Raw genomic sequence first — 71,257 nt, 5'->3', positions numbered from 1 at the left:
AAGATTAAAGCCAGGGCATGACATAATCTGATGCACTGGTTTAAAAGCTCACTCAGGTTCCCATGCAGAGAATGAATTGCATGGAGCACAGAATCCTGCTGGCTGTCCATCTCGGCTCCAAATCCTGCCCCAGCGCTGCCCCCCTCCCTGCAAGAAGACCTCCACTCTGTTGCTCAGGGGTTACTTGCCTTCCATACTCTCCTTACCCCTCTTCCAGATCACGGCTCCAGATGTGCCATGGTCCCCAGGGAGCCCCCGGACCCCTGAGGCAGAGGACTGGCTGGCTGACCCTGGGCAGCCTGGGCTGGAGGCCCACAGGCCGGGACCCACGTGTGGGGACAGTGGGCGCAGAACGGCTGCCCTGCCTGCTTCCACCCACTGTGCAGGGCTACCCCCACCCCACATGGGGCTTCTGAATTAAAAAGTCTTAACTTTTCCTTTTAAATGGCAGCTCTGTGTACTGTACATGGTAATTAATACATTAGCATTTATGCAAAATATCATCACAGCCGGGCTGGTATGTCAGCTGCCTTCCTGAACTGCAAAAATGTGAGCGCCCCTAGGCACCTCAGACAGGCCCCCGCCCCTAGCAGACAGCTCCATTTGACCTGCCCGTTCACTAAGTGTGTCTGCATGTGTGTGTTTCCGTGGATGCTGGCCCGTGCGTGGGCCGCTTCTTGTGAGGATCTGTGAGTATGCATGTGTCCTCGTGTATGGGCACAGGAGTGGTATATGAGGGCATCCCCGTGTCTATGTGTGCCTGAATGTTGGTCTGGTCAAGTGTGTTTTTATATGTGCACATCTCTGCATGCGTGTGTGTACATCTTTGTGTGCCCAGGTGCATGTCTGCGGGTCTGTGTATTTGTGACTTGTGTCTGTGCATGTCTCTATGCACTTATGTGTGTGCGCCTGGGTACATGTCGGTATGTATCTGTGTGGGTTATGCATGCGTGTACATATGTGCACAAATATGTATGTTTGTGTTCATATGTGTAAATCAGCGGGTGCTCAGGTATGAATGTTCGTGTGTATCAGGCACGCCTATGGGGTCTGCTATCTGTGTCTGTGCATCTGTGTGTTAGTAGCGTTGTGTGTGTCTCTGTATGTGTTTGGGTATACCCAAGTGCATTCCTATACATGTTAAAATGTGTATATGTGTGTGTGTGTGTGATGCTTGCTAGAGTGGTTCTGAAATGAAGTTGTGATGCAGTGGAAAGAATAGCCCACTGGGAACAGTGACATCTGGGTTCAAGCCCTGATGCAGCCAGCTCTATGACCTTGGGAGAGTCGCTCCCCCTCTCTGTGCCTCAGTCTCCTCATCTGTAAACCGGGACTGATGATCCAACCCTGCTCATAATGACAATAATAAATATTCACTGGGCGCTGGATGCCTTGCCATCAAGGAGCTCATGGAGCGGGGAGAGGAACCCGTACATAGGCAGTGACTCTGAGGCCATGAGGGTGATGGCACAGGGTGCTGGGACGAAAGTCATTTAGCCCTGAGCAGGAGATGGAGTGGGATGGGGTCAGGGAAGGCTTCTTGGAGGAGGTGATTGTTGGGCAGATCTTGGAGGATGAGTAGGAGTGAGTCAGATGAAGAGCCGAGAAGAGCAAGCCAGGCTGAGGGAGCACAGGCATGGAGTTGTCTGGCTCATCCGGGGTGGCTGGAGACGGGGAGTGAGTTGTAGGAGTTGAGGAGGTGTAGCTGGAGGAGATCACCCAGTGCACCGGGGAGCCAATGAAGGCCTTTAAGAAGGAGAGTCGGGGTCAGAGTAGAAACATCACTCTAGCTTCTGCAGTGGGGTGGGGACTGGAGGTGAGGGGTAACCCGGAGACAGTGAACCTGAGCGAGGCAATGGGGAGGAAGGGGAGAGGAGGGGGCCAGAGGGTGTTGCTGAGTCAGAATCGATACCAGGCAGAAATTGGTTAGATAAGACGGAAGACTGTGGTGGGCAGAGGTCAAAATCAGGTGCAAGAGCCCAGCAGCAAAAGAGAAAGTGGAGTCTGGGCAGAATTATAAAAGGCTTAGGGAGGTGGGAGAATGCAGGAGAGAGAGAGCTAGAGGCCTGACCCTGCAGGGGCCTGTAGGTGGGTACGTAGGTGGAATGTTTGGGGAAGACAGTGGGGGGAAAGGCAGTGACAGTGGGGGGTTGCCGGGTCAGCTTTGTATTTTTGGAAACCTTTTCTTTCCTCTTCTTGCCCGTGTCTAAAGCCTGCCCAGGGATCCTTGGTTTTCTGATGTATAGATCAGATGGGGCTGATGGTCTGGGCCATTACCATACAGTTGTGAAGTAGATTACAGCTGGGCCCTGGTAATAAGTTCCTGCCCTCAAGGAACTTCCAGAAACAGATGCTATTGTGTAGTCGATGCCGTGATGGGGGAGGGGGGGCAGTACATAACAGGTGCTCAATGAAGATTTGTTGAATAAGTTGTCTGTAGGGAGAATTCAGGAAGACTTCCCAAATACGGTGAGCCCTGAGCTGGGTCTTAAAGCAGGAGTGGACATTAGCCATGTGAGAGGGGAGGGGGCTGCGCAGACAGTGGAGGGACACGTGACAGCACGGAGGACTGGGAGGGTTGTAAATTCAGTGAAGACTGGAGACGAGTGTGGTTGCAGTGGGATAGAGGCCGTGTCATAAAAGACCTTGAATATCAGGCTGAGGAGCATAGATTCCGCCATCCTCCGCTGCATCCCCCGCCCCCCCCCCCCCCCCGCCCCGGGCAATGTGAAGCCATAGAAGGCTTTTAACAGAGGAATACCTGGTGAGTTTTGTAAATTTTATAAATATTGCTCTGGGTACCGGGTATGGGATCCCGACTGAGGGAAGGCAGAGCTAAGGACGCAGAGGCCAGCGAAGGGGTCTTTGTGGCTTAGCTTGGGGCAATGACCATGCTGCTAGACCTCTCGGATTTCTTTTAAGGAATGGAGCACCAAACCTTTTTTTTTTCTGGCTGCGCCACTCAGCTTTCCGGATCTTAGTTCCTTGACCAAAGGTAGGATTGAACCCAGGGCCACGGCAGTGAAAGTGTGGGGTCCTAACCACTGGACCACCAGGGAAGCCCCTACGAAGCCTTTTTAAATGAAGGTAGGCACAGGGCAAGCAGCAGGGGTCTTGGTCCCCACCCCATGCCCTGCCACTATCCAGCCCTGTGACCTTGGCTTGGCCAAGTCAATTAGCTTCTCAGGGTTTTAGGTGGTTCTTGGGTAAGGAGACCCGAAGGAGGTGATGCAGGTAGAAAGGGAGGGATGTAGGGAAGGGCTTTGTTTCCCTCACCTCCTTGGGGGAGAGTCGCCTCAGGGCACAGGAGGGCCGGGAGAGGGCCTCCCGCCTTCCTCCTTCCCCCTGCTTGACTGGACTGGAGGAGGGTGAGGATAAGGGCAAGCCGAGCTCATGTATTTTCATGCCGTGGCCTTGACACTCAGCCCCACAGTCCCAGCTCACAGGGGCTGGGAGGCTGCTCTGGGGTGGGCCGACCCCACCCGCAAGCAAGCAGACACTCCGCTATTGTTCAAAATGGAATTGGTCCCAGGAAGCTTGGAGCCTGCGAAAAACCGCTATGAATTTTGCAAAACAGCTCTGAGGCGGTAAAGCATGTCAGAAGAATCAAATGCGGAAATCCCTATTTAGAAACTCCACTCTGGACAGGCAGGATGTGCCCCGAAAAAGATGGGACGCAGGGGCTCTGGCTCTAAATGCCCCCCTCCCTCGTAGCCTCGGAGGGTGCCCAGACCACACCAGAGGAGAGACAGCCCCATAGTGCCCTGTCCCCGCTTCTGCTGGGTGTGCCTGGCCTGGGGTTGAGCCCTTCATAAGGCACCTCCACCATTCTTTCTTAATGTACGTATACTTTTTTTTTCTTTTGAAAGCAGCTTTATCATTTTGTAAAAAAGGATACATATGCTCATTGCAAAAAATTCAGACAATATGGAAAAGTTCAAAGAAAAATGTAAAAATCACCTCAGATTTCACTATCCGGAGATAACCACATAACATTTTGGTGAACGTCCTTCCAGACTTCTCTCCGTGCATAAATATACACAAATAGATTCCACGTATGCAATTCTACCCTGAGTGAGATCAGACGACACATGCTGTTCTGTCACCTGTTTTTTTTTTTTGTTTTTTTTTTTTTGCGGTACACGGGCCTCTCACTGCTGTGGCCTCTCCTGTTGCGGAGCACAGGCTCCGGACGCGCAGGCTCAGCGGCCATGGCTCACGGGCCCAGCCGCTCCGCGGCATGTGGGATCCTCCCGGACTGGGGCACGAACCCGCGTCCCCTGCATCGGCAGGTGGACTCTCAACCACTGCGCCACCAGGGAAGCCCTGTCACCTGTTCTTTTTCCCCCCACTCAGCAATATGTCGTGGACATCCTTCATGTCAATACATACAGATCCACCTAAAAGTTTTAATGCCTGTATTATATGTATGGATATACCTCACTTACCCAGTCCCCAGCTGATGGCGATATGTGTGTTTCCAATTGTTTTGCTCTTATAAACATCCCTGCAATGAAAGTCTATGTGCATATATCTTTGTGCATTCGTTCATTCATTCATTCATGCAGCAGATGTTTATCAAGGGTATTCTATGTAACGGGCCAGTACTGGGCTGGGGATAGAAATGGGGAATAAAACTACATGGTTGGTCCTTGCTTTTGCCGAGTTTATGATGTCGTGAGGGGAGAGGGCACCCAGCCCCAGCCCCTGCCAGCAGGGAAGGCGGCAGTTTTTTTGCGATGAGCTTATGTCTTAAGAACTTACAGAAATAACTATCCAATTAGCACATGATATGCAGTACAAAGGAAAAGTATACATAGTATGAAGGAAAAGTGCAGAGAGAGACAAGAGAAGGTAACTTAGACTTGGGAGTCAGGGAGGGCTTCTCTGAGGAGGTGACATTCAGGTTGAGAGATGAGTGGGCAAGAGTTAAGGTCGGGGGATGGAAGGGGAAAGGATGGGTGGGTGTGGAGGGGAACAGCAAGAGGATTTCACTTAAAAGGAGCAGTAGTTTTGATGATTAACATATGGAAAATTCCTAAAAATGGGATTGCTAGGTCAAAGGGTAAGCAGAGTTTGCATTTCCTCACATATTGTAAATTGATTTCCACGAAGGTATTACGCATTTACTGTCTCAGAAAGGGTAGTGGCGGGGTTGTCGTGAAGAGTTGGTGGAAGATTCAGTGCAAGCAGGCACCGAGGGTTAAGCGCAGTGGTCGTGTACAGGAAGCGAGCTGGTCGCTGCTGTTGCCATTATTATTATAATTATCTTTGACAATCTAATCGGTGAAAAATGATATCTCAGCTTTGTTTTTTATTTACAGTTTATTTATTTTTTATTTTTTTAACATCTTTATTGGAGTATAATTGCTTTACAATGGTGTGTTAGTTTCTGCTTTATAACAACTCAGCTTTGTTTTTAACCGTGTCTTTTTTTCGATTCTGCAGGAAATGGAGCCCTTGGGGGGGAAATGAACTATCTTTCTTTCTTAAGCCACCTTTGTCAGAACCTTCCTGTGCCCCTGGGAGAGGCAGGAAATATTCAGGGTCCCTGGCCTGTGGTCCCATGCTCCCAGCAAAGCCCCTGGGACTTAGAAATGATTCCAAATCCCGTGTGGCTCTGGGTTTCCCAAGGCAGGTGCCAATCAGAGAGGAGGGCGGTTTGGAACCTGTGTAGGATGGGTGTTATGCCCTTGGGGAGGGACAGGCAGAGAGGTGAGGGCGCTGCAGGCAGAATCCACATGCCATTAGGAGTGCTTGGAGATCCCAGGTGTTTCTGGATGACATTAATGCAGTTAGATGAATATTAACAGAGTGGCTATTAATATTAATGACAATAATAAACAAGTGTGAGGATTATTTTTAAAGAGGGCTGCTGCTCCAGCTGTTGCCTCCCTTCGTTAAGAAGCTTCTGAGGTGCTCAGCCTTCCTCCTCCCAGACCTCATGCAAGAGTCAATGGCATCCTCGTGACCCCGGCCTGGGCTGGGACTGAGCCAGAAGGGCCTTTCCAACACTTTGGATTGAACGAGAATCAATGCAGGAAACCCCGAGTTTCCATCCAAGGCTCTCTGGGCCATGTGAGCGGATGGGGGCCAGGGAAGGGATGAATTGGCTTGTGTGTGGGCAGCCAGCTGCAAGATGCTGCTTCTGACCCTCTCGGGCGTAAGGCCCTGCCGTCCCCATCCTCAGAGGAGCGTGGGCAGGGGGCTTGCGAGGGGCCAGGCTCTTGCAAAGGTGGCTGGAGGAATTACCCTGCTAAAGTGGTCATGAATTATAGAAGAGCGGGGAGGAAGGCCCAGAATATCATATGTGTAAATAAACTGGGGTGGCGGCCACACATAAAAGCCAGCCACCAAGCTCTTGGACCCGCTGCGCCCCTTCTCCTGCGCCCCACTCGTGCCAAGTACCACAGTGAGTCGCTTGCAACCTCCTTCTTCAAAGGATTTGTTAATAAGTCAATGACGGAACATCTAAAGGGGAAAAATATTTCTCTTTATAGTTGGAGATAATTGTCCCAGGAAAAAAAAAACAACAAACCTTTAATTACAGCTCACATGGAGAAAGCTTGATTTGTGGGCAGAGCCCAAATGCTGAGGAGCTGGATGTAAAATATTTGTAATATTTAGGGAACCTAGAGTTTTACATAAAAGTAAACAGCATTGCCTGAAGGCACAATTTCCAGCAACACAATAAAATGTGCAGTGAATTTATGGCGGCCATCCATTAGCTCTTACCAAGGCAACGTCGCCCCTATCTGTCGTCCATCATTATAATAGAGGGTTAATGCACTGAATTTACATAAAAAAGTCATATTGTCTGCATGAATTATTTACACTCGAAGCTGTTTTTACAGCTTGGTTTCAAGCTGGATTCTGGGAGAGATTCTGCCAGTAAATTACTCTGTGGAGACCTGGTTCTATAACTACACGCGTAGCCGGCAATGAAAAGAAAGGAAAATGGGCCGGCCCTGGCGGGTCGTTGGCGCTGACGCCTCGCGGGTGGGGGCTTGGGAGGCTGTGGGACTTTGCTGCTGCAGATGGGGCTCCGTGTCTGGGCCCGTGGCTTCGTGGTTGCTGCCCGGATGCCCATGCGGTCAAAGCCAGTTTGGGCTGGTGGAAACACAGTGATCCTCCAGAGGTGTCTGAGGGCTCCTGGTGGCTGAAGTTAGAGGTCTTTTAGGGGTCGGGGTCCTGGAAAAGGGAGAGGAGCTGCTGTGTTGGTTGGCGCAGGAGTCTAGCTCAGCAGTGCAAGGGAGACCCATCGTCCCCATTGTACAGATGGGAAGACTGAGACACCAAGAGGCACCTACTCAAGGAGCAGGAAGCCCATTCATCCCAGGTGGGCCTGGGGAATGTGGGATGTGCAGACACTTAAGACGTTGGGGGAGAGTGGGGCTGGGATGAGGCATCCTTGGGGTGCCAGTCCCCAAGGCTCCCATCTCAGCCCTTAGGCTTTCTAGGACGTTTAGTGAATCGAAGGCAGTTTTTGTGGTTGGGCTGGGGATGAGCTGTTGTGTGGCACTGGCTCCTTAATTTTCTTCACTTTAGGATTTGGGGGCTGGGTGGGAGTTGCTCATGCTTCCAGGTGATGTGGAGTTAGTGGGGGCTAGTCACGCAATGGAGACACACCTGGATTTTAAATTCCATGCCAGCGGCGTGGCCTTGGGCAGGGCTTTTACCTTCTGGAGGCTCAGTTTCCTCATCTGTAAAATGGGATTTTTAATCCTGACCCTCCCAGACTGCCCCACCCTCTGGAATGACAAGAGGCTCGAATGGAATAACGTGCCCTGGGAGGTGTGTGATGTTACCAGCAAGGTCACAGGAGACAGAGGTCAGCAGAGGGAAGCCCTGAGGTTAGGGCTGATAGAGGGACTTGGAGAGCACAAGACAGACAGATGGAGGGAGAAGGCCAGACAGTCAGACACAAAGAGATAAAAAAAAAAAAAAATCCCAGAGACAGAGAGATGGGGAGAGACAAAGAACAAACACAGAAACAAAGAGAAAGGGATAGAGAGGGAGCAGCGGGAAAGAGTCGAAGGTCACAGGGAGAAAGAATCAGGCAAACCCAGGCTGCCGGAGCCTCAGACATCCTGGAGCCCTGAGGATGTTTTCCCGGCCAGGGAAGAGGTTGGCAGGGCGGGGTCTGCACTGGAGCCGCCTCTTGCCTGGACCTCCTTTCTCCCTCCAGGCCAAGTGGCTGGGCTTCTCTCTGGCCTGCAGGCTCCTGCCTCCTCTCCCTCTGCTTTTCTTTAGCGCCAGGAAGCCCGAGCCGGATGCTGGGCCCCTTCCTCCCCCATCCCCCAGCACCTGGGACGGGCATGTGCTTGTCGCTGCTGCTCTCCAGGTCTCCCGCCCTCCTGGAGCAGCCGCCGTGGGTCCCAGGGGCCTGGAAACCACAAATGACTCCCTGCTGACGGGTTGCTGGCTGCCTACTGCCTGCCAGCCCGTCCCGCTGCACATGGCAGATAATCACGTGAGGCAAGGGAACCCCTCCTGCCCGTGGTCGTGTGATTTAAACCTGAACTTTGTTTTGCTTTCATTCCCCAGAGAAGCAAGATTTAGATTATAAATTTCTGTCTTCCTGGGAGCGTGCACACACACACACACACACACACACACACACACACACACACACACACACTGCAGACTCCCCATGCGTGAATACTTACACACAAACGTGTCCTCCCTCATTGCAAACCACGTGTGTACACATTCACATATGACGCGTCTGCATGCACACACGTGCCGTCCAGGGAACTCACGGCCACAGGTCAGGACAGGAGGAAGATGCTGTGATGGCTGGAACAGCTGGGACGGATGGGGTGGGCGGGGGAGGGTGAAGTGGACAAGCAACACCGAAATTGCCAGAAGCTCTCCAAACCTCACCCCACCCGGTTGCCTGGAGGAGGGTAAAGAGGTTCATGCTTTTGTGTGAATATGTGTGTGCAAGTCTGTGTGCTTATGTGTGGGTGTTCCCAAGCGTAGGTGCCTTTGTGGATGCCGCTGGCCTCAGGCAAGCTTGGTTGCCTCTCTCTTGGCTTCAGTTCCCTCTGGCCACTGAGGGTCCTGCCAATTCTGACTTTCATCTTTCCGGGTGACCACAACGGTATGTTACTCTGAGGTTTGAATAAACTGGGCTTGTGTGTGTGTGTGTGTGTGTGTGTGTGAGAGAGAGAGAGAGAGAGAGAGAGAGAGAGAGAGAGAGAGAGTGAGAGTGACAGTTTGTGTGGGAAAAGATCTGTGGGTGTGTTTTGTTTAATGGAAGAATTAGTGAGGGTGAGGACATGAGGCCATCCTGGCTTAAAACTGCATCCTCCCTCTTTTTACTCCTTCTCTGCTTTAAAATTCTCCATAGCATCTACCACTATTGAACACACTATATTTACTTAGTTGCTGGTTTCTCTTTCCCCTGCCAGGATGTAAACTCCATGAAGGCAGGAATTCTAGCTGTTTCGTTCATGTCTGCATCCCCACTAGTAGAACCATCTCTGGCACATGGTAGCTTGTGTGTTCAATAAATATGTATTGAATGAATGAATGAATGAATGAATAACTTTATCATCTCTTTCAAGAGTTCCCATAAATGTCATTTTTTTTTTTCCCTGAAAATGCTGTTAAACGTAAAGTATCACCTGTGGACCAGTAGGAGTTGACATCACCAAGGTGCAGATGAAGGATGGAAAGCAAGGAGAAAGGAGAAGTTCCTTTTTAAGAAAGAGAAAGTTGCTTATCTTTCCAGGAGCAGTTTTGATGGAGTTCTGAGAAGGAAAAACAGATTTCAGGGTATCAGGAAGGGAGGTGGAGAAGACCAGGTAAAGACAGTTGGTTTGGAAAAGAGTTGGAGGAAGACGGAAAAAACATATTAGCTGGAAGAGGCAGTGGGGTCCCCTGATCATTCTCACTAACCTAGAGACATTCATCAACCTTCCTGTCAAATGACCCAGGTCCGTGGTATGTGGTAGCTTAAGTAGGTTTTCAGATATTTGTGACAGGGAGTATCTCACTGAATGTGGGAAGTAATGGAAACATGTCTAGGATTGGGCTTTCCAACACAGGAGCCGCTGACCAAGCATATGTGCCTATTGAGAATGTAAGTGTCACTTAAAAAATTTTTTTTATTGAAGTATAGTTGATTTACAGTGTTGTGTTAATTTTTGCTATATAGCAAAGTGATTCAGTTATACATATATACATTCTTTTCCATTCTGGTTTATCGCAGGATATTGAATATAGTTCCCTGTGGTACACAGTAGGACCTTGTTTATCCATTCTATATATAATAGTTTACATCTCCTAATCCCAGTCTCCCAATCCATCCCCCCGCCTTGGCAACCACAAGTTTGTTCTCTATGTCTGTGAGTCTGCTTCTGTTTTGTAGATAAGTTCATTTGTGTTGTATTTTATTTTATTTATTTTTTTGCAGTACGCGGGCCTCTCACTGTTGTGGCCTCTCCCGTTGCGGAGCACAGGCTCCGGATGCGCAGGCTCAGCGGCCATGGCTCACGGGCCCAGCCGCTCCGCGGCATGTGGGATCCTCCCGGACCGGGGCACGAACCCGTGTCCCCTGCATCGGCAGGTGGACTCTCAACCACTGCGCCAACAGGGAAGCCCTGTGTTGTATTTTAGATTCCACATATAAGTGATATCATATGATATTTGTCTTTCTCTTTCTGACTTACTTTGCTTAGTATGATAATCTCTAGGTCCATCCATGTTGCTGCAAATGGCATTATTTCATTCTTTTTGATGGCTGAGTAATATTCCTGTGTGTGTGTGTGTGTGTGTGTGTGTGTGTGTGTGTGTGTGTGTGTGTATACACCACATCTTGTGTCACTTTCTTAATGGGGCCCTGACCACCCACTTAAAATTGCTACCTGCCGCCTCCCAAGCACTCCAGTTCCCCTTATCTTGTTCTCATTTTTCTTTTTCCCCGTATCACCTTCCAATACACTGAATGATTTACTAATCTCAGTTGATTTTTCACTGCTGATATCCCTGTTAGAATGAAAGCCCTCACAGGGAGCAGGGCCTTGATCCTGTTTGGCCACTGATGTATCCCACGTGCCTGGAAGAGGGCCTGGCAGGTAGCAGGTGCGTAATCAGTATTTAGCGAATGAATGGGTGGGCTTCTGTCTGTGTAGGGAGGGTGTGGTAGACTTCGGAAGTGTCTGTGTGGATGTGCTTGTAAAGCGAGTGCTGTGGGGGTGTGATTGTTGAGGGGCTGTGTTTCTGACCGTGGGGATGGCCGTGTTTGGGAGGACGGGGGCCTTGCTGCAAAGCTCTGTCCTCTGAAGCCCGAGGCCAGTTCTCTGATAGAGGTTTCAGGTCCTGGGCTTCCCGCTTGGACGTTGTCAAGAGTTTACAGCAGACTCAGCAGACCTCTGGGGGTGGCTTCCCCCAGAATCTCAGGAATCCTTTCCTGGGCTGGCTGTCCCTTGGGTGGCCATGGACTTGAGCCCCAGCCCTGGCAGCTTCCTGAGCTCACTCCCTCATCCCCCCATGGGTAGACCTGGGCCCCAGGCTCAGTGAATTCCCTCAACCTGCACCTTGGTCTGAGCCCTGGGCTGGGAGGAGTCGGGAGACGGGTGAAGGCTGGCGGTCAGTGCTGGAGGACGTTCATGCTGTGGGGATGGACTCAGTATCTGGATATTCTGGGCATGTGGCTTCTGGGAGGAACCTTGAGCAGGTGGGGATCCTGGCCATTGGGGGTTCAGGAGGCAGAGGTCAGGTCACGGGCTTCAGTGTTTGACAGCAGGTGGCTGGACCCTGATGAAAGGCTGGGAAGAAAGTGCAGGTTGGCCTTGTGCTGAGTCAAGGGCCCAGGGGTCAAGGAGCCCAGGATGCGTGTATGGAGATCAGCCTCGGGGGCCAAGGCCAGGACCCCACTGAGCACAGCCTTCGGGGAGCAGTCCCTCAGCCCAGCCCCTTTCTATGTGAAGGTGGTGGGAGCAGAGCTGCTGGAAGGTGGGGGTGAGGAGCGGCCACCCCTGTGGACAGCAGTGTCAGGACCCAAAAGGTGCTCAACCATGTGAACTTTGGGCCAAGGCCCAAAAGACAAGTGCAGCAGGGCCAGAGACAGTCGCCCCTTGAGGCCAACACTGAGGAACCATTGCCTAATGTTTAGGGTCACACAGAGCTCTGCTTAGGCTTCACACTCTCCTGCTGTGTGATCTTGGAAAGCTTACTTAACCTCTCTGAACCTCAGTTTCCTCACAGGCAAAAATAGAGATACGTTTAATTTCATACCAGAATTGACAGGATTAGGCTGCTATTCTCACTGTTATTACTTTACTAAAAAACTATACAGATCCAGGAAGGGAAGACTGTCTTGACAGAAATTCACATGAAAAAGAGCCAGGGTTTTGGCTGATCTCAAATTAGTGTGAGGGCCTAGCACAGGTACTGAAATCTGTGACACTCAGAAAAGAGGGCAGTGACCCCTGGAGCCAACATGGGTTCACCAAGACCAGGCACATCTTTCAGATTCTCGACAGCTTAATGACTGGTGGAGAAAGGAAATGGGCTAGCATGTGGTGGAGTGGAATCGATTTACTGAGCACCTACTGTGTGCTGGATGCTTTGCATACATGGTCTTGATCTTCAGAAGCTTGTGCGCTAGATGTGACAGTCTTTATTTTGCAGATGAGGAACGGAGTCTCCAGGAAGTGAAGTGACTTGCCCAAGACGCTTGGAGCGGTGATTCAAGCCTGGATCTGCCTGACCCTTTCTGCCATATCACGCTGTCCTGCAAGACACTGGACAGGATCTCTCATGACTCTTGAGGACATGATGGATGGTCGTGAGGGCACAGAAGGGGCTCCCATCTGGCTGAATGACAACCATGGAATGTTCTTATAAGTGGAACCAGGTCAGTCTGTGAAGGTCTTTCAAGGCTGCTGCGGGGCCCTGACTTCTATCCTGTTCTGACCAATATATGCCAAGGACCCAGAAGAAGATGTAGAGGGTGCAGGCCTGTTATTACCATTGTAGAACAGAGAAAAAGGACAGAGGAAAGCTCAGATAGCAGGATCAGGATCCACAAAGATCTCAATAGGCTGGAGTGACAAGGTGAACTTAGCATGATGAAATGTCACAGGGATAAATGCTGGGGCCATCTTGACTACAGGAAACCATTGTAGAGAGGAACAGCAGCTCGTGAGAAAGGGATTTAGGAGTTCGAGGGCCAATAAATTCAGTATGAGTCTGTAGGCTACATTAATAGAGGTAGGGGGTTTAAGTCAAGGGAGGAGGACCACCACCTTGGTCCAGCCTGCTCTCTGCCCTGAGGCAGTCTCTGTTGTACATATTTGAAGGTCATGTGTTATTTTCTGCTTTTTCAGCCCTTCTTCTTTTTTCCTGTGGGGGGGTGGGGGGTGTTCTTAGAAGGGCAGAGCCCTTCCGGAGTTTGACCCTTATATTCTTTCCAGAGCAGCCCTCCAGAATGACACCTTTGAAGGTGGAAAGGAAGCTGCAGCTTTTTTGAACTTTTCTTTGAGCAGCAAGTGCTGGATCTGATCTATATGCCAAACCGCTCTCCTTTGGGGAGAGGAAGGTGCTAGTCGCTGAGTGTCGTGGAACAGGGAGGGGTCCTGGTCCCCTTGGCTGCCGGTCAGGTGTTTCCACCGCTTTTCCAGCTGTCTCCCTCTGCTCTTGGAGCCCTTAGTCCGGTGGTCATTGGTTTGCCAGAGCCTGGCAGGGCTGGTTCTCCCATGCTGGAGGCAGGCAGGAACAGAGAGCCTTGCAGTTGCTCATGTCAGGGCTGGATCCCTGCTCGAGCTGGGGTGTCACCTGCCAAGCTGAATTCGGCACAGGAAGCGCCTGGCGGGGAGACGTACATTTGAATGTGGAGGTTCTGTTCCACTCTGAAATGCACTTCTTCTGGCAGCTGCAGTGAAGTGAAGCTGTTGCACTTCCCTCTCTCGTGCCAGAATCACAGCCACTTTTTCCTGAGAAAGAAACGGGGCTGCAGACAGTTTTACTCATTAAATACTTCTTTTCCTCTTAAATCTGGTTTTGTAATTTTTTGGTTTTTGCATGACCGGAAAAATAAAATGGATGATATTGGAATAGACAAGGCATTTGTGATAGGAAGGTTAAAGCGGATTGTTGGGGGTGGGGAAGGGCGTGGGGATGCCCCACGTTTCTGCACACAGGCTGCTCATAGCCTGTTGAGGATGGGAGTGAGAGAGAGTCTGCCCACCTCCCAGACCAGAGGAGCCTTTTTCTCCAAGTGTCTTGGGGATTCGCTGAGAAAGGCTGTGGGAAAGGGAACTATCATTTATCAAGAACCCACTAAGTGCTAGGCCTGTAATGTGGGTGAGGTCATTCAGTCCTCATAGCAACCTTGGGGGACAGGATCCATTCTGTAGATAAGGAAAGTTGAGGCTCAGAGGGATTAGGGTGAACCAGTCAGGGATATACTTACTGAACTGGGATTTGAACCTCCCTCCCTCCGACCTCAAATGCCATGCTCTTTTTGCCCCTCGTTGTTACTGTGAGCAGTTGTATATCGAGCTGGGGGGATGTAAAAGGAGGAGGCAGAGGAGAAGGAGAAGGAAGAAGATGAGGAGACATCGGCCAGCTCTGAGGAGTGGGCATCCTACCTGGCAAGACAGAACAAGACCCTGACCGCTGTGAGTGAGCCAAGCCCTAGTTGCTGAGTTCTGACAAATATGGGTGGTTTGGGGGGAAGGCTGCGGAGTGTGGATGGGTTTGGCTTGATAACCAGGATGGGCTTCCTGGAGGTGGAGGTCCCTGGAAGTTGAGTGTAGGTGAGGGAATGGCCTTGCTGCATGAGCAAAGGCAGGAAAGGTCCGAGTCTGGCTCGGGTGTGGGGAGGTAAGTCCGGGGTGGGTAGTGATGATTGCAGTAAGAATGTATACGTTAGAGTCGGGGCAGTGGGGGTGATCAGTTTGCAGAGTGTATTGTAAAGAAAGAGCCCTGGGCTGAGAGGCAGATGCCTAGTTCTTGTCCTGGCTCCGCCACTGGCTTGCTATGTGATCTTTGGCAAAGCCCTTCCCCTCTCTGGGCCTTAGATTTTCTGCCCAAAAAATGGTGGAATTGGACTAGAGGATCCCTAAGGACCTTGGTAGGGTCCCATAAAGAAAGAAGGTGGTGGGCTTCCCTGGTGGTACAGTGGTTAAGAATCCACCTGCCGATGCAGGGGACACGGGTTCGAGCCCTGGTCTGGGAAGATCCCACATCCCGCGGGATGTGGCTCTAGAGCCCGAGAGCCACAACTACTGAAGCCCGTGCGCCACGACTACTGAAGCCCGCGTGCCACAACTACTGAAGCCCATGCGCCTAGAGCCCATGCTCCGCAACAAGAGAAGCCACTGCAATGAGAAGCCTGCACACCGCAACGAAGAGTGGCCCTCGCTCGCCGCAACTAGAGAAAGCCCACGCGCAGCCACAAAGACCCAACGCAGCCAAAAATAGAATAAATAAATAAATAATAAATAAATTTATTTTAAAAAAAAGAGGGTGACAGTAGAATCCAGAAGGCCTTGAGTATCAAAACGTGGCATTAGAATCATGAAATGTTGGTGCTAAAAGGACCCCCGTTGACTAAACCATGTTACTTTATGTCTTAAAGGATGAGTAGTTTTCAAGGTGGAGGGAAGGTAGATGGGAGAGGAAAAAGAGGGCATTCCAGGCAGGGGGGTATAGCATGAGCAAAGGCATGGATGGAAGCAAGAGGCAGGTGTGCAGGGGACACCAAGCTATTTGGTGTTGTTGGAGAATAAAGGCCAACACGAGGTGGAGGCAGAGGTCAGGGATCAAACAGGAGAGGGAGATGTGGCCAGACCTTGGAGAACCAAGGGGCTTTGACTGCATCCTCTGGGTAATGGGGAGCCATTGAAGGGATGGGAGGGACATGCTCACAGTGGCAATTTTGAAAGACCACTTTGGCAGCTGTGTCTGTGATGGATTTGGCCAGGGCTGGGAGTGGGTCCAGGCCAGGGATGAGTGCAGAAAGACCAGTTAGGACGTTGCTGTCTCATCTCAGGTGACAGTCTGAGTCAGGAGAGCAGAGTGGGTATGACGGGGACAGCGTCTGTTCCAGAGGAACTAGGGAGTGGAGTAGAGAGGACTTGCTGATTGATTGGTTATGGGGAGTGAGGAAGAGGGAGAGTCAGGGACTCCAGGTTTCCAACTTAGTGATATTCACTGAGACAGGAAATACCGGAGGAGGAATAGCCTTTTGGGAAAGGTGATGAATTCAGTTTTGGATTTGGTGAGTTTGAGGCATCAATGGAACAAGCATGGAATGGCTTTTTCATTCATTTTCTCACTCATTCACTCAGTCAGTCATTACTGGGCATTTCCTATGTGCAAGGCACAGCTGGGTGCTGCCTTCCTGGAGCTGTCAGTCTAGAGGGGCATTCAGAAAGTTCTTCCTTATGCCGAACCTCGATCTGCTGAACTTTCTCCCACTGGTCTTATTCTGTCCTTTAGGACCTCTCAGGGGTCTACCCTCCTTCAGAGATGAGAGATCAGTGACTATGGTTTCCTGTATTGCCTCTGGTTCAGGTAATATGGAGATGTGCAGAGAATGTGGACTTCAGAAAATTGTAAAGAAATGGATTTCAGCCTGAGCGCCTTTTTGTATCGCCTCATCTGTTACGTGGGTTTTGTAAAACCTCTGTTCCAGGCAGTGGTGTGCTGGAGTGGGTTCCTACTGGCTTATAGAACCAATTAAGGACATTTCTTCCCAATTCTGTGTTCAGTGACATCCCATTGGGAGCTGGAAGTTGACCGTGGCGGGAATATTTACACCACAGAGATTAGCGAATACTACAAATCAGGGCTCTTTTGTTCTTCCAGATTGCTAGATGGTAGATAACGAGCATACCACTGCTTACAGAGTTATGGTTAGGATGATGAATGTTGAACCCCTGGCACACGGTCCCCACATGTGCACACATGCTTGGCACACAGTAGGTGTCATAAGTGTGACTACCTTCTCCTTTGACGTTTCTCTTGTTTGAGAAAGACTACTGTTTCCTTTGCTCAGAATAATAACCCTCCTTCAGCCAGGGCTTTCTCCATGCTTCAGACAAGGTGGTTCTGATGGAAGCTGCCATCCTTCTTACTCCCCTTGGACTTCACAGAGAGATGGAGTCAAAGGATGAGGATTTTGGAGTCTTATGAATCTAGGTTTGGATCTTGGCTTTGCCTCCTGCTAGCTATATAATAACCCTGAGCAAGTTATTTAATTGCTCTGAGCCTCAATTAAGTCACCTGTAAACTGAGGGTGGACAAGCCCCCTTCATTAAGTTGTTGTGAAGATGGAATGAGGTAATGGGCGTGTGGGTGTGCAAGGACCTGGCACCGAGGCAGCAGTTCCAGTGAAAGCTTGACCAATGCTGGTCTCCTTCTCCAAAGAGTCCAGCATGCACTTGGGCGCCAGCTCTGGCAATGGGAGGTGGGGGAAGGGAGGAATCGGGGTCGCATCCTTGGGAAAGGTGTTTTCCGGTGGAACATGTAGGCTGGGAGAGGCTGTGGGCTGTAGGACCTTCCAAATGGATTCCGAGTGCAGCGGAGGGGAACTCCCCCAGGCCGCAGTTCACGCTTCCAGGACCCTCACCTGCAGATCTGCAGATCAACTCCTATCATCAGCTCAGCTGGTGGGTTTCTGGGGCGCCTGTGGCAGCCTGGGCTGTACTGATTTACCACCCTGGCCCCAAGCAGATTAAGTCACCCAGAGTCATTTGAATTTTACTCGGCCTCGTCACACAAGTCTTAGAAACTGCTGTCTGGCAAGAAACGTTCTCTGTACTTTTTGGAGGAAGTCTAAGAGCTCTACAAGTGTAGGTGAATAGGAAGAAGGAGGTGGTGCCAGGGGGTTTCTGCATCTCCAGGTCAGATTTGAATTGGGGAGTGGAGGAGGGAGTATGGGCTGTGTGTATGTGCGAGAGAGTGAGAATGAGAGCAAGAGCAAGAGAGAACTTTCTGTAGATGCCATTGGGGCAATGTCATCTCTGGCTGTGTGACATAGGGGGCAAGTCACTTAACCTCTCTGAGTCTCAGAAGATTGTTGTGAAGGTCAAAAGAGCTAGCTTGAATCAAGTGTTTTGTAGGCTTTAATGAGTTCTGTCATTACTAATTGGGAAAAGTGGACAAATGACTATATAAATAAATTATATATGGCTGTGGTTACCAGGTATTGAGCAGAGTAAGGGCGCTGGAAGCTAAAAGGGAGGGGGCACATTATCAGAGTTCTGGGGCTTGACTTGGATCTTAAAGGAAGCCTAAGTCCCAGGAGAATGAAATGGAAGGGGGTGTAGTACAATTAAGATTGTCAGCACCCCATCCACCTCCAACAGTGTGTGTGGCTCTGGAGATGGGTCCTGGTTGGTTTAGCCATTCAGGATTATCCACTCCCTCCCCAACCTAGGCACATCGGTTGGTTGTAAACCAATCAATACACACATCGCTCTGGTCATAGGGATTGGTTTAGGTTGGCCCAATCAGACGGAAGCTCAGAACTTTTGTTAGATGGCTGGGAAAAGACACCTAATCTCTCTCTGTTTGGATTCAAATGAGGAAGTATGTGGTCCTAGTTCCTAGCAGGCATCTGGTGACTAGGAACATGATGTGAGACTCCTGTCAACATATGGAGGTGGGAAGAGCCTGGAAAATTACAGAAAAATGGCATCCCAGCCTTGATCGAACCATGCCTGAAGGCTGCAGCCTCTGGACTGTTTCAGTTAAGTTGCTAAATAAATCCACTTTTTCAACCAGTTGGGATTTCACTTTTGTATTTCTTGCAAATAAAAGCTGATACAGAGGCTGATGGAGGGATCTGAGCTGGGAGTGAGAACCTGCTTGGTGTTAGGCAGTCATGAATGAGAAGAACATTTCAGCTGGAGTAAAGGGTGGGTTAGTGATGTGTGATGGGCAGGGGTGGTAGGGGCTATAGGAAATAAGGGTGGAAGGAATTTTGGGGTTGCTTAATGGAAGGACTGAGGTGCAAGTTTAAGAATTTGGACTTGCTTCTGTTGGCAGTGGGGAATAATTGAAGATTTGCGAGCAGTGGAGGGGGAGTGGTAGGGTGATGCAAAGACAGTGGTATTTTGGGAAGATCAACATAAGATTGGGATATAGGTTGGATTGGAGGGAGAATTTGGGGTCTGAGACTTGAAAAAATATTATTATTTACTGATATCGCACATACTGCATGGATTATCTCACATATCCTTACAACAGCAGCCCCTCTTTTGTAAAAAAAAAAAAGGCATTTCAAAGATCTTGAGGAGTGTAACATGAATAAGTCATATAGCTAGTAAATGGCAGTCAGGACTTGAACACAGGTCATCTGACTTCAAACCCTCTACCCTTATTCCTCCCATTTGTGATAGCACAGATGACAAATTAATATGGGCCAGACCAGGATAGTGGTCACAGAGCTGGAAAGGATGGAACAAGAGATGCTAGGCTGGTGAAACCCTAGGTATAATCTTGTTAGAGACAGAAACTAAACCAGGAGAGCTGTTGTTATCAATATTTTAAAAAACACTTTTCCTAAAGTGCTAGACATTGTAATTAGACAAGAAAATGAAAGTATAAATATTGAGGGAGGTGAGAAAATAGTCATAGTTTGCAGATAAGATGATTATTTATCTCGAAAATCTAAGACAGTTTCCTGAAAGCAATTAGAAAAAATAAAGAATTTAGTAAAAGGACCTGTAACAAAACAATATATACAGAAACTAATGGCTTTTCTGTTTATAAAATGACCAGCTAGAGGGTAAAATAAAAGGCCTCATCCACAGTGTCGAGAAGAAAACAATAACACAAAATAGCTGGAAATAAACTTTAGAAGAAACACGTAGAGTTTACATGAAGAAAACCAGAAAACTTCTGGGGGCTCTAAAAGGGGCTTGAATAGATATTACATACACATAGCTCTTGGGTAAAAAGATTTAATACTATAAGGATGCCAATTCTCCTTAAGTGAATGTACAAACTTAAGATAATCCAATCAAGACCCCAACAGGATTTTTTAAAAAATAAATAAATTTATTTATTTATTTATGGTTGCGTTGGGTCTTCATTGCTGCGCTCAGGCTTTCTCTAGTTGTGGTGAGTGGGAGCTACTCTTTGTTGGGGTGCGCGGTCTTCTCATTGTGGTGGCTCCTCTTGTGGTGGAGCACAGGCTCTAGGCGCGCGGGCTTCAGTAGTTGTGGCGCGCGGGCTTAGTTGCTCCGTGGCATGTGGGATCTTCCCTGACCAGGGCTTGAACCCGTGTCCCCTGAATTGGCAGGCGGATTCTTAACCACTGCGCCACCAGGGAAGCCCCAGGATTCTTCTTTTTTCTTTTTTTTTTTGACAAAAATAATTATAAAGCTAATCTGGAAGAATAAAAAATGAGAGTAGTCAGGAAAATTCTGAAAAAGAAAAATGATGACTATTTAGTCTATCAGATATTAAAATATTTTATAAAGGGCAATAATGAAAATTCTTATGTAAGAACAAACAGATCACTGGGACATAACAGACATCCAGTAGAATCCAGATATGGATACAAGTATTTAAGGGAATTTTATATCTGCTAAAATGGCATTTCAACTGAGTTGGGAAAATATGGGCTATTTTATAAATGGTGTTGGGATAATGGGCCAGCAATGAAACAAAAGCTGATTTTCTTCCTATTCCAATAAGATCAAGCTATGAAGACCATGAAGATATAAATATGAATGAATATTTTGGTCATCTTAAGGTGGAGAAGGGCCTTCTAAGCATGATATGATATCCAGAAATCAGAAAAGATTGATAAATTAGGATCTATGAAAATTTAAAACAAATATCTGAAAGACCATTAAAAGGAAAGTAAAAAAAGAAAGGGGGGGGGAAGCATATATATTAGACAAAAGTTGAATCTGATCTCAAATGTACAAAGAACTCTTACAACTCACTAAGAGATAAATATCTCATTAGAAAAATGGGCAAAGGACAGGAACAGGCAATTCACAAAGAAAATAATTACAAATGACCAAAAAACATAAAAAGATATTTATTTACTCCAACTAGTAAACTAAGCAATGCCAATAAAAATGAGTGTCATTTGCCTTCTGATTTGGCCAAACATTGAAACCTAGGGCTGGCAAGGGTGTGGGCAGACAGATGCTTGAGTACTGTTGTTGGGATTCATTGTTGTAAGTTACCTGAAGGGCAGAGTGGCACAATTAGAAATAGCCTACCCTTATTGCAGCAATCTCATTTGCAGGATTTTATTCTAAGGAAATAACTGCAAAAAGGAGCAAAGAGATATGCAGATAACTTTGTTTATGAGAGTAGAATATTGACAACATTCTAAACCATCAATAGAGACCCAGCTAAAGAAAGTATGATACATACATGCAATGGAATACTATGAAGTAATTAAAATAATTTTGCAGATCTCTATTTATCGACATAGAAAGATGTCTATGACATATTGTTGAGAGAGAAAAGCAGGTGTCAGCGAGAACAGTATGTATAATACAATTCCTCTTCTATAAAATTATATACATAGATCTCTGTGTGTATATATGCAGAGATATGTCTGAAAGCCTGTTCACCAAAATGCTAGGGGTAGTTATATGTGGGAGGTAGGATTTTGAGTGATTTTTCACTTTCTTTTTCATACTTTAAAGTATTGGTTTGATTTTTTAAAAAAATAATGAGACTATAACATGCTTTTCAATCAGAACAAATAATCGGGCTATTTTTGTTTTGGAAATTAGATAAGTATTAAACAGGAAGAATCAGCACGTGGTTTCATGGATGTGGATAAGGTGTCAAGACACAAGCCAAGGGCTTCCCTGGTGGCGCAGTGGTTAAGAATCTGCCTGCCAATGCAGGGGACACGGGTTCGAGCCCTGGTCTGGGAAGATCCCACATGCCGCGGAGCAACTAAGCCTGTGCACCACAACTACTGAGCCTGCGCTCTAGAGCCCGCAAGCCTTAACTACTGAGCCCGCACGCCTAGTGCCCATGCTCCGCAACAAGAGAAGCCACCACAGTGAGAAGCCACTGCAGTGAGAAGCCACTGCAGTGAGGAGCCCGCGCACTGCAACGAAGAGTAGCCCCCGCTCGCTGCAACTAGAGAAAGCCCACGCGCAGCAACAAAGACCCAATGCAGCCAAAATAAATTAAAAAAAGAAAAAAAGACACAAGCCAAAATTTTGGGGAGGATTAGGTGGGGTGGAAAGCCCAGGGCAGAAGCTGATTCTGGAGGAAGGAGGAGATGCTGGGTTTTCAGAGATTTGGCTTGTGGCAGTGGCCAGCGGGCAGCAGGGCTGCCTCTTAGGAGATGGATCATAGAGGCACAAACAAGTGGTGGGGAGTCTCTTCCCCAAGGACAAAGCCAGCCATGGATGAGATCTCGGGGTGGGGCGGAGTGGGGAGGGTGTGCATCAGCAGGAGAGGGCTGAAAACCAGGCCCTGGAACCTGGCCATGTTGATGAGATGGGAGAAGAATCAGGATGAGTGGTCAGGAAGGCAAGGAGCTACCAGGGGCATAGAGTGCCTCGGAATCCCACGGGGGCAGGGGTGAATTTCCAGAGAAAGGTCAACCGTATCTAATACTGCAAAAGCACTGACATCAAAGAGAGGGCACAGGGCTTGGCAGGTAGGAGTTTGTTGGTGACCTTGGAGAGGGACGTTTGATGGGGGAATGAGGCTGTACATAGTATGTGTGGGAGTGGGGGAGAGTTTGGGATGGGAGAAAGGAGGGTGATAGCCTGGGAGAGCAGATTTGAAGGAAAGGGAACGAGCCTTGATCAGGCAATAACCAGCACGTGTGCCACCCTGCCGGCTCCCCAGCACTGGCCAGCATAGTAATCAGTCTGCCGAGCCCAGATGAAACCTCAGCATCTTTCTCCCAACAGCCAGGCCAGGGAGACACTAGTAATCAGCTGGACTTGGCTGGTGGGATGAACCTATTTTCCATGCCTGGCTTGAACACATACTTGACGGATGATGAGAAGGAAGGCATGGAGAGGGTGATTGATGAAAGGTGCTGGAGAGAGGAGGCCTGGGGGAGCCAGGGCCTCCAGTGCAGGTGTGGACTGTGGCCTCAGCCTGGGAATGCTTCCGGGTCTGGAGCCCAGGATGGTGGGAGTGCTCCGTCTGTGAGGCTGAGGTGAATAGATGCTAGAGCAAATTCATGCTTTGCGTGACGCTGTGAAAAAGCCTGACTATGTGTGAATTGCTGATAGGTGTGCAGATATTTGGGAGTCCACCATGGCCCACCACCTGGCTGTCCAGGGAAGGCGTAGCAGGGACCCCATTGTCAGGAACACCTGGCATAGAGAGGGTCTGCCTGTGGGTCCCAGCTGCGGGGCCCGAGAGCAGAATGAGGAGTTGAGGTTCTGTTGTGGCTTGCTGGGAGGACTTTTAGGGAAGACACTCAGTGTGAGTCAGCTGCCATTGACTCCATTGGTGTTTTGATTGCATCGGTGCGAGCACGTGGACCTGGATACAGGAGGTAAAGGCCCTTCTGGACTCTCAGTGGCCAGAGCTTGTCTGGAGCAGTGGAGGAATGCAGACGCGTGGGCAGAGCTCGCCTACAGGAAATGAGAAGGATGCGGGGAGGCCCAGGCATTGTGCCCAATCTAGGAGAAACGCAATGCTTGAAGAAACTCAGGCCATAGACTTTTGCTGTTAACCTGCAGAAGCACTGTTTCCTAAATCGTGCTTGGAATCCTAATTGATTGAGGTTATTCCATGGAAAAGAGTTCGGTGAACAAATACGTTCATGAAATGCAGCACCTGCAGCGTAGTGCATGGGAGCGCAGTAAAGGCTCTGAGAAATCCTGCAGCGAAGAAACTTTGATGTAGCGTTTTCCCAAGTTTATTCAACCACAGAAACATCTTCAACTTAACACCAGTCTATCTCCTGCAGGACTAGCGGCTGCCTTGGGGCAGAGGGAGTGACCTGTCCTGTGTGGTCCCTGGGACAGTGTTTGGGCCAGTGCGAGGACATTGCAAAGAGGCCGATTTTGGCTCAGTTCAAGGAAGAAGTTTGCAACCATTGCAGATGTTTTAACCATGAAAGAGGCAGTAAGGGAATCCCAGGCTCTAGAGGCCTCAAGCAGAGTGCGGACCTATCAGGGATGCCGCAGAAGGGAGCTGGGCTCCAGTGGGGGTCATCATTGATTTCTGGGGTTCCATGAGCCCTCGGAGAGGGGGTACTGCTCCCTTGGAGCCTGTTGCCTGGCTTGTATTGCCGCGTATTCAGCTCGAGAATACTTGGGACCCTTGAAATGAACAGTCTGTGAAGGTAAGATGCGAACACATAAATACCCTTATTAAGTCCCAGATACACATCCCAAACTTTACATAACAGGAGCAGCAGCTGGAGATGCCCACAACCCTAACGGCTTCTCTGTAGTAAGAGAAACCGCTTCTTCCATTCATTTTGGTAATTGCTGGAGGGAGCCAGCTGCGCAGACTGGCGGTCAGGCAGGCGGGTTTGTAACAACCCCTAGGGCTTCCCTGGTGGCGCAGTGGTTGAGAGTCCGCCTGCCGATGCAGGGGACACGGGTTCGTGCCCCGGTCCGGGAAGATCCCACATGCCGCGGAGCGGCTGGGCCCGTGAGCCATGGCCGCTGGGCCTGCGCGTCCGGAGCCTGTGCTCCGCAACGGGAGAGGCCGCAACAGTGAGAGGCCCGCGTACCGCAAAAAAAAAAAAAAAGAGGGATGTAACAACCCCTAGTGGGTGCCTCCACGAGGATGGGATGCTGCGGGGAGTGGAGCGGGGCCTGAGGTTGGGAGGTCATCTGCTCAGCATCCGTCCTGATCCCCATGGGCCCAGACTGAGCTGCTGGGACCAGATGCGTCACCTCCCAGGGACTTGACAAACGAGATTCAGAGCAGCAGGAAGGACTCTGGGCCAGGTACAGGCGCGGGGATGGGAACGGCTGGCAGAAAATTACTCCATTCGACAAATCGTGCCAGTGCCTTCTCTGACTCTGTGCTGGGCTGGGACACTAAGGAGGATGGATCAGCCTCCGCCCCTGCCCTCAGCGCTCACAGCCTTGGGGAGGAAACAGCCATGGACAGGAAAGGGCTGGCATCAAGGCAAGCTTTTAGGACTGGGGGTACCGAGGGTGGAGAGACAGCCTCCGTCCTGGGGAAAAGGTCAGAGAAGGCTTCTTGGAATAAGAGACAATAGTTTGGGGCCTTAGAAGTGAGTGTGACCCAGGGAGGGAAGAGTCGCCTGCAATTGGGGTGTTCCCATCTGCAAAATGGGGCCAAGGTTACTGTGGACTTCTAGTCCCAAAGCGACATCTAGTTCGTCCCCTTGCCTCCCGGTCTCTAGTAACCATCCAGGATTCGTGAGGACCCTCTTGAGATTTCTTTAAGGGAGTCCCAAGCATGGAGCTCTCAGCGGGGAGCAGTCCTGGATGCTGCCATCAGGCCCTGGACCCTGGGCCCTGGGTGGTCGGCCAGAATGGACGCCCTGGATCAGCTGTGTTCAAGTCTCTCCTCGGAGGGGTCCCGGGGAGGGCTGTGGCCCAGGCGCTCTACCCTCCAGGCTTCCTGTGGGTGGCAAGTGAAACTTTTCTTCCTGGTTCTCTCCCAGCAGCGAGCTCCATCCCCCCAGCCCCAAGTGGCGGCTCCTTGGGCCGGAAACAATGTGCTTTCTCCACGCCTGGGAGTGGAAGGCAGCAGTTTGGCACCGTCTGGCTGGCAGCCTCCACCGGCTTCCTTTGGCACTTTATTGGCAAAGGCGGTGACATTTCTTTCAGTTGGGTGGGTGGAGCTGTTATGCAAACTCCCGCTCTCCTCATTCGCCGGATGAATATTCATGACTCAGGCAATCTGTACCAGCCAGACTTCCCTGAGGGCGGCAGCTTTTCTTCTCTTACCCTCTCTCTTTTTCTTTCTCCTTCTCTCCTTCCCAGCTCTTCGGAAGGCTGGAGCGCAGCTATATTTAATTTACAAATACGGAGCTCTTTAGCTTGCCTTTTGCGGGGCAGGCTTTGGGGAGGAGGTGCTGGCAATGGGAACAGGGGTTGAGGCATTGGGTCCCTGACCTTGGGCCTTCAGGGCCCAGCACCCGGGACCCCAGCTCCTGGGAAGCTCCTGGGTCCGGAGCTCCCTTTGGGATTGGCATTTGGTGCCTGCACACCTGAAGGGGCAGCAGCCTGTGCCACCCCATTCCACACTGGCCCCCAAGTTGAACATGGACGTTCGGAGGCATTGTTTTTCTGTTCAGTGCGTGGGCCAGGCCCCACCGGTATGTCTTTGCTCGCCGGTCCCCTGCCTCCTGTGGTCTCCTGTTTGTCAAGGCGCACCCAGACCCTGCTCCAAGCCCCAGACCAAAGCCCAGAAGGCAGTGGGGCATCTGCCCTTCACTGCTTTCTTAGAGAAGGCACACATGCCTACTTGGGGTCCAGTTCCCCGGGGACACACCTGCTCCCTTTCTGAGAAGGATGGCTACCTGCTTTCCTTTGTCTCTTCCCAAAGAATCATCAGGAACTCTGACAGAGGGGTCAGAATTTCCAGAATTTGCCAGGGAATTTGGTCTCAGCAAGGATGTGCTCGTGTATGGCTTGTGTGTGTGTGTGTGTGTATGTAAATATTTACGCACAGCTTAAGTGAGTCTGTATGCCTACATCTATGATCGAGTGGTTGAGTGTGTGTCTGTATGTGTAAGGGCGTGAATGTGTGTGTGGCGGGAAGTCTGGGAATGTCTACATGTGTGAATGTGCCTCTCCAGTTAGAGTTGTGTGTGTATCTCTGTGGGTCTGGGAGGGTTGTGGATGAGGGTACTGCTGGGGGGCCGAGGCTTGTGTGTGTGAGTGTGTACGTGTGTACGTGTAAGTGAATTGTAGGTGTGCGTGAGTGTGTATGTGCGCTTCTGAGAGCCTGGGGGAGAGAGTGTGTGTGTGTGTTAGCGGGCAATTCCCCCGCCCCGCCCCCCCCAAAACCTTTTCCTCTCCAGCGAGGTAGAGGGGGACGTCCCCCTCTTTCCCCCGCTTTGCAAGTGTTACAGATTCTATCCAAGGACGGGAACAGAAGGCTTCCCAGCACAGAGCGTCCTGAAATTACTTTATATTCCCCCCTCCTTGTTTCATCTAGTCAAAATAGCAGGATTAGGCTCACCCATTCTCCCTGCCCACCACCCAGCCCTGGGGGAGGGAGAGAGGTGGGCCGTCCTGTCTGACCCCCTCTGAGAGCACCTTGGAGCCCCGAGCCAAGGAGCTGTCTTCCAGATCTCGTTCGGCGGCCCATGCTTCGGTGGCGAGAGCCAGATGCCTCCCTGCCTGCCAGCAGCTGCCATGCTCTTCCAGACCTACATCCAGGCCCGGCCTCATTTACAAATATTCAAATTTGCATCTTTTCTGGTATGCAAATGGAGACATGACAAATAGCTAATTAGGGTCAAAAGAAGCACTCTCAACCAATTAGTTGTAGGGTCGATTCCTTTCTGCTGGGGTGGGGGGAGACTGGGCCCTCCTGCTGCCCTCCCAGCCCAGGCCCTCACACTCTGGCAAGGCCCGTGTGGCCGGGCTGTGGATGTTCAAAGAGAACTGAAACAGGAGAAGCTGCTTGAATGCCAGTCCCACCTCTGACTCGTAGCTGTGTGCCCCTGGACTCACTTGCCCAAGCCTCGGTCTCTTCCTTTGTGAAATGGAGCAATGATAGTGACCATCTTGTCTCCAATCCTCCACCCCACAGTGGTGAGACTTGGAAGAATTTGGATGTAAACAGCCTTTGGAAACTATACTAAAATTTCTCTGATAGGCACGTCACTTGTGCTCCTCCAAAGTACTTTCTGCCCTTGATTTCGTTTAATCTCACCCTCTGAATTAGAAGAATAAGGTATAGTGATGATGGCAGTAGGTTTCATCGTGGGTGCCAACTCTGGCCAATTACGAATGACTGCTTGGAGTGGTGTGTTAAGAAGGATTCTGAGTCCACATCTGGAGTCACCAAGAGGGAGACTGTGATCAGTTCGTGATGTCTGCTGTGGGCAAGTCATTGTACGCTGGCAGCTCACGTGCTGCGTATTTACTGACCATGAAAGAAATGAATTTGGAGCAGGAACCTGGGTTCCAGTGCTGTCTGCTCCCTTTCGGAGCTCAGCTTCCTAGTATAAAACAGGGAAAAGAACACCTATGTCTTAGGGTTGTTGTAGAGGTGAAACAAAAGAAAGTTAGGCAAAATCTCCTGGTCATCTGGGGGGTGATGTGTCCATTTAATGGACGTGTCAGAGGGCCAGGTATATTGTCCCATTTCAGAAGTGAGGGGCCTGAAGCCTGCAGAGGGTGGATGACTTGGAGAAGAGGAAACTGGCAGCCTCGCCAGACAGACCTGCACGGCTGCAGCTTTTCCTTTCTCTGCCACTGCAGGATCCTGGCTCCCTCCTGCCACTCCCACGCTGATGCCCCTAGCGGGCTGGAACACACCCCGCTGGCCTGGCTCCACTTTGGGGTGTGAAGTTTGGTTGAGTCGGCACCTGGGAGAATGGGGCAGTTGCCATCCTGGAGCCTGCGGCCTGGGCTGGGGCCAGTGGGCAGATGAAGGGATGGTGGGAGAGCCTGAGTCCCAGGAGCTAGCCGAAGCTGGGCAGCTGGCCGGAGTGGGGCAGGAGAGGACCTGACTTGAGGACACCCCCGAGCTTAGAGCCCAGCCGTGCCTGTGTGCGTGTGTGTGTCTGTCTGGCTGCTGGCAGCGCCTGAGCACGTTGGCGAGTGTCTGAGTGTGCCTTTGTGCATGTACGTGTGTCTGAGGATGCGTCCGGGAGTATGTGTCCTTATGTGTGTGTATATGCGTCACCTGTCAGTACAAGAGTTAATTAGGTACATGTGTGCACATCTATGTGTCAACGTGTGTCTGGGTGTCAGTGTGTAACAGTGGGCGCGTGCCTGCACGTGTGTATAAGTGAACTTCTTGTACGAACGCATCTGTCGGTATTTGAACATGTGTGTCTATACGTTTCTGCCTGTATCTGTGAATGTCCATATGTATATAATTTTCAATATCAGTATCACAGGTGTGTCCATATTGGTGCACGTCTGGCCACCTCTGCCGGTAAATGCGGACGTGGGTCCGCACCTTTCTGTTGGCATCCACCCAAGTGTCCCGGTTACAGCACGTGTGTTCTTCCCAGTGCCCTGTGCCTCTCTGTATGTTGTACACATCTGTAAATCTGCCCATGTACATGTATCAGTGAGTGTCTCTGTGGCTGTGCCCATATTGTTCGTGCATTTCTGGGTGTGCACATCTACCTGTGAGGGTGTTGGTATTTACCTGCTGTATCAGGGTGAGCAGGGTGGAACCTTCTGTGTGGTTTCAGCAGCTCCAGGTCATCACTTCGGTCTTTTTCTCGTGGCTGGAGCCTCCTGGACATTTGCGTGCCTTTGCTATGTTTGAAGGGAAGGTTTCCTCTGTTTCCCAGCGTGCCATCCCGACTAGATCAGGGCTTGGTACTTCTGGAGAAGGACCCACCTGCCCTTTGGCACTTGTTCATTTCTCCCTTCTCCTTTTCCTTATCTCATCTCCTTTTCTTTATCTATCCTTCCTTCCCATTCCCCTTCCTCTCTCCCCTTTTCTCTCTCCCTTTCCTTCCGTCTTTCCTTCCCTTTTTGCAACTCACTTGAAGAGACCCGGCCTTGGGCTGCTCTGGAGGTGACAGATGAGCCTTAGAAGCCCCACTTTAGCCTCTAGAGAGGGGCTCCCCATTCCCATCCCCCGTGAGGACGCAGCCCCAGAGCCAAACACGCTCCTGGGGCTCTCTAGATTAAAGTCGTTGCACGCTCACTGCATTTTAATAATTGCCCCAACAGTAGCTCCGAGTGAGAACCCATGCTTTTTCTCCTTCCATTTGGAAGGGTCACCTCCCAGCCTTCCTAAAGTGCTCGTAAAGGGTGGCCCCACTACCTGCTGGAAGACCTGCTGGCTCGGACTTCGGAGCACCTCTGCCCCAGCTCAACTGTGTGACGACGGTCCCTTCTGCCACCGCTGGACCTTTTCTGGGATTGAGTTTGGGGCTGCTCTTCCTCCTGTCTGTGTTCAGATTCCAGCCTACCCTAGCTGGCCCTCCCTGTTCAGTTACTTGGGTCATTCCCAGGCAGCCTCACCCTGATATAGTTCCTCTCATGTGCTGGCTGTAGATGTCTCTTCTATTCTGTCCCACAGGGACTGGGTCAGAGTCATCCCTGTCTGCCTCAGGTGCCCTGGCCCACAGCAGTGCTTGGTGATGGGTGATTCTGGTAAGAAACAAGGTGTTCCAGTTCATACCTTGTAATTCCCAAATGCCTTCTGTTCTTTTTACGTCTTCTCCCGTCACTGATGATTTTGGATGGAGTTTACAATAAAACGATTGATTAAAAATTGGAAACTCTATAAATGAAAATAAAAATGCTTAACACCAGTAAGTCTAATGTAAAGAGAAAGCATGTTAAGATGACATTTAAGATGGACAATTCCAAATTAGCATGAAGTTCTCAAGTGTCTTGATTATGATCCCATCTCTTGGGGTCCTGGCTAGATGTTTCTCCTTGATGGAATCCTAACCAGGCAGGCACTGAAGTGGGGTGTGAAGAACTTGGGTTCAGGTTGAATAAGCCTGGGTTGAAATCTCTCATTCACTGGCTGTGTGACCTTTCTGAACCTCAGTTTTCTTATCTGGACAATGGGGATAAAAGACCTACTCCATAGGGCAGTTGTGAGGATGAGAGAGGATGGTGCACAGGACCAAGGGCAAAGCTTGGTGTATCATTCCGCCTTCAGAATACACCCAGAATCCAACCACTTCCCTTCACCTCCACCGCAATGGCAGCGGGCTGAGCACCATCCTCTGCCCCCAACTCCCCAGTGGTCTATTCTCTACACTGCAGCCACCGTGATCCTATTAACAATTGAGTCACGTTACATCACTTGTCTGCTCAAAACCTCCAATGGCTTCCATCTCACCTGGAGTAAAAGCCAAGGTCATCAAAGCAGCCTCAAGGTCCCACAGGATCAACCTCTCCATCTGTCACTGTCTCTGCTATTCTCCCCCATCTTAACCTCCTTCTAACCACACTCCTCTCCTGGCTGTTCCCCAAACATGTCAGCTACAGTCCTGCCTCAGGACCTTTGCATGTGCTGTGTCAGTTGCTGGAATGCTCTTCCCCTAAATATCCTCATGGCTCCCTCTGTTGTGCCCTTCAGGTCTTTACCCAAATGTCCACTTCTCTGTGAGGAATACCCTGCCCTTCTTTCTGATTTATTTTTGTCTGTGGCACTTATCACCCTTCAGTATACCACACCATACTTTTTACTTATTTCCTATGTTGCTTGTCTCTCCCCAAGAGAATGTAAGCTCCTTGAGAGCAGGGATTTTTATCTTTGTTTCCACCACCTGGAATGGTGCTCAATAAATTTTTGTTGAAGGAATGAACTGCTTGTCCTTTTGGAGAGTCCCAAAGCAGAGGAGTGGCTGTCCACCAACTCAAGCAATCAAAGGTTACCATGCTCCTGTAGCTCTGGACAGGGGACTTCAGCATTATTTCATTAGTGAGGCAGTGGGGACACTCAGGAGGAAACCTGCCCCCGGGCTTCCTACTAAGGGCAGCCAGCCCAGGAGGCAGCACCCGTGTGCTGATTCCTGACCCAGCCTGTGAGTCAGCAGTGTGTCCTCATGCGCCAGCCAAGGCCAGGGCCGCCTGCTCCCTGGCATTCTCCATCTTTTATCTCCATGCACCATGGCTGCAAGTGAATTCAAGGCCAATGTGGTCTTTCTTGGAGGCTCACCGTCACCTGGGACTCTCCACGGGAGAAAGAGCATTCAGACTAATGGAGGGAGTCCAACGGGGTGCTGGGATTGTCAGCTATGAGAAGGGCATGGGACGGGCATCAGGCCAAGTGAGCAGCATAGGCAGAGCCCAGCATGTAAGAATTCCTTGGTGTGCTGGGGAAGGGCGGGCTGCAGGATGTGGCTGGAGTGTGTCTCCCTTACCTAATGAGAGCTTCCAGAAGCCTGGATTGGGTCCCAGCCATCTTTGCCTGTCCCTCTGAAACAGTGCTCAGCCCTCAGTAGCACTGTCAATATCTGCTGGGTGGCCTCATTGCCTCAAGGCACAGAAGAAACAGGATTGTGAAGGTCACACTTGGGAGTCGGTCTTGGTCTTACCCACCTTTACTCTAAAGTAATTCATTCACCTTGTACACTGATGGTGGGAATGTAAATTGGTGCAGCCGCTGTGGAAAACAGTATGGAGGTTCCTCAAAAAGCTAAAAATAGAACCACCATAAGACCCAGCAATCTCACTCCTGGGTATATATCCCCCCAAAACAAAAACACTAATTTGAAAAGATACATGCATCCCAATGTTCATGGCAGCATTATTTACAATAGCCAAGATATGGAAGCAACCTAAGTGTCCATCAACAGATGAATGGATAAAGAAACTGTGGTACATATATACAGTGGAATACTACTCAGCCATAAAAAAGAACAAAATGTTGCCATTTGCAACAACCTGCGTGGACTTGGAGGGCATTACGCTAAGTGAAATAAGTCAGACAGAGAAAGACAAATACCGTATGATATCACTTATATGTGGAATCTGAAAAATACAACTAGTGGATATAACAAAAAGAAGTAGACTCACAGATATAGAGAGTGAACTAGTGGTTACCAGTGTGTGTGTGGGGGGATGGGCAATATAGGGCTGGGGAGTGGGAGGTAGAAGCTATTGGGTGTAAGATGGGCTCAAGGATGTGTGGTACATTGTGGGGAATATGACCAATATTTTATAATAACTGTAAATGGAAAGTAACCTTTAAAATTGTGTGAAAAATTAAAAATTAAAAGAAAAAATAAGGCAGTCCCTTCAAAGGTGGGGAGGAGGGGTTCTCCAGAGCCGGGAGACATGCCCGGGCCAGAACGACCTCCCCAAACCTGCCACATTCAAGGCCAGAAGAAGCCTGTGGACCCATCTCAAATAGTGTTTTTAAATGCATAAAATAAGATACATGGGATTACAAAGGAAACTCATTCTATAGTTCTAACCATGGACCCCAGGTTCAAATGACCAGTTACGCTCTTGGAAGACAAATATTCCACCCTCTGCAAACGGAGCACCGCCCTGGCTTCTCCCCCTGCACACTTGGAGGGCGGGGCTGGGGGAAGAGTTCGTGCCTATCTTTGCAAGGCTGTCCTGGGCTGGACAGAGCCACACTATCCCACCCCGCCCAGGAGGTGGAGTTTGGAAGCCCTGGAGGAAGCCACGCGGATGGCCAGACTTCCCCCGGGGATGGGTGGGCAGGACTGAGCTCCCCGTTTCTGGAGGTGGTGAGCTGGAGGCCCATCTGCCAGGGGTTCTGGGGTCGGGGTGGGGTGAGTGATTGCTGCTTGGGTGAGAGAGGATTCTGATTGATTTAAAATCAGTCTCTTGGAGGTAGATCTAGGAGGTACCCATGGCAGTCGGAGCTTTCTCCTTCACTGAGCCCCGAGCCAGCCAAGCTAGGCTGGGAAGAAGAGAACGGTCACTTTCTGGCGGCTTCTCCTTGCCAGCCCCCTGCCAGGAATTTGCACCAGCACCACCTCGGTGTTGCCTCGCAACCAGCCACCGACTTTGGTCTTTTGAAGATACTGGGCTTCAGGCTTGGAAAACCTTTTCCTATTTGGAGTCTGCCCCCCAAAACCATTTCTGGCCACGAGGAGCGTAAACCGTACCACCCAGCGTCCCCCAGCCGTCTAGAGTTTCAGTTCCGAGCCTAGGAGGGTGTCCCTCCTTTTTACATCTGTGGCATTGTCACCCTCCCCTGCACCTTCAAGGCCCTCAACAGTCTTTGAAATTGTCTGGGCCAAGCCCCCTGTGCCATAGATGGGGTAACTGAGGCCCAGGTCACATAGCCTCTGGCTGGCAGAGCTGGTCCCAGAAGCGAAGCACAGAGGCAGCCCAAGGTGGGAGAGAGTGCCGTGGGGGGTCAGCCCTGGGTCCCTTTGACAAACACATCATGCTTCTCACCTGCACCACCTCCGCGGGTGGGGAGCCAGGGACTGGTCTGTTAGCTTTCTCCCGCTGTCCCCCGAGGATGCATTTGTCTGTTTTGCATTTTTCGCCTGCTGTAGTTAGACTCCTCCTGGTCCTAGGGGGAGCGCCGCAAAGCGAAAATGTCAGGGCGACACGCCACCAAGATAACATTAGCGAAATATCAAGTCCTTTATGATGTCAGGAGGGATTCCTTCCCGCTGCTGAAGCTGCCTAATGACATCATAAAATAGGCCTGCGGCAGCCGCAACCCCCCTGAGCCATCAATCAGGCCTGTCTGCACGCGGGGTACGGGGGTGGGGTGCGGGATTTTCAACCCGAAGGAGGCCCCAGTGCAGCCAGTCTGTGGTGGGCTGAGGGTTCGAGGACACCCACATCCCCCTGGAAAGGGTCAGCCCCCTGGGGCGGTGCCCCTTCACAGCTGGTCTGGGCGCCAGGGCAGGCATGGCTCCCGAGGCCCCTCAGAGATCCCAAGGCTGAGTTGGCTGCCACCTGTCCGAATGGCTCCCAAGGAGTCCTGCATCCCGCCCAGAGCACCTCAGTGGTGCTGAGCAAGAGGAGGGGCCTAAGCCCAGCCGTCCTCTTTGCTGATTTTGTCAGGGACAGACTCAAGCCTGATGTCTGGGGCGTCAGGACCAAGAGTCACATCACGGGATTCAGATCCAGGAGGTCTTTGACTCCTTCGTGGCTGGTGTGTGCTCTCACAGATCCTGGGTTTGCTCATGTGTCCATCTATCTATATGCCTGGGGTGTTTGCAGCACGTGGACTAATGGGTCGTCCACGTCTGGTTTGTCTGGGTGTGTACACTCACGGCTGCAGCCTCCTGCCTGCCTGCCTGCCTCTGTGTGCTTCTGAGTCTCTGCCTGCCCTGTACCTCTTCATGGCCTGTACTTGTGCTGATGTGTGTCAAATGTCTGCAGATGGGACGAGCAGATGTGGAAAGAGATAAGGAGGGCCAAAGAGAGAAGGGGGAAGCCAGGGGGCGTGGGGACCCGGGGTGTATACGTATCAAGCCTTTCTTACCACCATCGGCTGAAAACTTTGCATGTGGGTTAGAATCACCAGGGAGATTTAAAAACCTACCTATGCCTTAGTTTTCACCGCAGATCAATTACATCAATTACCCTCTGGAGCCAGATCAATTACATCAATTACCCTTTGGAGCCAGGGCCCAGATACCGGTATTTTTAAAGGCTCCCCGGGTGATTCAAAGGGCAGCCAGGGTTGAGAAACAGGGCGTCCAGAGCCTTGCGACTCCAAGTGACAACTAGCACCATCGGCCTTACCTGGGAGCTTCTGAGAAATGAGGAGTAGCAGGCCCCTCCCAGACCCCCTGAATCATAATCTGCATTCCCCCTCCCCTAGTCTGTAATAAGATCCCCAGGTGACCTGTCTACCCATTAAAGTCTGAGGAGTAAAGCGGGGCTCTCAATGGCTTCAGATCTGAGAGTTTCTGAATCAGTCGATACGGGGTGGGGCCTGAGAAGGTGCTTTCCTAATGAGTTCCCAGGTGATGCTGACGCTGCGGATCTGGGGACCACACTTTGAGGACCCTGCCGTGTGTGAGGGAGGAAGACAGAAGGAGAGGAAGTGGAGTGGGGCGTGTTGGGTGTCGGAAGGTGGAAGGAAGTGGGGAGCCTGTCTCAATCCCCCAGGAAGGTCACGTTCCCACAAAAAGTGTGTGGCCTCTCCTCCTCTTAGGGCCTGGATTTCCCCGACTCAGGGACCAGTCCAGGGATGAGGGTTGTAAAGAGAACAGGAAATATAAGCAAGTCTCCTGAGAGCTGCTGGCATATGTGCCCCCTTCCTAATTCCCGCCCCGCCCCCACCCCGCACTAGTCTGTCAGGAAGAGTCCAGGGCTGGACCCTTCCCTGGTCACTGAGAAGCCCTGGCTGAAGAATCAGGTTTTCTTGGAGTCTGAGCTCACCAAGATGCTCGTGTGCACACAGCTGGGGCACACAGTTAGGGCAGCCGTATATCTGCTTTGCCTGGGACAATCTTGGTATATCGTTCTCATCTATTCATTCTCAGAAGTTGCCTGATAAATCCTACGGTTCCCCTACTGATAATGGTGGCTGGAATCATTACCCCAGAGCGGGTGGGTGGGTGGGAGATGACTAAGGGGAAAACCCTCTGGGAACCCGCCCCCAGTCTCTCTTCTCCTGGCCTGGCTTCCTGGGGGAGGAGGGGAGGGAGGGTCCTTTGCAGGACACCCAGCGGGGAGCAGACCTCCTTCCCGGGGGGCAGCCAGCCCTGTCTGTCTGCCTCTGTGGTGGGGTGAGGGGGAGATGCAGGCAGACAGGCCGGGCCCGCAGCAGCCCCGTCGGGCCTCATCTGTGGTGCCAGCACCTCTTCTGCTGCATCTTCACTGAGTTACCTGAGGGCTGGGGGAGGAGAGAGCGATCAGCCGGAATACCAGAGGCGTGAGGCACGCATGACCTCACCCAGGGTGTGCCGGCTCTCTGCGCCACGTCAGGCCACCCTCCCCGCTGCTCCCAGGCACCTCCAGGCCAGTTTAGACGACAAGCTCCAGCCAGCAGTGCCGCGGTGCCCCTACGTGCTTGGCTGGGTCTCGGCCAGGGCTCAGGCCACCTCTTCTGGGAACAGCCTATAGGTCTCTAAGGGGACCCCAGCCCCCTCCAGCTCCCTGGGGGCTGGGGTGTTTGGGGAAGGGGCAGGGAGGGAGGGCTGGGGCTGGAGAAAGCCATTGACGACTGACATTGAGAGCTAGACCAGTGGTCCAGGAAGAAGGGAAGTTGATACTCTCCAGGGACCCAGGGAGCTTAGAGACCCGTCCCAGCTTGGGATGGAGTTGAGGACCAGGAAAGTCCCGCAGAAGCATCCACTGTGTGCCAGGCAGTGTGCTAGCAGGAGCTGATTTGAAAACCAAAGCCAGAAGAGCCTGGAAGAGACCATGGGAAGTGTTCACCATGCCAAACATACTAAAACACCTCTTGGTAACTTCAGATGGAGCCCAGAGATTCACACCATGGTAAGATAGGCTGTCAATGTCAATTGGTTGACAGGGGGCTGGGGGCGGGGGGTGGTCCCCCGGGGAGCTGTGGGGTTCCTGGAAACCTGTGGGCAAGGTCTCTAGAGGAAAATGCCCCTTTCTCCCAACCCCTAAGTGACTAGAGCAGAAAGTGAGCACAGCGGCAGAGGGAACTGGGTCTGAGCGCTGCCCTTGGACCCTCCCGCCCCACCGTCCCGCCTCTGTCCTGTCCCTCAGCGGCTCCCACCTGGGCCTACAAGCTCGCTCCGGCTCACGTCCGCTCATCCCACCCCCACCCCTGACGACCTTCTCACCCTGTGTCCACCGCCTCCGTGCACATCCCACACCCACACCTGCAGGGAGGCAAGCGGGCCTCACCCAGGAGTGTCACACAAACAGCCACCCGAGACACCTTTGCATAACGAATGAACGACCCACATGTGAGCCGCTGGCCTCTGCTGGCCGTGCTCCGGTCTGTGGGCCCAGTCTCAAACCCAGCATTTGCCCCGGCACCAAGGGACACAACCCCACTGTCCAGAGCGCCCCCCGGTGGCTGCCTTCCAGGCCTCGTGTATCAGAGCAGCAGTCCAGGGCCCCTTTCCTCTACGTGCTTTCGAGGGACGGGGCTGCCTCTTAGTGGATGTTGTTGTCTGAGTTATTTATTCAGTTCAGTAACTGTTCCCTGAGCTTTCCATGTGCCTGGCCCTCTCCTGAGCTCTGGGGCCCAGAGGCAAGGAGAATCACAGTGCTTCCAAAGCACATCTGGGGCTTAGCAAGACCCTCAGGCTGGCCCCCACTCTGTCCTGGGGTTCCACCCTCTCCAGGCCTGTCTCCCCCAGTTCACTCCCCACTGAGCCCTCGCACACACTTTTCTCTGACAGCCACGTGACAGCCACCCTCCTCCGCATCATTCTCTTCCACCCCCTCGTTTCCTCCTGCATCCTGGCTTTGGATGGATGACGTTGCCCGGTTGTGTCCTCTGATTCTGGGGCAGCGTCAGGAGTGTTGTGGAGACGCTCGGATTTCTTCCTGCTCTCCCACTCCCTCCCTTTCTGGCTTTGGCTCTGGGGAATGCAGGACCACGTGGAACCTGGGTGTGGGGTGGAGGTTGTCCCCACTGGGTTCTGGGTGAGGCTCTTGGCTTCTTGAAGGCCTGAAGCAGGGCCAGAAGTAGACACAGGAAAGATAGAGGGGTGGATGGAGGGAGGGAGGGAAGGATGGAGGGAGGGCCGGGGAGGGGGCGAGGGGAAGAGAAGGGAAGAGAGAGAGGGAGAGAGAGAGAAGAGAGAGACTGGGAGAGAGACAAGAGTTAAAGTCAGAGTCTGAGAAAAGTAATAGGGACAAACAGACCAACAGAAAGAGATTCTGACCTGATCACCAGGCACTTCTAGAAAAATCACCCTCTTTTTTTTTTTAAAGAATGTTATCTTTTTTTAAAATTAATTATATTTATTTTTGGCTGCGTTGGGTCTTCGTGGCTGCGTGTGAGCTTCCTCTAGTTGCGGCGAGCGGGGGCTACTCTTCCTTGCGGTGCGCGGGCTTCTCATTGTGGTGGCTTCTCTTATTGCGTAGCACGGGCTCTAGGCGCGCAGGTTTCAGTAGTTATGGCATGCGGGCTCAGTAGTTGTGGCGCACGGGCTTAGTTGCTCCGTGGCATGTGGGATCTTCCCAGACCAGGGCTCGAACTTGTGTTCCCTGTATTGGCAGGCGGATTCTTAACCTCTGCGCCACCAGGGAAGTCCCCACACTCTTTTCTTAAGGTGGACTTGGGTCTCTCAATACATGGTTGTACAGCCTTGGAATGGGCCTCAGAAAGGGGCCTGAGTCCTCCCCTGGCCTTGGCTCCCACCCTGCTGTTCTGGGTTGGAGAGTGCCCTGGGGGAGACCGTGACCGTGGACAGTGGTAGTGAGGTTCCTTGGCGGGTACTTCAGCCCAGGGATTCTCCCGTCTCTGCTCCCTGGGCTCCTGCCTTGCTGTGGCCTTGAGACCCTCAGCTCCAGCCTTGAGGGAGCTTCGTCAGCCTTGCGGGCAAATTTTGTAAATTCCCAGCAGCCTCTGGCCCCCACCTTGTGTGGGCGGCCTTCGGCCTTTTCTCAGACGCCGGCTCCCTGGGCCTCCATTCTTTTGCCCCCTGGTGCCCGCCAGGACCCTATGACCCCCCTTCCTCTTGTCCTTGTGAGGCTGCCTGGGGTGGGAATGGGAGCGGGGGCTTGGGATTAAGAGACTGAGCTCTCCTCTTTCCCAACCCAACTGCCAAAGAAGCTCCGGGACAGGTTTTGACCTGCTCTGTAGGCCTTCCTGGGCACCTCCCCTTTGCCCTTGGCCTGGGGGAGCCCTCCTCAGCCCCGGCCCTGGCCGAGAAGCCCTGCTGAGAGCCAGGCCTAAGAGTAGCCACGGCTTCCTCTCCCTGTTACTAATGTCCAGATGCTTCACCATCCTTTTCTGTTTCTCTTATACCTGCCTCTCCCTCTCAAATCAAACAATCCTCAGTAAAGCCTTTTGGGGTATGCCAACTTTCCCAGGCTGATTCCAGTGCAGATCCTAACCGGACCTCCCAGCATCTCCCATGCTCACCCTGCTGTTCCGTGTCTTCAAAACGCCCTGGGCGCCCAGCTCTGCCACACCTACTCGCTGAGTCTCAGTGGCTTTGGGTCCCTGGGAACTCGCAGGATGATGCTGGAAGAGACAGGAACGGACTGGAATGATTCTACGATGACTGCCCCTTTGGTCCCTGCAGCGGAAGGAGCCTCATCCCGTGCCCTCTTGCTGCCAGCACTCCCTCCAGGCAGAGCCGGCAGCGTGTCTGGGTGGAGACCTGCCCAGACCTGCAGCTCAAGGGCAGCCCCTGCAAGATGAGGCCAGGAGCGGCCTTTGTCCCCCCCACCTGGCGCTCAGCGCCCGCTATGCCTGCGTGGTGGAAGCTCTGGTTTAATTAAGGATCTTAGGAGAGAATTCTCTCTTGTTATTTTCTGAATAAATTAAGGAAGTAACTTCGACGCAATATGATTTTCATCTAATCAGGAACATTCTGAAATTACCATATTGTTTTCCACTAGAAACCCCATCAGCCCGCATATCAGATAACCAGGCTGGAGACTACCAAGGCCCCTCTGTCCTGGGGCTGGTGCATGCTGTGGGGACAAAAAGGGACTCACTGCTCCTGCCACAACCCTTCCTTGAGGTCCTGAGGCAGGCTTAAGAGAAACAGCAAAGGATGGTGAAGCATCTGGACATTAGCAGTAAGGAGAGGAAGCTGTGGCTACTCTTAGGCCTGAAGAGGCAAGAGAAGGAGGGACAGAGACAGGGGCCACTGACAGAGCTGCGGCCGTGGACTATCATAGCAGGTACTGAGATGCAGTGAATCCAGGGAGAAACGGGATGTCTTCCCAACCTCTCTCTTTCCCTCCCCTCCATCTCCTGCTGGTGCTGCTGGGCTGGACTGGAAGCCAGTGGGTGGGGAGCCTGGGTGACATCCTTCATATTGGTGAGGCTGCTGGGGTACAGAGCAGGGCAGAAAATGGATCTGGGGGAGAGCAAATGGAGAATGACCAGCACAGCCCCAGGGGTGACGCTAACCTTTCAGTGTCTGATGCTTCAGAATTTCTCTAGCACATTCTTATTCATTTTCCTGGTCACTCCCCACAGTAGCCCTAAGTAATGATTCTTATCTGCATGAGGAAACAGGCTCAGAGAGGTCAAGTGATGTCCCGGAAATCACACAGTAAGGAGGTTATAGATTTGCATTCAGTTTTGCCTCACTCCAAATCCCCCCTTTTCCCCCTGAAATAGAGACTTGGATGCATTAAAGTGATAGCCTGAGCTGGGTGTTACAAAAGGTTCCTGGTGTGAAAGGGCCCTGTCTAGAAGCTTCCGTGGGGTCATGAAGGAAGTCCTGCCTGCCACTCACGAATGAAGATCTGGAGGGCCCTCGGCACTTTGCAGAGCAGCCGGCAACAAACTACCTGTGAAGCAAACATTTCTAATTCTGGTGGGAACTCCTGCCCCCGGGGCTGGTGTGGAGGGCTGGCTGGGACCTGCTGCAGCAGGAGCTGAGAAAGGAGACCTCACTGCTGAGTTGCGATCATTTTGGAAGGAACGCCCATCCTCCCAGGGACCATCCCCGTTTGCCCACATGCCTGCTGGTTACACTGCATCAGCTTTATTCCCCTTTCTACCAGGCGCCAGCACTCCAGTCACTGAGTGTGTAGGGGACCAGGTCCTGGCTGGGGGTACAGAGGGGAGCTCCTGACTTTGGATTCAGATGTGGCAAAGGGGTAGAGAGGCAGAGACCAGGCTCTGACACTGCGGCTGCAGAGGACCTCAGGGTGCAAGAAGGGTTCTGAGGATGAGGAGGCTGGTGTGTGAGCCTGTGGGCACGTGTATGCATGTGTGTATGTGTGTGTAGGTGGCTGTGTGTGCCCACGTGCCTCTGAACGTATGAAGCCGGGCATATATGTGTGTGTGGATATGGAAGAAAGGGAAGAAGAGGAAGAGAGAGAAGGAGAAGAAGAGGAAGGAGAAGAAGGGGGAGGGGGAGAGAAAAGAAGAGGAGAGGAGGGAGGGAGAATTTGTTGGGGTCATCAGAGATTGAAGGGGTCAAAGTCAAAGGAAGTGGGGCTCAGATGGGCCATGTGAGATAATGAGGGTGGTAACAGTAACAGTGATAATAATGATAATAATAATAATAACAGCTACCATTTATATAACACTATATGCCAATCCTGTTCCCAAGCCCTTTATTTATATCCAAGCCTGTTCCAAGCCCTTTATTTATATATATATATATTATATGTATAATATACATGTATATAAAACATTTTAATCTTTGAAACCATGTACTATACTAGATACTATGGTAACCTCATTTTACAGATGGGAAACTGAGGCACAGATATATATATATATATATTTTAATGATATCTCCAAATACTGAGCCCAGGCCCAAATCTTAACTACCGAGAGGTGCTGCCTGTCACACTTGCAGGTGCGGCCCAGGACTCTGCCTCGTGCATGCGGCTCTGGACCCCTGCTTTGGTGCTCTGTCTCTGTGTCATGCTCTTTATTCCCATTCTGGGGGGGTGGAATATGAAGTTGATCATACAAAGCTTGAGTATCGGGCAGGTGGCCTAACCGAGCCAAAGCAGGGAGGTGTCAGAAGAGCTTGGGTTTGGGAGGGCTATTCGCTTGGAGTGGTGGGTGTGTGGGGTACACAGGGGTGGCCTGTGAAGGGTCTTTGCAAGCCAGGCAGGTGGCAGACCTCCCTCCTACAGCATTGGTGGGGGGAGCCCCCGGGAAGGTTTTACACAGGAGAGTGGCAGGGTCACTGTAGAGGGCTCACTCTGGCTCCAGCATGGATTAGAGAGACTGGAGGCAGGGAGGCCAGTGAGCTGAGTGATGCAACAGTCCAGGTGAAAGGATGATAAGGCCAGGGCTGGGGTAGGGTGATGGGCAGAGGGGAGGGGATGCAATTGAGGAGGTGGAAGCCTCAGTATTTGGTGGTGGACTGGATGTGGAGGGTGTGACGGAGCTGTTGAGGATAGCTCCTTGGTGTCTGGGCACCTGGGTGGATGTAGATGACAGGAGGAGAGTAGCTTCTGCTATACCCATGGGTCCCTCAGCAGGGCAGGGAAGCCCACGGCCCTGCTGGCTGAGACAAGATGCCCATGAGAAACGGCCAGGGCATTGCGTGGCCCTGGAGAGATTTGGATCGGCCCTGGATTCTCTCCTGATGGACACCATAGGTTGGGAAGGCAGGAGGTCAGAGGCATGGCCAGTGGACACATCGGGAAATGGGGGAGGGGTATTGATTTCCCCTCAAATATTACTCATTTTCTTTAGGTGTCTCCAATTCTAAAAAGCTCACACGGGGGATTGTAAGAGAAATGGAGCTGTACATCATTCTTAAATCTCAAATCCCAGCGAGGCCCTGTGGTACAGTGGTTAGAACTCTCATTCGATGGTCATTTTGGGTTCAGATTCTAACGTCACCACTCTAGCTGTGTGTTCTTGGGCAAATCACTGCACATCTCTGAGCCTTAGTTTCCTCATCTCACTAATAGAGAAATAGAGGTCATTACAGCATGGGCCTCATAGGTCTAGTTTTGAAGATGACATGAGATTCGTCACCACGTGGCAGCTCTAGTTACAGTTATTCAGATCTAGGCAGGATGACGTAGAACAGGGGAAGCTTGGGCATTTTTTCTTGCTCAGGTCTCATAGGCACCCTTTCCCCCTTGTCTCCACCTTCCCCACACGTGGGAGACACCCCCGTTCCTTTGGGACCCGGAGCAGGACCATCTGCCAAATGAGAAGGAAGAGGACTTTCTGGCCAGGATGGGGCGCTGACGAGCCCTTCCTCTGTCAGGCCCCTTCCTTTCCCAATTCCGCAGCTCTGGGAGGAGGTGGCAAACCCAGACAGAAGCCGAAACTCCGATGCCCATCACCCCTGCCTAGACACAGCCTCCCCAGATAGGATCTGGACAAGCCATTTCTCAGCCTTCCCCCAGCTGCAGGCAGTGTCCACCTTCTCCCAGCCTCAGGGCAGAGCCTCAGGCCGGAGTGGCCCCTAAGCCTATAGGGCCCGATCCCTGAGCTCTCCCAGACATCCCAGAGGTGGATCTGGGGTCGGGGAGGGACCCAGTGTGGCTGCAGACCCCTCAGCCTGGTTCCCCAGGGAGGCATCTGGAGAGGATGGCTGCCTGCCTTCTCCTCCCCCGCCTCCCCTGCTTGCCCTGGGGTCTGGGGTCCTGAGCCCCGGGCTGAGCTCAGCTCTTACCCGAACCCCAACTCAGAGAGTTTGCTGGCAGCAGCGTAGATGACTTTGGTGTAGTTTCTGTGGTTTAATAAGCTACAAAAACGACATTATTTTAAGCCAATCTGGATATAGCACAAAAACTCTCACCCCGTCTGTTCTGTGAAACTCAGATACCCTGACGAGAACACAGCTCACAACCAACTAATACAATATTCTACTGGGCTCGCTGTCAGCGGGCCCCACGCGGGCGCCGGCTCCCCGGAGGACTGCCCAGGCGCGCTTGCCGCGGGCCGGGGAGGGGAGGGAGGCGGGCGGCCTGGGGACCGGTGAGGAGGCGGCTGGGGATGCGGCTGGGGATGGGGCCGGGGTGAGGGCCTCGCTGGGGGGGGGGCTGCCTCTCCTCTCCCTGAGGAGCTGGGGCCTTCCGCGGCCCCTCTGGGCTCCCCGCCCCCTTCCACGGGGACTCGGGGAGGAGAGGAGTGTTTCTGGCCTGCTGACAGCAGTTTCACTCCCACAACTTGCATATGTCTGAATCCGAAGCAGGGAAGTGTGTCCAACACACCCAATGCAAAGACAGGTTGTTGAATATTTTTTCTCTCATCACTAAAAAGGATTCCCTGCTGGGTGCAATCAAGATCCATAAACTCACGGCTCAGAGTCGGTGTGAAAGCAGCGCTCCAGCCCAGACTCCCTCGCTGGCGCTAAATGCAGTCTCCGGGCGGAGATGCACAGACATCCGCTAGCAGTCTGGCCTTGCGACCGGCAGTTCCCGGCACATTAGGCAGTGCGCTTATTTTGGGCTATGCTTCAGTGGATTAACTTTCAGTGTAAAGTTTCCGAGCTCGGGCCTCGTCCCTGCGGCTCCGCCCCCCCCCCTCCTCTTTCAGTGGGTACCATGCTTTACAGAGCCAGAGGCAAGGAAAACTGGCTGACACGCTTGTTCAGCAGCCGCAGGGTTCAGCCCTGGAAGAGGAAGGCTGGGCAGGCAGAGGCCCTTCTGGGACCCCTGGCAGCCTGGAGAGCCTCAGGGTCGACCAGATGCCCAATGCCTGACTCCCACAGACACTGAACTTGCAAGTTTGGGAGATCTTGCAAAGTTCCCTTGGGGGGATGGTCCTGGGTGAGAGCCTCCCCTCTTCTGCTGGTGGTGGCGGGTCTGGCATCCACCCACCCCTTCCCCACTGGGCTCCGGGCTCCCCCCTTCTCTTCAATATCCCAAGACACTTGCTGGAGGTTGGAATCTGCTGTGTATGAAAAGGCAAGGGTGCCTTCTTTTTCTTCTGAGTAGCCCCTCTCCATCCCTCAAGTAAGGAGGCTGAAGCAGAAAGGGAAGTGGCAGGGGTCTTAAGTGAGCCATAGGAGAGCCCTTGGGGACTTGAGGAGGGTGGAGAGAGGACGTGACGGACAGGAGGAAAGGGAACACCGTCAGCCCCCAGTCTCCATTCTGATGGCTTGGGAAGGAAGAGCTTGGGTTCTTGCAGAAACGGAGGGACCCCTGCCTCCCATCCCCCATAGCGATCCACTGGGAGGTGCTTTCAGATCCAATAATTTAAAACGCTAGTTCTCATGAATTCTTAAGAAGCAACTAAAAAAGTAGTCTCCAAAAAGCCTCCTCTCTTCCCTGACATCCTGTTTTTTTGGGGGGCATGGGATGTGCCAACAGAATGAGCTTCAGAAATAGCAGAGTAAAGGGCAGCCTAGCTGGAGTGCTGAAGCCCTGTAGGGTGTGGGATCTATTATTCACTCACTCATTTATCCAAAATACAAAATCGGTGCTGACTTTGTACAGGTTGTTGGACTGGGGCTGTGGGAGGCACAAGGGGTCTCCTCATGGGGTGCAAGAATGATGCACACCCATCTTCCGTTTGTTCGTTTATCTTAGGCTGCTTTGGGTCTTCATTGCTGTGTGTGGTCTTCTCTAGTTGCGGTGAGCGGGGGCTACTCTTCCTTGCAGTGCAGGGCTTTCTCATTGCTGTGACCTCTCTATTGTGGAGCACCGACTCTAGGACGTCCGGGCTTCTGTAGTTGTGGCTCACAGGCTCTAGAGCGCAGGCTCAGTAGTTGTGGCGCAAGGGCTTAGTTGCTCTGCGGCATGTGGGATCTTCCTGGACCAGGGCTTGAACCCGTGTCCCCTGCACTGGCAGGTGGATTCTTAACCACTGCACCACAGGGGAAGTCCTGTTTGTTCATTTATTACCACGACTACGGGGCAGGCACTGTGTTTGGGTGCCAAGCACAAGCAGATGCAGTTTGAATACAAAGCAGAATGTGAGAAGGGCTGTGAAGGAGGGAAGGGGGCTTCGGAAGAGGCAGCACCGCTCAGCACTGCTCCCCCAGCTCTGAGCCGATGCTCAGGTCCACGTCCTTCTAAGCTTTCCATGGGCTTGCGGGGGCCCATAGGGATGGGATCATTTGGCTTCAGAGTTACCCCAAGGCAAAAATAAATGATGAGGGACTTCCCTGGTAGCACAGTAGTTGAGAATCCGTCTGCCATTTCAGGGAACACAGGTTCAAGCCCTGGTCCGGGAAGATCCCACATGCTGTGGAGCAACGAAGTCCGTGTGCCACAACTACTGAGCCTGTGCTCTAGAGCCTGCGAGCCACAACTACTGAGCCCACGTGCCTAGAGCCCCTGCTCTGCAACAAGACAAGCCACCGCAATGAGAAGCCCACGCACCGCAATGAAGAGTGGCCCCCACTCGCCACAACTAGAGAAAGCCCGCGCGCAGCAACAAAGACCCAATGCAGCCAAACATAGAAAAAAAAAAAGAAAAGAGAGAGGAAATGTTGAGGCAGTTTTGGGGAGCCCAGGATTAAAAAAAAAACCCTTCTCCTCTCTCACATATTGTAAGTCACTCTCTCTTTCTCTCAAACCCCTCCCCCACTCCCTCCCACTCTCCCTTCTCTCCAAGAGATCAGCACATTGCAAAGACAGGTTGTTGAATATTTTCTCTCTCATCACTAAGAAGGCCTCCCTGCTGGGTGTAATCAAGAACCATAAACTCGACTCAAGGCTGAGTCGGTGTGAATCCAGCCCCGCTCCACTCCCAATGATTCAGACACTCTCTGGCCGGCTGACAGCGGCAGTCAGGCCAGGCTGTTCTCCCAAAGGGCCTGCAGCCAGGGGGGCTGGTCTCCTAGAGTCTCTGGGCTCTGTAATGTTGCGGCATGGAATTCAGGGCATCTCTCCTGAAAGGTCAGGAAGGAGAGGAATCGATGCCTGCAGACAAGGAGTCAGGGCATTGACAAGTGCGGCAGGCACTCCTTGACCTTCACCCCAGGTCCCCAGGTCCCCGGGGAGAGGACACAGGGGGCAGGATGGCCTCTCAGTCCTGGCAGTGATTTCCAATGGGCCGCCCGACCGGGTGGAGTGGCTTCTGTCTGGTTTTCAGAACCATCCCTTTAATGGTGGAAGAGGGTGCAGACCTAGTGTTTCTGCAGAGGGCTTCGACCAAGTGGGGGGCTGGGGAGGCTGGAGCGAGGGGAGAAAGTGAAGGAGAAACACCAGGGAAGCCGGGCTGTGGACTGCTCAGCTGTTAAGTGTGCTATCCTGCTCTTTGTCTGAAAATCCATTAGCTGGATTGGGAATAGTCTGCAGATGCAAAGCTGGGGAGGAGCCCTTCCCACCTTCTCTTGATTTTCTACCTTCGATATGACCTCTCCAATGTCACTGCCACGGCCTGAATCCCTGGGCTGGTCACCCTTCCTCCCTGATCTCTGTATGTCCACCATGAGCTTTCATCTGACCGTAATTTCCCCTTCCTAAAGTGCTTGCAGGCTGCCCCATTGCCTGAAGAAAATGAACCATGGTGAATATTCAAGATCTGCACCCAGTATTCCTTTCTGACTCCCTCCTGCCCCCCACCTCCAGGCCCCCAGCCGGCAATCCTTCTGGATACCCTGCAGTTTTCCAAACGTATTTGTTTTTTTTTCTTTTACCTCTGGGCCTTTGCATTCCCCAACCCCATCCTCCCTGCCAGGCACGCCCCTTCTTCCTCATCTTTTTTTTCTTTTTGCGGTACACGGGCCTCTCACTGTTGTGGCCTCTCCCGTTGCGGAGCACAGGCTCCGGACACGCAGGCTCAGCGTCCATGGCTCATGGGCCCAGCCGCTCCGCAGCATGTGGGATCTTCCCGGACTGGGGCACGAACCCGCGTCCCCTGCATTGGCAGGCAGACTCTCAACCACTGCGCCACCAGGGAAGCCCCTTCCTCATCTTTAATGAACATCTCCCTGTCCTTCCAGTCTCAGCAGAAATGTCCCCGCTTCTGAGAAGCCTTCCCTGATCCCCTAAGCAAAGGTAATCCATGCTCCCTGGGCAGTTTGCACATTCAGCCCTTAACATCTGTACTGTGATTGTCTGTGTCCCTCTCCCCACTGGGCATGAACTTCTCTTCGAGGGATGGGACTGAGTCTGCTTTAGCTCTCTGTGCCCAGGGCCCAACACCTAGTTTGTTGGGATGAATAAACTCAGGAGTTTCATCACCAAGTTTCAACATGGCTCTCTGTCTGTACCTGCATACCTGTGCACCTGCGCAGGCATGTCCACACTTCCCGTCCACACTTCCCGTCCACACTTCCCCTCTCCATACTCCCAACCAGATAGGGAGCTCCTTGAGGGCAGGATGGAGTCTTGGTAATCTCTGAAGCCACACATGCAAAGTGGTCATTGGTAAAGATTTGGGGAACTGGATTTGGATTTTGCTAGAATGGATGAGCTCAGGCCCTGCTTGGGAGATGCAGGGGCTCTCTCTGCAGGGTTGTCTTTGGTGGTGATGATGTGCTTCCCAGGAAGGGTCTGGGGGAGTCACTGCGCAGGGATTGGATGCCCAGCCTTCTTTGGGGAGGGGTTTCCATCCAAGCTTGGAAGGGCTGCTGACCCAGAATCTGTGGGCTCAATCCCCGTAGGGTTTTACAGACCCACACTAGCTAGTGGGCGGCCAGCCCCGGGGCTTTTCTCCCAGGGCTGCCAAATACTGTCACTCTCCAGGAGAGAAAAGGTAGCGTCGGCCCTGGGGCAGCCTCCTTCGCCTCTCTTGGGAGGCCAGGGCCAGGAACTCAGAAAAAGCAACAGTTTCCTCCTAGGCAGATGGCATGCCCACTCTCCCGCCTTTACAGAGGCCACAGAGATATTGCCCACCAGCTTCAGGGCTCTCATAACTCTTTCAAGACAATCACTTTATTTATATGAGTTTGTTTTAAAAATCTCACAGACGATCCACTGTGGGGACCTCTCCTGCTGCCTCAGCTTGATTCTCTCCTGTCCTCTTAGTCTTTTGATTCTCCCAGTCCACAAACTATAAAAATCTTATTTCTATAAGGTCTTTTATGGTTACCGAGATAGTCAATAGTGTCATTTTCATTCATATCATTCTGCAGGGAAGTTAGAGGAAACGAACCAGACAGAGGAAAGCTATAAATAAGGCTCAGCTACACAGGGCCCCGAGCGGATTCTGCTGCGTTCTTTTAAAACGATGCATGCACGAAACACACACACACACAAAATATACACATATGCACACAAGTACGTGCTTGTGGGCCCACTTGTGCAGAGACAGGAGTACACGAGCTCCCCCATGCACACAGATGTACGTACCATGCTTGTGCACACACACATACCCACGTGTGCACGCACGTGCTTACACAATTTGTCAGGCTTAGAAAAAAAGCCATTTGTGGAATTTGCCCAGCTTTGAAGGGCCAGGAGCAGGCAGCTGCACTTGCTCTGGAGAGATGGAGGGGGACTGATGCAGGCCAGCCTGGAGAATATATTCCAAAGCCATGAAACGTGGGATTGGGCACCCAGCCACCCATGAACTCCTGGGAGGGAGCTTTGGATTTCCCGTCAACACAGGAGTCTGTGGGGTGGCCGCTCAGCCAGCACTAGGAATGTCCAGGCAGCCCACAAGGCTCCCTCTGACTGTCTGTTTGTGTCATCTGAGAGCCCAAACCCTCATTCCTGGAGGACAGCCAGACAGCTTCACGATTCTGATTTGCACCTAGCTGCCACCTGTCCACGGCCTGCTGCCAGCGGTTTTGCCCTTAGGGCAGGACCCCAGAGGGAGAGCCCCAGGCATGACACTGGAGCAGAAAGCTGGAAGCCTCCGGTAGAGGGAGAGCTGGCATGTCTGTGTGCTGGGGTGAAGGCAGGCAGCCCAGACCCAGAAAAGCACAGATGGAGGAAGCAGACCCAGGCATGGGGGCAGACTGCCAGCTTTCCTCAGGTAGGCATGGTCAGGCCTCAGTCCTCACCCCAGGGAGCAGGCTGGGAAGGACGGGGCTGTGTGGCTGGTGCCAGAGAACCGTGCTCTCCTCGGAGAGCTCTGGGCTTATTGGCCAGGGGTGCAAAGGAAGGAATGGCCACTGGCGTTAGGAGGCAGGGGTTCTGAGGCTAACTCCACACTGTTGCCGTGTGTGATATCCTCCAAAAGCCTTCCTGTCTTTGAATGTCTGTGCCCCCAGTGAACCATAAGGAGGGATGCTCTCTCAGACCCCTTCTCATTTTGGAGATGCAGATGGATTAGCTGCACTCCAGAGCCTTAGGGCAGGTGTATCGCCTTCATTTCCTGTCTGCAAAATGGGCACGATAATTGTTGCCATTAGCAACATTCCAGGGAGGGCATGAGGCTGGGCAAAGGTCCAGGAGTTCGACTGAACTTGTTTGGGAACTGGTGCATTTGGAAATTGTAAGGGCTGCAACTCAGCAGGGGGCCTTAGATGCTGCAAAGCCTCTCCTCCCACCCCCAGCTTTTTCCTCCCTCCTTACATCCCACCCCCAGCACCCCCTAAACAGCTGGGAATAGAGCCCAGGGCTCTGAGCTCAGGCCTTCGAATTCCTCTATCGCCCCTCCTGCCTTCTTCAAGGGAACTATTAATTGTAATTGAAGCCTTCTAAGTTAAAAGCTGCACACAGATTTAAGGATTCTTTCATCCCAATTACACATCATTTCTGGCTGCACTTTAGTGCCAGGCTTTTATCTGTTGTTCTAGGGAATCACTTATCGGCCAGAGCAGCGGGCTCCACATAGATTTCTTCCTGATTATGTTTAATGGCAAATGGAGAGTTAACCAGCCTCCCTCCCAGGAGCTGTGTCTGCAGTTTCCCCAGCCCAGCCTGAGAGCAGCCCAGGGGAGCAGGAGGGAATGGACCAGGAAAGCCATGGGGACCTCCATGTCCTGGACTGGTCAGTGCAGGGTTCGGAGGGATCCGTGTGGCTCAGGGTGGCTGAGGGGGGAATTCTACCCCAACTCTCCAGGCGACCCAAGTGCTCCTTTCCGAAGGCTGATAGCAGCTATTTGTTTACTCCGTGCATTTGGCAACTATAGGCATCTATGGTGTGTCAGGTCCCGAGCTGGCATCATCTCCTCACTCACATCTGTGTGCGCCCAGCTGCCAGAGGCACTGTGACACCCACGTACACACACTCCCAGGAGCATGCACACACACAGAATCAAAGAAGCATACACACACACAAACACAGAGGAGCGAGCACATACATACAGTATTCATAGGCGCATGCACACACATTCACACGCTTACAAGAGCACACACAGACAAGCACTCATGCGTACCCACACCACCACCTCCATACACAGGGACATACTCTATTTGCACTGACCCCCCTCCTCTTAGCTCCAAATACACTCTCAGCTCAGCCCCACACGGGCACACAGTTTGACTCTTTATTGTCACATGGACTTCTGTGTTTGTCATTCACAGATCAGGCTGTCACAGGAGCTTGGAATGGATCTTGGAATGTCAGGTGACAGGACTCTAGAGTCAGGCCCTTGTGCCACAGAGCCCCCTGTGTCACCCACTTTCATTGTGTCCCTGAGCCCCATCTCACACCCACTTGGATTGTACCGTGTCACGGAGCTCAGCTGGCTACTCGGTCCCAAGGTTGTTCCTCTGTAAATTTCAAACTCAGCATGTCCAAAGTGGAACTCCCGGTCTCCCCCAAACTTTCCTCAACTGCAGTCTTAACCACCTCAGCTCTTGACAAATCCTTCCTTCCACTGCTCAGGATGAAACACTCTGATTCTGACACCAATTATAATGTGTAGGTGTTTTTTTTTTTTTTTTCCCCACACCACCAAGCAATTCTCTGTTACCAGCTGGGTGTCCTACAATTCAACCCACTTCTGACGCTGTCTGCTGGGAGACGGCACCAGATCCGCAGGTTAAGGGCTCAGTCCCATAAGACCGCCTCCACTTCAGATGTCAATCATTAGTCCAGGTTGTTACCTGTGCTTCTGACCCATCAATTCTAAATCAGAAGTTCCCACAACCTCCTCCTTGTGTTCGAATAATTTGCTAGGGAGGCTTACAGAACTCAGGAAACCAGTTTACTTACTAGGTTACCAGTTTACTGTGAAGGGATATAACTCAGGAACGGCCAGATGCGAGAGATGCACGGGGCAAGGTATGGGGAAAGGGCTTTCATGCTCTCTCTGGGCACCACTCTCCTAGTACCTCCAAGTGTTCACTAACTGGGAAGCTCTCTGGACCCCGTCCTTTCGGGTTTTACATAAGCATGATTGATTAAATCACTGGCCATTGGTGATTGAACTCAATCTCCAGCCCCTCTCCCCTTCCTCTAGGTGAAGGGGGAGGGTGTGGGGGGACTGGAATTGAAAGTTCCAACCCTTTAAATCATGTGGTTGGTAGCCTCCATCCTACCTAAGGGTTTTCCAAAAGTCACCTCATTGACATAACAAAGGACACCTTCATTGCTCTCAGCACTTAGGAAATGCCAAGGGTTTTAGGAACTCTGTGCCAGGAATGGGTACCATTATTATAATAAATACAAACTATGTGTTTATTATAAATCACAATATCACAAACACCTTGGCATCCTCCTGGACTCCTCTCTTTCTTTCATTTCCTACATCCAGTCCATCAGCAAATTCAGCTGGCTGGATTTTAGAAATACATTCCTAATCTGACCACTTCTCACCACCTTCACTGCCTCTGCTAAGACCTCTACTTGTGTAACAGAGAAGAGCAAACCTGACTCCATATTGGATCTATTCCTTTAGCTTTACCCTTTATGCTCTGTTGCCTGTGCTTAGTCATGCTGGCTCTGCACCTTTTGTAAAAGAACCATTGTCTATAGCCTGAAATATACATGACAGCCCGTTCTCAAGGCTCTGACCTTTAAAGGTGCAATACTTCTCCATTCACATAGAGATAAAAAGTTGCAGAACAGAGAATAACATTTGTTTTGTTGGAAGTTTACAGGAACTTTGTGGCCAGACCACCTGTGAACAGCTGTAAGAACAAAGGATTCCTGAGTCAAGAAGTTTGCAACAACCAGACACACCCGCTTTCCTTTTAGCAGAAAAGAAGCCTGAATTCTGACTCAGGGAAGATGGTTCTTTGGGATGCTAGTCCACCATCTTCTTGGTCTGTTGGCTTTCTGAATAAAGTCGCTATTTCTTGCCCCAACTCCTGGTCTCTCAATTTATTGGCCTGTCGTGGGGTGAGCAGTACGAGCTTGGACTCGGTAACACTTGGTTTACTGCAAAGACCTCCAAATAGGTTGGCTTGCTTTTGCCCGTCCACGGCAACCAGAGGAAGTTCCTTTCATTTTTTTTTTAAAGATTTTTTTTGATGTGGACCGTTTTTAAAGTCTTTATCGAATTTGTTACCATATTGCTTCCGGTTTTTTACGTTTTGGTTCTTTTGGCCTTGAGGCACATGGGATCTTAGCTCCCCAACCAGGGATCAAACCCGCACCCCCTGCATCGGAAGGTGAAGTCTTAACCACTGGACCACCAGGGAAGTCCCCCAGAGGAAGTTTCCAGTCAGAAGTTTCATGCAGTTCTCTACTCCTTTCAGAGAAACGGTTGAGGACCTTGCAGTGGCTGCAAGTCTCCCTGGGACCTCTCCCCTTCCCCAGCCCGTCCTGTCTTCTCCTACTTTCCCTCCTTCCCTTCACTCCAGCCACACTGGCCTCCTGGCTGTGCTCTTTCCTTTGGGTCTCTGCTGTTCCCTCTCCTCCTAGAATGCTTTCCTTCCACATCTCTGCTTGGATAACCTCCTTTCCTTCTTCAAGTCTTTGCTCATTTATCACTTCTTCATGAGATCACTTTGACTATTATATTTAATGCCCCTATCTGCTGCCCCATCAGCCCCTACCCTCCCAAAGGCCCTTATTCCACTCTGGTTTTCCTTTTTCCCCCACAGAATGTAGACTTTCTGTCGCAGGTTGGGTGCACCAGGAAACAGACTCTCATATCATTTTGCTTGCAGGATGTTTCTTGGAGGAGTTCTCAGATCAATACCTCTGGGGAGGAAGGAAGCAGAACTGGGCAGAGCGAAAAGCTGGATTGTCACAAAGACCCCAACTGATCCCATGTGGAGCTGGGATGACACTCAGAGTTGCTCAGCATTGGGGCAAGGGCATAGGGGCCTTTATGACCACTTATGGACCAGATGTTGGATGTGGGGAGTCACTTTTTTTTTTTTTTTTGCAGTACGCGGGCCTCTCACTGTTGTGGCCTCTCCCGTTGCGGAGCACAGGCTCCGGACGCGCAGGCTCAGCGGCCATGGCTCACGGGCCCAGCCGCTCCGCGGCACGCGGGATCCTCCCGGACCGGGGCACGAACCCGCGTCCCCTGCATCGGCAGGCGGACTCTCAACCACTGCGCCACCAGGGAAGCCCTGGGGAGTCACTTTGAAGGGAACAGAGCTGTCTTCTCTAAGGGCCGTCCTGGAGGAGAGGGACTCAGCTGACTGCTAGGGGCTACCAGTACTCCTGGCAGCTGGGGAAGTGACTGCCTCAGTTCAGATGTGGGAGAGCTGGGAGCTATATTGCAGCAGGCACCCCACCTTTCAACATACCCAAACGAGTAAGTGTAATTGTCCTATAGTTAGTGTCTATGTCTATCTCTCCTGCTAGAAAATGAGGACCAGGGAAGGGAAGGGCTCTCTGTGGGCATAGCTCCCTGAAGTTTCCTAAGTGCTTTTAACAGTTTTGGCCCACAGTAGGCTCTTCCTAAATATTTGCTGAATGAGTGAATGAGCCGGCCCATTCTCCATGTTCTGCTTGTCCCAAGGACAGTGAGTTTCCAACCTTACTGGAATCACAATCGCAGTTCTGCTGTCAACGAGGTGTTGCAACCATGGGCAAGTTATCTAACTTCTTGGAGCCTCTGATTCTCCATCCGTGAAATGGGATAATAGAAATGCCCACCTCACAGGGTTTGGAGAGGATGAAATGAGCTAATGCTTGTAGAGCACGTAGCAGGTACCTGGGACAAAGTTGGTAATCAGTAAATGCTGTTGATGATGCTGTTCGTGCCTTGGAATCTTCCTGCTCTGGGTTGCTGCCAGGATTCAGATCAGACTTAAAGACAAAGCTGAAACCCCAGTGGGGGTAGCTTGACCTTCCAGGTATACGAGGAGAGGTGGGTTCTGTTTCTGCAAGTCTGATATTCACAGCTCAGTTTTCGGCGAATGAGGGTAGAGATCTGCTCATAAGCTGATGGCTGGAATCCCCACCTCTGGAAATCTCAGTGTGTAACTGAGTGTGCATATGTGTCTGTATAATGTTTGTATGGAGATAATGCAGGCCGTGCTCAAAGGTGTACATTCCTAAAGGATCATTCGTCCCAGTTATTAGGCCCACATAGGAAGCCAGGCATTCGCAGCGTCTGGAGAGGTCAAAACAATTATCTCCCCTTCCCCACCTTCCGCTCACTCTTTGCCTCCTGCATGGGCTCCTCCCTCTTTGCTCTCCTGAATGGCCTTGCTTCCCAGTCTCCAGTGACCTTGTGGTCAAATCCAGTGGACCTCCTTGATCTCAGCAACAACTGATACTGATCACCACTCTCCAACTTGTGTTGCCTGAGATCACTCTCTGGGTGTTGTGGGTACTGGGGAATGGCCCCAGGCACTGCCCCCTTGGGACTGAGGTACTCACCCTCCCAGTCAATGGGAGCGTTGGTGGCCAAGAGCATTCCGCTGAGTCTCTCCCCAAGAATTGTCTTTGGTCCAAGGGAATGGTCTCTCCCAAGGTTACTCCCCTCCCTGGAGGCAGTTCGAATTCAATAACCGAATGATGGTTTTTGCCTCATTTGGGGACATCTCTATAGGGTTATACCTGCTCTAGAGATTTCCGTGGGTTTGACTGAGGCCTTTGTTGCAAGTGCATCAGAGTTCATCTCCCTCTGCCCAGTCCTGCTGCCCTTCCTCTTTCACAGATGTAGATGTAGGTGCTGAGATCACTGCCCAAGAAGCCCCCTGCCCCCCGCCAACCCCCGCATGCACATCTCCATCTTCGATCTGTTTCTAGGGAACCTGACCTCCTACTACAGTTGGTGCTAGGAATGGTTCCCAGGAAACAGACTCTAAAGCGGAAGTTTGGAGTTGTATCACCCACTGGCCAGTTGGTAATGAGAACCCCATCGCTGGTGGTAGGCAGAAGTCCTAATAAGCCCCTGACATGCTCCAGCAGTGCAATTGTTCACACTTTTCCCAGTGGTGAACTGGGACGGGCACTGTTGGAAGGGAACACACTGATAGGAGTAGTATCATGGACACTGGAGAGGCTCAGAGGAAATCGTAATGATAAAGAATACGGAATTAGACGATTGTTGCTGGGGGCTATCAGTGCACTGGAAAAAGACAATGAAGGCTGAGGGTGTTTCATCACCAATTTGAGGTAAAGTGTAAAAGCCAGAGGGCCTGCTTGCCATCGATAAACAGACTCTCTTCTGCAGCTGGAGGGCAGAAAAAACTGAAGTTTGGCCCAGGGTTTAATTACGAGAGTAGCAGATTTCCAGAGAAAATTGAATTCTCAACATAGCAAGTTGGCTATGCCTTGATTGGTCAGGGCAATATTTGATTGGGAAGGAGTAGGGCTCTAACAGTTGGGACAGGGACATCTGGGCTGATGAACCTGAATGCCTCCAAATGCCAGGTCACGCTGAGCCCTCCGAGGCAGCCGAGTGTCCTTTGCTTTCCCACTTGAGGCTAGAGCTCCCCATGCTTGAAGAGGATGCAGAGGCTTCTACCTTGCAAGAAGCCAAGCATCATGTAACATCCTGCCCCTTACCCTCAAGTTCTACTCCCCCTCCCCTTCTGGCAACCCAACAGAACCCACCTGCTAAGGGAAGGGGTCACTTCAGGACTGGGCCAGGCTACACCAGCAGGAGCCAGGTGTTAAACTTCATTTCTCTCCTGCGTCACTGGCAGTCCCTCTGCCTCTAGTCTCTACTCTGCCGGTCCACCTTCCATGTTGCCAACAGAGGAATCTTTCTAAAACACATCTCATCCCGTCTCTGCCATGCTTAGAACTCTTCAGCAGCTCTTCATTGCCTCTGGATGAAGTCCACATTTTGGGGCTCAGTGTTGCTTCATCTCTTACCTCCTTTTTTATGTATTTTTCTTTTTGTACCTGCCATGAAGGCTACCACCTCTGAGCCTTTGGCTTTGCTGTTTCCTTTGCCTGGAAACTCTCTCCTTTTCCTCACGTCACCAGGCACCTTCCTGTCCCCCGTCAAGTGCCATTGGATCACCTCCTTTGGAAGACACTGTGTTTGCCTCCCAGCTCCCCTCTTCAGGCCTGGCACCTCTGTCCTCAGCTACTGAGAACACTGGCTCTGAGAGCTTACAGCTGTTTCCTTCCATGGGAACGCTTCTCAGTTACAGAAGGCACCTTGCCTAAGGTTATGCCCCCTGCCAGGGCCAGCCCCCAGCCAATGCTGACTGAAGAGGGGGCTAAAAAGATGCAACCACCGTTGCTGGTCAATTGCTAGCTTCTGTACTTATTTATAGGTTTATTGCTCCAGAGCACTCCTCTGCTTCTTCCACCCCCATAAACCTCTTGCAACATTATTTCTAAGTCTGTTCCCAGAGAACCCAATCTAAAGTACCTGTTAGGGTAATTTGAGATCCTCTTTCTCTGGGCTCCTTTAGGACCATGCATATACTTCTGATACTGTGTGTTTTTCACTTACCCATTGCTGTGTAACAAACCAACCCAGGACTTAGTGGCTACAAATAATAATTGACTTTTTTCCTCATGACTGGCCTCGACTGGGCAGTTCAGCTCCATCTGGTGAAGTTTAGGTCACTTGTGTGACTGCACTCAGCTGGGAGCCCCACTTATCCTCCAGGGCCTCTCTCCTTCTGGCCTCTAATCATTTAGTAGTCTAGCTTTGGCTTCCTTATAATATGGCAGCTGGACTTCAAGGGGGGAAGACCTGGAAGTGACCATTCCTCTTAAGACCTGGGTTTGGAAGGCTGAGAACCTCATTTCTGCTGCATTCTACTGGTCAAAGCAAGTCACCACCAGGCTGGCCTGATTCAAGGAGAAGGGAAATAGTTTCCACCTGTTGATGGGAGGAGCATCATTTGTGTCTAGGGATGAAAGGGAATAGTCAATGACCATATTTGGAAACTATCAACCACAACATATAACAGTCATTATGCTGGGAGCTCCTTGAGGGCAGGGATTCACTATTCCTAGCCGGGGCACTTCCAGGAGATGTCAGAGATTTTTGGTGACAGAGTGAGCTCACTCAGGCTGTGTTTCGTCCCCATAGAGCCTGGGGAAGGGGTAGAGAGGTAGTCGAGCCAAACCTTAGGCTGTCAGCTGCCTCTATTGGAACATCTCTTTAATTTCCAAGAGAGCAGATCCAAATGTGTCTGGGAGTCTATTTCTGGGCACAGACTCTGCCCCCTGGGGCACGAGTGGGGCACATTTTATTCATCCACATAGTTGCACAGGGCCCAGGATCCAAACACAGACTTAATAATTAAGGCTCGTCTCTCCTCTTTCTTGTCATTGTACGTTTACAGCATGTGGAAGTCATTAGTGTTGTTTGTCAAATATTTCGGCTACGTACCTGCTGAACACATGGAAGGATTGTACTTCGTGGCCCTCTTGTGGTTGGGTGCAGACTGGTGATTAATTTTGGCCCATGGGTTGTGAGTGGAAGTGACTCATGCCATGTCTGGGCATTTAATTGCTGTGTGGAGCTCTCTCCAGAGTTCTTTCCTTCTGCCTCGGTGACTGGCAATGTTGGAATTGGTGTCCGCTCCCTTCAGTCGGGTAAGGAGCCATGAGCAGAGCCCCAGCTGACCCATGATGTGCAAGAGTAAGAAATCGTCTTTGTTGTGTGAAGCCACTACCATGAAGGGGTTGTTTGTCATGGTAGCATGACCTTGTAGCCTGACTGATACAGGGTCCTGGCTTGACCCAAGCTAGCTGAGCTCATCTTAGATCTACCTTATTTCAGGTAGATCTGGAGTGAGATGGGGGCAGGGCTCTTTGGAAAGAACTCACTGTCAGGGAAAGAGGAATAGTTGTTGGAGCGGAGATCCTAAACACAGGCCACCTAACATAAGAAACGAATTCTAATGAATTCTAAGGAATGTGTTAGAGTTATAAAGGCTTCATATTAAAATTGAATGGAATAAATATTCAGGAAAGTGGGAGCATTTTAAAGATTCCTACCCCTTTCTCCTCTCCATATATATATTCTCCCTCTCTCCCCACCCCATCCCATCACCTCATTCACTGCTAAGTCTTTGAATAGTTGTCTTCAAGGCAGAGTGATTTGAATGCCCAGACATTTGCATATGGGCTTTCCTTCTGTGGCTTTCTTTATTCTAGTTCAATGTCTCTCTAACTTTGGTGTGCCTAAAAATTCTTGTTCATCATTCTGTAAACAAACCCATAGATGCTGGACTTTATGAGTGGTTTAAGAGTTTTTCAAAGGGACTTTTGACTACGCAATTCTTATCTTATGCACAGACTTCAAAATCTAACCCCTATGTAAGATGAGATTCCGTTGTGCAAAACCAAAAGAACCTTGCAAATTTCATGAGATGCTGAGAGCACAAGATGTCAGCAACAGCTGCTCTCAGCCCATCATCCACCCATCACCCAAATCCTGTTGATTTTTACACCCATGGTCTAAGCCTCCATCGGCTTGTGCCTGGGAAGGGTTCCTCACTTGTATTTTTGCTTCTCCTCTTGCCGCTTCCGGTCCATTATCTACAGTGCAGCCAAAGTGATCTCTTCCAAACACCAAATTCCTCCTTCACTGGCCTCCTATAAGTCTTCCCCAAATCTTGAATGAGGTCTTAAGGCCCACAGGACCTGGCCCTTGCCTGCCTCTCCAGCCTCATTTCATGGCAGCCTCCCCCTTGGCCTCTGTGATCCCTCCATGCTGGCCTTTCACTTCCACCAACACTTTCATCTCTCTCTCCCCCCATCACAGAACCTTGGCACCTGCTCTACCATCTGCTTGAAATGTTCTTCCTCCACCCTCTCTTTTTTGTCTGGTTCACTCCCGCTCGTGTTTCAGATGTCAGTTCAAGTGTTATGTCTTCAGAGAAGCATTTTTTAAATTGAAGTATAGTTAATTTACAATGTTGCGTTAGTGTCTGGTATACAGTAAAGTGATTCAGTTATACATATATATTTTTTTCATATTCTTTTCCATTAAGGTTTATTACAGGATACTGAATACAGTTCCCTGTGCTATACGGTAGGACCTTGTTATTTATCCATTCTATATATAATAGTTTGCATCTGCTAATCCCAAACTCTCAATCCAACGCTCCCCCATCCCCACCATCCCCCTGGCAACCATAAATCTGTTTTTTATGTCTGTGAGTCTGTTTCTTTTTCGTAAATAAGTTCATTTGTGTCATATATTAGATTCCACATATAAGTGATACCATATGGTATTTGTCTTTCACTTACTTTGCTTAGCATGATAATCTCTAGATCCATCCATGTAGCTGCAAATAGCATCATTTCATTCTTTTTTTATGGCTGAGTAGTATTCCATTGTATATATGTATACCACATCTTCTTCTTTTTTATTTTTAAACATCTTTATTGGAGTATAATTGCTTTACAATGGTGTGTTAGTTTCTGCTTTATAACAAAGTGAATCAGTTATACATATACATATGTTCCCATATCTCCTCCCTCTTGCATCTCCCTCCCTCCCACCCTCCCTATCCCACCCCTCTAGGTTGTCACAAAGCACCAAGCTGATCTCCCTGTGCTATGCGGCTGCTTCCCACTAGCTATCTATTTTACGTTTGGTAGTGTATATATGTCCATGCCACTCTCTCACTTTGTCACAGCTCACCCTTCCCCCTCCCCATATCCTCAAGTCCATTCTCTAGTAGGTCTGTGTCTTTATTCCCGTCTTGACCCTAGGTTCTTCATGATCTTTTTTTTTTTTTCCTTAGGTTCCATATATATGTGTTAGCATACGGTATTTGTTTTTCTCTTTCTGACTTCACTCTGTATGACAGACTCTAGGTCCATCCACCTCACTACAAATATCTCAATTTCGTTTCGTTTTATGGCTGAGTAATGTTCCATGGTATATATGTGCCACATCTTCTTTATCCATTCATCTGTTGATGGACACATAGTTTGCTTCCATGTCCTGGCTATTGTAAATAGAGCTGCAATGAACATTGTGGTACATGACTTTTTTTTCTGTACTCGGGCCTCTCACTGCTGTGGCCTCTTCCATTGCAGAGCACAGGCTCTGGACGCGCAGGCTCAGCGGCCATGGTGCATGGACCCAGCCGCTCCGCGGCATGTGGGATCTTTCTGGACCGGGGCACGAACCCGCGTCCCCTGCATCGGCAGGCGGCCTCTCAACCACTGCGCCACCAGGGAAGCCCTACATGACTCTTTTTGAATTATGGTTTTCTCTGGGTATATGCCCAGTAGTGGGATTGCTGGATCATATGGTAGTTCTATTTTTAGTTTTTTAAGGAACCTCCACACTGTTCTCCATAGTGGCTGTATCAATTTACATTCCCACCAACAGTGCAAGAGGTTTCCCTTTTCTCCACATCCTCTCCAACATTTATTGTTTGTAGATATTTTGATGATGGCCATTCTGACAGGTGTGAGATGATACCTCATTATAGTTTCGATTTGCATTTCTCAGAGAAGCAGTTAAAGCAATTCATTCTTTATTTGCTCTCATACAGTGGTTTGCTTTCCTTCAGAATATTTATGTCAGTTTATCATTATACAGTAATTTATTTGATTATGTGATACCAAATTGCTTCTTCCACTAGAATGTAAGCTCTAGGAGAGCAGGGGCTCTGACTTCCTTGTTATGCTTTTATCCCAGACCATGCAATAGATATTTGGTGCGTGAATGATTGAATGGTGCTGATAGTGGTGCAGTGATAGCCGCAGTGGCAGTGACATTGATGCCAGTGATGGCACATCCATTTCTTGCTCTTTTGGGCTATTGTTTGCTGTCATTCTTGTGTGGCCTGAGAAATAGGAGTTAACCTCCAGGTGCCAAAACCAAGACCCAGCAAGTTGACAAGACTAAGGGTCAATGGGTGGCCGAGTCAAAGCCAGAATCAATCTTCGAGATTCCAGGTATTGAATACTTTCTCAGACAGGCTACTACTTCTTGGCCTTGACTCTGACAAAACAGAAGATGTCTTCTGAAGTCTCCAGGGTGGATAATTTGTGGGATACAGATAGCACAGTCGCATCTTTTACAAACGGTCCTCTTATCTCTCCTCCTCCTTCTTCCTTTTCCGTTCTCTCTCTCTCTTTTTTTTTTTCTTTTGCGGTACGCAGGCCTCTCACTGTTGCGGCCTCTCCCGTTGTGGAGCACAGGCTCTGGACGCGCAGGCTCAGCGGCCATGGCTCACGGGCCCAGCTGCTCCGCGGCATGTGGGAACTTCCCGGACCGGGGCACGGACCCGTGTCCCCTGCATCGGCAGGCGGACTCTCAACCACTGCGCCACCAGGGAAGCCCTCCATTTTCTCTTCTTACTTCTCTTCCTTTTCCTTTGATTCAAAAATCTTATTATTATTATTATTTTTGGGAAAGGATGAGCATGGGTAAGAGTTTTTGAAATGTTGGTGAGAGAATAAAAGAAACTGGGCTGAGCACAGCCTCGCCCAAACTGCGGGGCTGTTGAGGACCCAGGTGTGGTATGAAGGCTGGAAGTTCAAACTTTGGGAAATATATTAATGTTGGATAATTGTTTAATGGTCTTTTGGGGGCTTTAGGGCCTGATCATATCTTTGTGGGTGGGGGCTGAGATTTCTCTGGGAAGGGACTGGCATTCCCAATTTCAATCATCCTGGGAGAAGGTTAATCCTGAAGAATGAGGGGTTATGAGATAGAATTTAGATGTAAGGGAAATTTTTCCTCCTACTTCTTGAAGTCAGTCAAGAAGTGACTTCTTGACTTCAGTCAAAACTGACTTCTTGGGTCAGTTTGTCCTGGGTTCTAAGGCATGGAGGTAACTAGAGCATTATATTAGTTAAGGTAAAGCCAACTGCTGTAAGAGGAAACCCTTAGCATCTCAATATTTTAACAGAATCAAAATTATTTCTTGATTCCAAAATAGATGTTCCCAATCACTGGTGACTTTCTTCTAAGTGGCAATTAGGGACCCCCTTAATTCTGTTTTGTGACTCCAGTATCCTTAACATGTGACTCCCACGGTTATCATAGAAATATTAATAGAAAAACTAACTGGGGTCCGATTTCAGCATAGCTTGAGCGGGGGAATTCAGATCCTGCTCCTGATGGAAACAGCTTTTTTACCCGAAGAGCAGCATGAACTGTCAGTATGTACCCGTAGGACCCAGGGTTATACACACAGAGGTGGATCCTGAGGTTTTGGGCTGGGGTGGCGGTGGGTGGGAATAATAAGTCTAGACTGGGGAATGTTTACTGGTAAAGGAACACTTTCCTGGGAGTTAGGATTTAACGTCTGGCAATGACACTTCGAACCAGTGCTAACATACTTCAGGGATATCTCCATGAAGCTTGGACATAATGGTGGCCTGCAGTAAACTAGGTGGAGATGGTGGAATTGCCTTGGAAGCATATTGAGGAAATGGTCAGATGATTTAGAGATGTGGCCCAAGACTGTGAGGCCAGCTGACTATGTCCTCTGGTCCAGAGGATATTCCCTTCACTAAAGTAAGAAGGAATGAGCTAGTCAGGGGTATAGAGCATCACTGAGGATCTCAAGGGTGGTCATCTTCTGGAGGTGAAGGTTAATGGTAAGACGTACTGCCATGGAACTGGGTTCCCTGATGACAATGGGGTTGATAGTATTATGGAACAGCAAGGACCACATGCCAGCAGATAACTGATAGAGGAAAGGTGGACTTGTTTACCACAAGTAGCAAAGTTGCTAGAGGCCTTGACCCAAAAGGATCTGTGCTGTTAGCTAATAGACCATGTTCCTAGGGGCTAGATAGATGGGCAGCCAACAAGGGTATTGCTTGACTTATGTAACCAAAAAAAAAAAAAAAAAAGATCAAGAGCAGGTGAACAAAAGACTTATGACAGCTTTTGCAGTAGACATTAATGAATCTTTTCCCATTTTTCAGATCTGAGCCTCTTGTTCAGAATCCACTGATTGAAGGGGGCGCCAGTGGCCATTGAGGAAAGACCCTGCAATATCGCTTTGAGTATATACAATAAATATTTTCCCACTCTTCCTCTAAAGAGACCTTCGGCTACTTTTCAGAGTAACGTTGGGAGAAAGGAAGAACATAAGGTCTTTTGAAGATCATTCGATTTAGGGTCTGACCTGACCTGAGAACCTAAATGCCACAATGACCCCTGTACTAGAGTTAGGGCATAGCTTACCTCTGGCTCTTTGTTCATTTTCCTGGTTTCTGAATGTAAAATTTGTATAAAATAAGTATACCATGTAGTGTATAAGTTCTGAACATTATGGTCAGAAGCCCAAGTGGAGGCCTTTAAAAGTGCTCTCCAACTCCGCGGCCAAGATGCTAACTTTGAAGCAATTCCAAATCTTAGGTGGCATTGTTGAAATTAGTGCTGCCATCAAAGACGTAAAGGATTCAGGGTTGATTTTCCCCATCAGATTCTTATTCAATTCATCGGTATGGCCCCTGAAAAATCCAGACTGGTCACGATGGTGACAGTGAGAGCCCCAGTTGTAGCTGCTGCGCTGGAAATGGTATCTTTACTAGAACAGATCAACATAGCCTTTAGCATTTAATATGCAGCATTGGATCTTTGTAATTCACATCAGGAAAAAGGATTAGAAGCAGTTTGTATTCACATGGGAAGGACAACAAAATATATTCACTGTCTTACTCCAAGCCTATGTTAATTTTCTCACTTTCTGTCACGATATCATCAAAAAGGACCTCCATTTTCTTGACATTTCAAAAACGTCAGGCTGATCTACTGTATTGGTGGCATCATTTTCATCAAACCCAATGAATGGGAGGTGGCAAGTACTCTGGATGCCCTAAAAGGAGAAAAGCATGTCAGGAGGGGGAGAAAAGCCCTGCAAAGATTCAGGGCTGGATACACTGGTAAAGCTTTTAGAGGTATTGCTCCTTGAATATCCTTACACTGAGAAAGAGGACAGTGCTTGGTGGGCCTCTCTGGAGTTTTGAGGCAATGTCTACCACGGTTGGAAGTAGTGTTCTAACCCATTTATTGAGGGGCTTAGGAGGTTGCCAGTTTTGAATGGGTCCTAGATCAAAAGAGGGTTCAGCAGCAAGTCTGGGCTGCAGTGTAATCTGTCCCACTGCTTGGGCCATGTGACTTGATAATTACGATATTGTCAGAGGCATTCATGTTAGAGTCTGGCAAGCGCTATTAGGAGAATTACGGAGCAAGGCCAGGTCTTCTGTAGCAGAAACGACTTGAAGCTTGAAAACCAGCTCCTGGAATGTTACTGGGCCCTAGCAGAGATCGACTACCTGACCATGGGCCACTAGGGGACTATATGGCCAGAGCTGCCCATCGTGAGCTAGATATTATAAGATCTGTGTCACAAGGTTGGGTAGATTCATCAGCAGCCCATTGTATAGGGGAAATGGTACATATGAGTCAGATTTGCACAGGTCAAGGGGGCACCAGTAAGTACACTCACAGGTGCATTATCCTCCCATGTCACCTGTCTTTCTTGAGCCAACACCTTCCCCTTGGCTTTGATCTACCACCTTGTGAAGAGAACTCATGACCAGCTGATGACGGAGAAGGAAAAATCCTGGGTTGGTTCACAGATGGGTCAGCTCAATATGTTGGTGGCCCTAAAGGACAGGGTTGAGAGAATGTCTCTCACTAGGTAGAGCTTCAAGCAGTACCGTTTGGTTGTCAGCTTTTTATGGAGGTCTGAGGTGAGGGTATACATATTCTATTGGGCAGTGGTGAATTGCTTGAGGGCCTAGAAGAAGCCAGATTGAATGATCAGAGATAAGAAGGCTGGGGATAAGGGGTGTGGATGGCCCTATGGGAATGGACACAGAATTTTGTATCCAGTGTATAAAAGGCATCAAACAAATAGAGGACAAGAAGACTCCTAAAGGGAACGGTACTTCCTTATAGTGTTGTTTGCAGGATGAGTTCTTGGCTCTGGTCACTGGTCAGTGGTGTAGAGGCAGCTGCTCTGGCAGGCAGGTGAATGGGTGTAAACCCAGAGGGTAGCAGAGAGATGCGTCTCCTTAGACTGCCACTCTCAGGACCCCATGCTCACTCTACTTAGAGCACACTGGTGTACTTATAGCCGGCTTCTCACTGGTGTTTCTCTCCTGTGTGCTATTTTCCGAATACCACCTTTTGGCCCTAAGGCTCTGTAAATGAAAGAAAATGTAATTTACTATTTGAAAAAAATCCCTAAATGTTGGATGTTTCTGACATCCAGCCTCCGTCCTCAGTCATGCCACCTGTGCACAAAAGGCCCATGTAAGGAGTAGCATGGTGGTGGGGATGGAGGCTATGCATAGGTCTAACAACGTGGGCTACCTCTCACTAAGGCTGATCTAGCTAATGTAGCTGCTAAATGTATGACCTGTCAGCAGAAGAAACCAACAGCCTCAGAACGCTCAGTGTGATACTGATCCTTGTAGCAAATGACCGGCTACTTGATGACAAGTTCCCCTGCAAGGAGTAGCAATTTGTACTTACTGAGAATGACAAATGCTCTGGATATGGATTTGCCTTCCCTGCCTGCGGTTCCTATTCCAGTACTACTGTCCAAAGGCTTACAGAGTACTTGATTTACTGACCTGGGCTTCCACATAACATCATCTCAGACCAAGGGACCCACTTTATAGCAAAGGAGGTATGACAGTGGACACCTGACGTTGAGATTCATTGGTCCTATTGTATATTGTATCACCTGGAAGATGCTGGCTGATAGACTACTGTTATAGCCCCTTAAAAACTGAGCAACGTGGTGGCTTGAAAAATAGTACCCTGCAAGGTTAAGATTCTGTTTTTCCAGGATGCAGTATATATATTACACTAATGGCCGTTAAGTCATGTTGTGTTGCAATAGCTAGAATATATGGACTTGAGAACCAAGGGGTGAAAGTGGGATTGGGCTCTCTCACCATCCCTTCCAGGGGCCACCTTGAGGAAACTTATGCTTCCTGTCCTAGAATCTTAAGGCTCTGTGAGACTAGAGGTCCCCTAGTCCAAAAGGGGAAAGAGTAAGGATTCCATTGAACCTAAAACAAAGACTTCCAGCTAGTCATTTTGGATTCTTCATGCTAGTTGACCAGCATACAAAGAAAGGAGCTAGGGTTGCTGTTACATAATGGGGGCAACGGGGAATAAGTCTAGAACTTTTCTACTTCCTGTGAACCTACCCCACTCTCTACTTTTCTTATGCTCCTTGGGACTACTTCCTGCACTCAGGTCCATGTCTCAGGGTGTGTTTTGTGGGGAACAGAATAAGGCAGTAGGATTTTAAATTTTGTCCTAAGTGCAATGAAACCCCTTAAAACATTTTATGCAAAGGTAGTGCATGATCAGATTGGCATTTTAGAGAGTTGACTCTCGTGGCTGTGAGGAGAATGGATTGGAAGGGAAAGAGTGGACAAGGTAGTCTGGTTTGGAGGCAATTCCAATAGTCCAGACAAGAGATGGTGGTGGTCTGGACTCATATGATGGTGGTGGTAGAGATGGAGAGAGGAGTAAATGGATATTTAAGGAACAGAATCAATAAGACAAGAGTTCCGTTGATTGGTTTCAAATCAATTTGTTCAGCGCTTACCCTTAGTGCATGCACACATGTTTGTGCACTCATTGTTCTCTCTAAGGCCAGTCAGTAGCTCTAAGACATGCCCAGCTTGTATTCCTTGTTAGTAGCTATCTTCTGGGAGGAAAAGGCTGTAAATGTGAATCAAAGACCTTGATCATTGAATATTGAAGCAATGTGATGCTCAAGAGCACTGTGGCGGGACCTGCCTAGTTTAGCCTAACAGAGAGAGACTGTTCTTTTCAGCAGAGCAAAGACTCTGGGCTCCAGCTCTGTTTGAGCCACTCTTAAGGGCACCCCTGCAAGGCTCTTGAGTCCCAAGGCTCTGGTGTGTAGCTGATAAGCGCTGCAAAGAGCAGGAATCAGGACTGATTTACGGAACATGGTGGCAGCCCTTAAGGTTCCCAGAAAATACTTGGTAGAGGAGACACAAGGAAGTAGAGCGGAAGATAACTCTTTTTTTTTTTTTTTGCGGTACGCGGGCCTCTCACTGTTGTGGACTCTCCCGTTGCGGAACACAGGCTCCGGACGCGCAGGCCCAGTGGCCACGGCTCATGGGCCCAGCCACTCTGTGGCATGCGGGATCCTCCCGGACCGGGGCACAAACCCACATCCCCTGCACCGGCAGGCGGACTCTCAACCACTGCACCACCAGGGAAGCCCGGAAGATAACTCTTTGAAAGACTGGATTTCTTGCCATCAAGAAATGGGGGGCTTCAAGTGGTCAAAGTAATGTGACTGTATATGGACTCAGGGGCAGTCAGGGTATGCTGGGCCAGGTGAGAGGTGGAGCAGAGTCTGATGATTCCTAGGTTTCTGGCCTGGGTAACTGGTTGGTGAGGTATTGAATTCAGTTTTAGATATGCTGAGGAACACCAAAATAGTAATGTTGAGCAGTCTGTTGAATATATTTGTATTTCTAGTGTCTAAAATAATGCCTGACATGTTAGGAACTCAATAAATATTTGTTCAAACAAACACATTAGTTAAATTTTTCTCCCCAAATTCCCCCAGCAACACCCAACCTCAGTGATAGGCCAGTTGTTGTTACTTTCAGTTTGGGATAATTTAGTCTAAGTGAGGGACTAGTTAGCTAAAGTCCAAGACCTCTTACTGATGGAGCATGGCTTTGGACAGTCTCCACTAAGCACTCGACTCACTGAAGCTTTATTTGGATATTCAAGGCCGTGAAGACCTAGGAATGGGAAATGAAGACCCACATGCATCCTGGGACCCAGCTTTTCTGAATGAGATGGTGACTGTGGGATGAAGGTGGGGTAAAGAAGGCAACTTTCTCCTTCTGGATCAGGATCTACTGTATCCTGATTATAGAAGTTATAAGTTAGGCTTTGGAGTTGGATAACTTGAGTTCAAGTCTTCATCCCACCATTTCCTAGCTTTGTGACCTTGGGCGAGTTATTTAACCTCCAAGCCTTATTTTCCATACTTGTAACATGGAGATATTCATGTCGTCTTCCTTAGAGTGTTGTGAAAATTAAATGTGATAAAAAGTATATCAGTTCAATGTGTGGCATACGAAAAGCATCCAATAAATGCTATTAATAATAATTCAACAATCAATAATACTACTAATCATTTTTATCTGTATTGCAATAGCATACATTCCTTATATTCTTACTTATGAGTAAGGTGTCGTTATTATTCCCATTTTATACTTGGGAAAGAGGACATTGGAGAGGTGAAATGACTTTGCTCAGCCAAGAGTACGGTGAAGCTGAGTCAACTCATCAAGTCTTCTGACCCCAGAACCCGTGTCTCCTGTGACTCATTTCATGGAAGACTTAGGCATAGTTGAGTGAGTCCATCCAGCCCATTCCAGCAGCAATGCCAAAAGGTGAGACTCAATTTCTAGGAGGCAGGACATACTGGACAATTCAGCCAGGGATGCATATATGTGTGCGCATGTGTGTGTGTTGGAGGGTGAGGGTAAAATGGTGAGACATCTCCCCTAAATCTCCAAGTCCCTAGGAATCCCCCATTCATAGATGGCATATTTCTATTCTGTTCTTTCAATACCCTTCTGAGACCCCCTACCTTCATCTGTCTTTTGAAAAGCTCTGTTCAATGAAGCTGAGTTCAAATGAAAGAAAAAAATCCTTTCTCCGTGGGTCTCTGTATCCCACTGTCCAACCTGAGTCGACTGAACAACTCAGGACCTGGGAGAAATCTGAGATCAGCATAGCTAGATTTTAGTTTGGATTCTGGTACTCTAGGACTCTGAATAATTCCTTCTCTCTCTGGGCCTCCATTTCTCTATCAGCACCAGATGGGGACACTCCGTCATTCAATGCTGCACCCACATCTCCTACTTCTGGGGGAAGGAGGGAAGGATGGGGCAGTGACATCAATCTCCTTCCTGGGATGGCTCCTCTGAGCTCTATATTTCTTCCCTGTAGTGACCAGGGAATTTTCCCCTATTGATTGCTTTCTGTAATCGAGCTTAACAAATAGAACTTCCCTCAAATGATTCTTCCAACTAAACTGATAGAAAGCTAACCTTGTTTTATTTATTGACAGAACATTGAAATAAATATTATAGGTCTAGAGGGAATGTTTCAGCCCATTGATTTTTTTAAGGAAATAATAAATGGAGCCTATTCCCTTTGGCATATTATGCTGGGAATAATCTGAAAAAATGCTTAGCTTGTTCAACACAGAGCTTAGAAACCCTCCTTTCACTCCCTATGGAGCCAGGGCCCTTTGCATAAATCTGCTCTGGCCCAGACAATCAATTTTTAATTTTAATTATTTTCAAAACTCGTTTATTATTTGCTTGTTCTGAGTTGGAAGCTTTACTTTCTTGGTGAGTTTATAGCCACGAGTGGTCAGACCTCTGGTCTGGGTCTGGAGGCATGACATTTCTTAGTTCTACACACCAGAGAGGAAAACTCACCATCCCTTTTCCCAGGGTTCCTTGTTTGAGAATAGGGGTCTGCAAATGGGGCCCGCTACTTATTTTTGTAAATAAAGTTTTATCGGAAAACATTCACTCTCATTGGTTTGCATGTTGTCTGGGGCTGTTTTCCATCACAATGGTAGAGTTGAGTAGTTGTAACAGAGACCAGATCGTCCACAAAACCTAAATTATTTACTGTCTGGTCCTTTACAGAAAAAGGTGGCCTATGCCTGTTCTAGATTCCCGTCTTTCCTGCCCTTCTAGATGAGACCAGCATGCTTCACCCACTCACTTGGGGGTTTCTCCTCAACCAAGTGGCTACCATAGTGATGACGTTAGCCAATGCAATACAGTGCTTTCTGTGTCCCCAGCACTAACCTAAGGACTTTATATATATTATTCTTCATTTCATCCTCACAACAACCCTAGGACGTAGGACAACTATTAACCCTCTTTTAAAAATGAGGGGACTTCCCTGGTGGTGCAGTGGTTAAGAATCCGCCTGCCAATGCAGGGGACATGGATTTGAGCCCTGGTCTGGGAAGATCCCACATGCCGCGGAGCAACTAAGCCTGTGCACCACAAC

At 50.2% G+C, this 71,257-nt stretch overlaps 1 long non-coding RNA gene across 1 annotated transcript; it reads left to right on the top strand.

Moving 5' to 3' along the window:
* The first annotated feature begins 10,788 nt into the window (after window positions 1-10,788).
* Window positions 10,789-53,101, top strand: LOC132516270 (uncharacterized). Its single transcript, XR_009539291.1, has 3 exons — window positions 10,789-11,091; window positions 12,643-12,868; window positions 52,970-53,101. It is a non-coding gene; the product is annotated as an uncharacterized LOC132516270 (long non-coding RNA).
* The last annotated feature ends 18,156 nt before the right edge of the window (window positions 53,102-71,257 follow it).

This window comes from Lagenorhynchus albirostris, chromosome 2 (assembly GCF_949774975.1).
Source record: "Lagenorhynchus albirostris chromosome 2, mLagAlb1.1, whole genome shotgun sequence".
Taxonomy (NCBI): Eukaryota; Metazoa; Chordata; class Mammalia; order Artiodactyla; family Delphinidae; genus Lagenorhynchus; species Lagenorhynchus albirostris.
This window is presented reverse-complemented; position numbering and strand designations above follow the sequence as displayed.